This window comes from Pristiophorus japonicus, chromosome 15 (assembly GCF_044704955.1).
Source record: "Pristiophorus japonicus isolate sPriJap1 chromosome 15, sPriJap1.hap1, whole genome shotgun sequence".
NCBI lineage: Eukaryota > Metazoa > Chordata > Chondrichthyes > Pristiophoridae > Pristiophorus > Pristiophorus japonicus.
The window spans coordinates 21,316,821-21,377,768 of NC_091991.1; the positions used below are offsets into that span (position 1 = coordinate 21,316,821).

The following is a 60,948-nucleotide window of genomic DNA, read 5'->3' on the forward strand; positions in this document are numbered from 1 at the left end:
TTTGAGGATGTTTCCTGTAGAGTGGACAAGGGAGAACCAGTTGATGTGGTGTATTTGGACTTTCAGAAGGCTTTTGACAAGGTCCCACACAAGAGATTAATGTGCAAAGTTAAAGCACATGGGATTGGGGGTAGTGTGCTGACGTGGATTGAGAACTGGTTGTCAGACAGGAAGCAAAGAGTAGGAGTAAATGGGTACTTTTCAGAATGGCAGGCAGTGACTAGTGGGGTACCGCAAGGTTCTGTGCTGGGGCCCCAGCTGTTTACACTGTACATTAATGATTTAGACGAGGGGATTAAATGTAGTATCTCCAAATTTGCGGATGACACTAAATTGGGTGGCAGTGTGAGCTGCGAGGAGGATGCTGTGAGGCTGCAGAGTGACTTGGATAGGTTAGGTGAGTGGACAAATGCATGGCAGATGAAGTATAATGTGGATAAATGTGAGGTTATCCACTTTGGTGGTAAAAACAGAGAGACAGACTATTATCTGAATGGTGACAGATTAGGAAAAGGGGAGGTGCAACGAGACCTGGGTGTCATGGTACATCAGTCATTGAAGGTTGGCATGCAGGTACAGCAAGTGGTTAATAAAGCAAATGGCATGTTGGCCTTCATAGCGAGAGGATTTGAGTACAGGGGCAGGGAGGTGTTGCTACAGTTGTACAGGGCCTTGGTGAGGCCACACCTGGAGTATTGTGTACAGTTTTGGTCTCCTAACTTGAGGAAGGACATTCTTGCTATTGAGGGAGTGCAGCGAAGGTTCAGCAGACTGATTCCCGGGATGGCGGGACTGACCTATCAAGAAAGACTGGATCAATTGGGTTTGTATTCGCTGGAGTTCAGAAGAATGAGAGGGGACCTCATAGAAACGTTTAAAATTCTGATGGGTTCAGACAGGTTAGATGCAGGAAGAATGTTCCCAATGTTGGGGAAGTCCAGAACCAGCTGTCACAGTCTAAGGATAAGGGGTAAGCCATTTAGGAGCGAGATGAGGAGAACCGTCTTCACCCAGAGAGTGGTGAACCTGTGGCATTCTCTACCACAGAAAGTTGTTGAGGCCAATTCACTAAATATATTCAAAAAGGAGTTGGATGAAGTCCTTACGACGAGGGGGATCAAGGGGTATGGCGAGAAAGCAGGAATGGGGTACTGAAGTTGCATGTTCAGCCATGAACTCATTGAATGGCGGTGCATTCTAGACGGGCCGAATGCCCTTCTCCTGCACCTATTTTCTATCTTTCTATGACTGGGTAGAGATGTCAGATTTCCTTCCCTGAAAATTATTAGTGAATATTTTTATGACAATCCAGTAGTTACATGGTCACCATTACTGATAACTAGCTTTTTTATTCCAGATTTATTTAATTGAATATAAATTCCTCAACTACCATGGTGGAATTTGAACTCAGGTCTCCAGATCATTAGTCCAGGACTCTGGATTACTAGTGCAGTAACAGAACTACAATGCTACCGTACCAAAACCAATTTCTCCAACAATACTATCATACACTGATTGTGCTAAATAATCTGCACTACTATTATAGACCAAATTGGTTACATTACAGAAGAATTCAAATATACTAAGGTTTAGACCTACCCTAGATAAAATTGTTGGATTGGGACATTCGCCCCAATATTTACGGGGAGCAGGAGCAGGGGCGACTTTTAACGGCTGGGAATGCGGCGGGACTGCTGAATTTAACGGGAGGCGGGCAGGCGGGTGGAGAATGTAGATCCTGGGTTGGCAGCAGATCACGGGTGGGGACAAGGGGGAGCTGAAATACGGATGGAGAGGCTAAAGAATGGATTGCGAGGGCTAAAGACCGGATCACGGGGGCTGAATATCTGATCGCTGGTGGGTGGGTTCGATCACGGGTAGGTAGATTGTGGCATGTGAGTTTGGGAGGCCTGGGGAAACCCTTCTGCTCCTCCTGGCCCACAAGCAAGGCTGGAAAAGCATTTAGCTGCTGGATCTAGCAGTTCTCATCTTCCTTCAGTTTCTAGGCTTCCCCGAGCGCTGGGAAACCTGTCGCACAGCCGCTAAATCCACATGGCCGTTAAAATGAGGCACGCAGCCTCATTTAAATAACATTTCTGGTCTGCCTCAAGAGCTGGTTACTTACCTGAACCCCAACCGTCCCAGAAGCTCATTCGCAGCAGGTTGGGGTCAGGTTTCCCATTTTTTTTAAATCATCACCACACCCCTCCCATCCTGGGAGCTTAAAATTCCCCCATTGTCTTCCATTGTGAATGTGATTTAATGCTCGACTTCTTTTATGGTGGACCTGCAACATAACCTTACAGTAAGATGATAGAATGAGCAGAAACCTTGGGGTGTCAACAGCTGGAAGGGTCTCCCAGATTTCTGCTGCGTCAGTGAAAGTGTTGCTATCCGAAGTGAGGGCCAGGAGGGACTTTATAAACACTGAGGGTAGGAAGTCCCATGAAAGAATAGTGTAGGCTATCTGGAGGGAGGTGACATTGGCAGGTGTAACCTCCGCCACCCTAAGAACTGCTTCAGTGCTGAAAGAGGCTTAATGACCTCATAATGGTGGCCAAGATAGCAGGAGAGCCTGTAGGAAGCGCAAGGTTAGGGCAGACTGGCAGCAGGTTAGTAAAGGCTGGGTAAGGTCAGTTCATGTGATTTCTCAAATTATCACAAAGGTCCTTACATTCACCCACTATCTTTTCAAAGGCAAACATCACTATTTGCACAGCTAAACAAACTCTTCTGTGTTTCACATCATAGGTGGTGCCTTGGGGAAGAGGCCATCTACTCCGATGATTGCCTGGACACTTCCAGATCCACAGCTATTTCCACATCCTCACCAACTCCATCCTGGTATCTTACCTGTGCAAGCAACAGCAGAGAGAAACCCACTTGGAAGGAATTTCTCAGTGAAAAGGGTTGTCACTGAGTCACTCATTGAGCACAAATGAGAAATGAGAGTCTGGGACTGAAGGGGAGAGTCCTGTTCTTCCATGGAGGGAGAAGAAACTACTGTTCTTGGCTGAGCAGCCTAGGGAAACATATCTTAAGCATCAAAAGAACAATGATTTAAGAGCATCAATCGCCTGTCGAGCCACCGGAAATGGTTTCCATGTATATGGTTCGTCTGATGGATAAGTGGATGGACGGCACAACCCACATCTGCAATATACTGCACAAAATGTTTCATGACCTGCAGAACACCCTGGAGACAGTGACAGCCCGAGAAATTTCTACATCAAGTGACGGCTTCTGGAGTGGTAACTACCAAAGCTTCAGTACATGCCCTGAGGATCAGCCTGCACTCCACACTTACAAAAGACTTCCAGGGCCTCGTTGAGACTATTCATTCTCCGATAGCACCAATGAACTGCAAGGAGTGGGTGCAGATGTCACTATCTCTCGAGTGACAATAAACACACTTCCTTAACGACCCAACATGAGGAAGCATCAGATTATGGGCCGAGTCTCAGGTGTTAAATGAGTTTATTTGGGGAGTTAACCTTTAATAATTGAAAGATCCAGCAGTTATGATCGCAACGAGAAAGAGGCAAGAAGAGACTGGTTATAAAGTTATAAAAAATGGTATTGGAGGGATGTAACCGGATAAGAGAAAAGGCTGTGGGATAGAAACCAAACAGCAAGGGTTAATGGATGTTTTCTGGATTGAATGGAATAGACATAAACCCTGCCTCAGCCCAACTGCTGCTGAAACCCTCATCCATGCTTTTGTTTCTTCCAGTCTCAACTATTCCAATACTCTCTTGACCGGCCTCCTATCTTCCATTGTTCATAAACTCTGCTGTCCTTATTCCAACTTGTATCAAATCCCGTTCACCCATCAACCTGTGCTCGCTGACCTACATTGGCCCCCAGTCCCAGGCTCAATTTTACAATTCCCATCCTGGTGTTCAAATCCCTCCATTAAACCCTACAACTCGGAGAACTCCGCATCCCTCCATCTCTGGCCTGTTGTGCACCCCGCCACCCCCCACATCTTCATTCCACACCGTCTAGGCCCCAAGTTCTAGAATTCCCTCCCGAAACTTCTCTGCCTCTCTCCTCCTTTAAGAGCTTCTTAAAACCTACCGCTGACCAAGCTTTTAATCACCCATCCTAATAGCTCCTTCTTTAGCTCAATGTCAATTTTTATCTGATCATGCTCTTGTGAAGCATCTTAGGACATTTTACTCCATTAAAGGGACTATATAAATGGAAGGTGTTGTTGAATGAAGAAGTGTTTTTGTTGAGGATACCAAATTAGGGATATGGTCACCTGGAAGAATGCAGGAGATTGTAAAGACAGACCCATTAGTGGAATGGGCAGATTAGTGACAAATGCAATTCAATATGATGTATTGTATTTTGGGAAAAAGAACAGTAAAATAAGTATTTCCCTAAATGATAAGGTTCTTAACAACGTACAAAAAGAGATCTAGTAGTGCAGATACATAAAACGTCAAACGGCAGAAGTGAGGTAGAAAGGGCCAATAAAAAGACAATTGGGATTGTGTGTTTTACACATGGGGCATTGAATGTAAAAGCAAGAAAGTAATGTTGCATTTATGAAAGAAATTGGTTAGGTTACAGTTGGAATATTGTGTGTAGTTCTGGGTATTCCAGTATAGGAACTATATATTATCCGTAGAAAGGGTACACAACTAGGAATAAGATGTTAATATGTTAAGAAAAGTTTTTAAATGGACTTGAAATATTGGCACTTTTTCACTGAAGCAGAGAAGCTTAAGTGGGAAATCTAAAAGACGATTTCAAAGTTATGATAGGTTTTGAGAGGGTAATTGTGCAATGGTTGGCGAATTAGTATTCAGGGGACATAGGCTTACCACTGGAAAAGTAAAATGAATCAATTATTTTTTTTACACACAAGATTAAAACTTGAAATGTATTAACAGAAGTGGTTATTGAAGTATATTTTATAACATAAGAGTTGGATAACAATATAAAAAGATATGGATAAAGGACAGGGAATAAGCTCCAGTTGAAAATGAAAGCAATATCACAGACGCAATGGGCAGAATGGTGTCCGTCTGTGCTGGAATATTTATGAATCCATAATTCCAAGGGGTTAATGGTGTTTAAACTCAAGTGTAACATCTTTGTGTGTGTATATACAAATATGTTATTGATATGACACAATATATTAGTTTTATTTCAGATAACTTGAAACTATTTTGTAGTTGCACATTTAAACAAAAGTCTAATCTCAAAAAACTAGTAACATCATTTTATACAAAAAAAACCACACCGTAGAAATAATCCTGTCATGTTATCGAGAGAATATGGATTAAATACATCAAGAAATGAATATTTTACTGAGAACTTGTGTCACAATATCACACAAAATTAATTCATATTCTCAGCACTACCTTAATCAGACAAAACCTTACTCAGAATATCTATCCACACATTATAGAAAGCAGAAGTTCTATTAGCATCACTTCACATCAACTCTTTTACACACTATATGTAACAGTTCAATAAGAAAGGCAAATCAACTTTTGTAATTTTTACATTTCATAATTAGTTCTCCATATAGATCATACTGCATCCGCCTTACCTCAGTGGTAGAACACTTTCCTTTTAAGTCAGAAGGTTGTGGGTTCAACTCCCACTCCAAAGACTAGAGCACATAATCTAGATAGACAATTCAGTATAGTACTGAGGGAGTGCTGCACTCAGATGCTATCTTTCAGATGAGACGATAAACGGAGTTCCTGTCAGGTGGCCATAAAAGATCACATGCCATTATTTGACAAAAAACGGGATTTTTCCTGGTGTCCTGATCAATATTTATTCCTCACCCAACAACCCCACAAAAGAGATTTACCTGATCCATTTACCTCATTGCTGTTTGTGCAAGGTTGGCAGTGTCATATGTGCCTAAATTACAACTGTGACTACACTTCAAAAAATACTTCATTAACAATGAGGTACTGAAGACATGAAATATGCTATAAAGTATGTTTTTTCTTTATACCTTTTCATAATATACATCCAGATCATTCAAAATCAAATATCTTGCTTTACAAGTGTTCAATTTTTAATTTATTGTAGTCGATATGAATGATGTCTAAACAGCAGACCATGTGCCACACGTGATCCATGAAACTCCGGCAACTCAATTCAACTTGGGTTTCTATTTCTTCTTTGCTGGTTTGCTCCGTTAAAGTGGGGTCTGGTGGTTTAGAAAGGCGTGTTGCCTCATTGTCGAATAAATCCTAAATCTAAACAAGATTTAATAGTACCAGCAACTTGAGATATATTCAAATTAATAAAAATATGAATTTTAACTTTGTATGTAGTCACAGGGTTTATTAGGGCACTGTGTGACCTACGAAGAGCAAAAGTTTGGACACCCTTGGTTTATATCTTATGCATAATTTTATGTTCCAGTATATTTGCCATAGAGTTGAGTTTAATTTTGATATAAAAAAAACTAAGAATATTTCAATATTAACTTTGTTAAACAGCAAAAGTTATGCAAATTTACTCCCTGACAAAGAGAGCCTGATAAGATTCCCACAGGTGTGAAGAATTTCTATTCAAGAAAGTCCTGTCAAGCACAGGATTCAAGAATTAGAAGAAATAGTTTAAAGTTATGAAATTTAGGCAGCATTTGTTTTAGTGAAAGGGTGACAGAATTGTGAAACAGTTTAGCAGTAGGGATAGGTGAACAGAAAACCATGACAGGATTTAAAAAAAGGATTGGATGAATTGCTGTTGGAAATGGGGATATGGGGCTGCTAGTTTCAGTATCATAGTAAGGAAACACAAGAACCCAAGAGCCTGTTCCACCATTCAATATCATGGCTGACCTTCTACCTCAATTCCACTTTTCCTATCACCATATCCCTTGATTCCCTTAGTATCTGTTGACCACTGTCTTGAATATACTCAACGTCTGAGCATCCACAGCCCTCTGAGAAAGAGAATTCAAAAGATTCACACCCTTTGACTGAAGAAATTTCTCATCTCAGTCCTAAATGGTCGACCCCTTATTCTGAGACTGTGTCCCCTAGTTCGAGACTCCCAAGCCAGGGGAAACATTCTCCCTGCATCTTCCCTGTCAAGCCCTATAAGAATTTTATATATTTCAATGAGAAGTCTTATTCTTCTAAACTCTAGGGAATATAGATCTAGTCTATTCAATCTCTCCTCATGGGATGAGTGGATTGTCCTAGGAATCAATCTAGTGAATCTTCATTGTACACCTTCTAAGGCAAGTATGTCCTTCCTTCAGTAAGGGGACCAAAACTGGACACAGTGGGCTCAAGTTTCAGCTTGAGTTGCTTCTATTTTTTTGGAACAACTAATTTAGAATGGAGTATCTTAGAAATTGCAATTCTCGGCATTTAGTTTGCTCCAATTCTAGTGAGTTAGAACAGTTTCTTTTTCAAAAGGGGGCGTTACCAGCCACTTAAGCCTGTTTTGCAAGTTTAGGCAGTGAAAACTTACTCCAAACTAACTTAGAATGGAGTAAGTGTAGATTTTTTACGCTCAGAAAAACCTTGCCTACACTTATAAATCAGGCGTATGGAACGAGAAATGGGGGGGGAGGGGGGGGGAAGGGAAGTTTATAAACATTAAACACTTCACTTTTACAAATAAAGAGCCATCATCAATAATAAATGATAAATACATCAATAAATCAATCAAAAAAAGTTAAATAATAAAAAAAAATCAATAAATAAAAAAATTAAATTTCTACTCACCTACTGCAGCACTGGGAGCCCTCCAACAGCGTGCTGCGATGGCCCCCCCCCCCCCCCTCCAGTGTGTGTGTCTCTCTCTGTCTGACTGACAGCGAGGGATGGAGGGGAAGGGGAGGCAGGGATGGAGGGGAAGGAGCGGCAGGGATGGAGGGGAAGGAGCGGCAGGGATGGAGGGGAAGGAGAGAGGACTGAACGGGAGGGAGGAGGGGGCTGCCGCCAACAGCAGGCCGCCGCGGAGGACTTCGGGCAGGGCCCACCCCCAGCAAGATGCCGGGCGGGCGGGCCCCGCCGACGACGTGGAAGCCGGACCGCTGTGGAGGACTTCGGGCGAGGCCCGCCCCCGACGAGGTAAGAGTTGTCAGGCCACTCGGCCCGGGATAGAGATGTCCCTTCAGCCTGGGATAGGATTGTCGCCTGGAGACAGGACGCGCTGGGAGGGCCAGGAGCTACTGCGCACACGCGCAGCTGCCTCACTGTTTTTGGCACAGGACTGTAGCTCCGCCCCCAGCAGCTCCTGCTGTGCCGTGCCGAGCTGGAAATGGGCCTACAGATATCGGAAAATCGCAAGCTAAGTATTCGGCGTAATTTCTGTTCTACAAATTAGGCGGGCCTCTCCGATGTGCCCCGTTCTAGCGGGGGTCCGAAACTTGAGCCCATAATTCCAGGTCACACCAAAACCCTATATAATTGCTGTAAGACCTCTTTACTCTTATACTCCAATCTCTTTGTAATAAAGGCTAACATACAATTTGCTTTCTTAATTGCTTGCCGTAACTATCTGTGATTCGTGTACAAGAATACTCCAGTCCCCCTGAATACCAACATTCCCTAGTCTCTCACCTTTTTAAAAACTATTCTGCTTTTCTATTTTTCCTACCTAAGTAGATAATTTGACATTTCTCCACATTATATTCCATCTGCCACATCCTTGTCCACTCCCTTAACCTTCTTTTGCACCCTCTTTGCATCCTCCTCACAGCTTAGTTTCCCACCAAGCTTTGTATCATCAGCAACCTTGGATAGTTATTCCCCTCATCTGATGTAGATTGTGAATAGCTGGGGCTGAAGCACTGATCCTTGTGGCACCCCACTAGTTACAGCCTGCCAATCCAAAAATGACTTGTTTATTCCTACTCTATTAGGACCTCAAAAGGTAGTAAACTCAGGATTGCTACCTGTGCTACGTGCTAGTCAGAGTAGGATTTGCAGGATAGCTCAGCTAAATATGTGGCTTGAGGAATGATGCAAGGGGGAGGGGATTCAAATTCCTGGGACATTGGAACCGGTTCTGGAGGAGGTGGCACCAGTACAAACCAGACGGTCTGCACCTGGGCAGGAGCGGAACCGATATCTAGGTGGAGTGCTTGCTAGTGCTGTTGGGGAGGGTTTAAACTAACAAGGCAGGGGGATAGGAGTCTATGCAGGGAGGCAGAGGGAAGTAAAAAGGGGGCAGAAGCAAAAAAGGTAGGAAGAAGAAAAGCAAGAGTGGAGGGCAGAGAAATCAAGGGAAAAAATCAAAAAGGACCACATTATAACATAATTCTAAAAGGACAAAGAATGTTAAAAAAACAAGCCTGAAGGCTCAGAGTCTCAATGCAAGGAGCATTTTAATAAGGTGGATGAATTGACTGCTCAGATAGCTGTTAACAGATATGATGTAATTGGGATTACAGAGTCATGGCTCCAAGGTAACCAAGGCTGTGAACTCAATATTCAGGAAGGACAGACAGGAAGGAAAAGGAGGTGGGGTAGCGTTACTGGTTAAAGATGAGATTAACACAATAGTAAGGAAGGACATTAGCGTGGATGATGTGGAATCTATATGGGTAGAGCTGCAAAATACCAAAGGGCAGAAAACATTAGTGGGAGTTGTGTACAGACCACCAAACAGTAGTAGGGAGGTTGGGGATGGCATCAAACAGGAAATTAGGGACATGTGCAGCAGTTATCATAGATGACTTTAATCTGCATATTGATTGGGCTAACCAAACTGGTAGCAATACTGTGGAGGAGGATTTCCTGGAGTGTATAAAGGGATGGGTTTCTTGACCAATATGTCGAGGAACCAACTAGAGGGCTGGCCATCCTAGACTGGATCTTGTGTAACGAGAGAGGATTAATTAGCAATCTGGTCATGGGGAAGAGTGACCATAATATGGTAGAATTCTTCATCAAGATGGAGAGTGACACAGTTAATTCAGAGACTAGGGTCCTGAACTTAAGAAAAGGAAACTTCGACAGTATGAGACGTGAATTGGCTAGGATAGACTGGAGAATGATACTTAAAGGGTTGATGATGGATAGGCAATGGCAGACATTTAAATACCACATAAATGAACTACAACAATTGTAGATCCCTGTGTGGCGTAAGAATAAAAAAGGGAAGGTGGCTCAACTGTGGCCAACAAGGGAAACTGGCCAGAAAAAGCAGCAAACCTGAGGACTGGGAGAAATTTAGAATTCAGCAGAGGAGGACTAAGGGCTTAATTAAGAGGGGGAAAATAGAGTACGAGAGTAAGCTTGCAGGGAACATAAAAACTGACTGCAAAAGCTTCTATAGATATGTGAAGAGAAAAAGATTAGTGAAGACTAATGTAGGTCCCTTGCAGTCAGAATCAGGGGAATTCATAATGCGGAACAAGGAAATGGCAGACCAATTGAACAAATACTTTGGTTCCGTCTTCACAAAGGAAGATATACATAACCTCCCGAAAATACTAGGGGACCAAGAGTCCAGCGAGAAGAGGGAACTGAGGGAAATCCTTATTAGTCAGGAAATGGTGTTAGGGAAATTGAAGGGACTGAAGGCCGATAAATCCCCAGGGCCTGATCGGCTGCATCCCAGAGTACTTAAGGAAGTGGCCCTCGAAATAGTGGATGCATTGGTAGTCATTTTCCAACATTCTATAGACTCTGGTTCAGTTCCTATGGATTGGAAGGTAGCTAATGTAAGCCCGCTTTTTAAAAAAAGGAGGGAGAGAGAAAGCAGGGAATTATAGACCGGTTAGCCTGACATCAGTGGTGGGGAAAATGCTGGAATCAATTATTAAAGATGTAATAGCAGCGCATTTGGAAAGCAGTGACAGGATCGGTCCAAGTCAGCATGGATTTATGAAAGGGAAATCATGCTTGACAAATCTTCTGGAATTTTTTGAGGATGTAACTAGTAGAGTGGATAAGGGAAAACCAGTGGATGTGGTGTATTTAGACTTTCAAAAGGCTTTTGACAAGGTCCCACACAAGAGATTAGTGTGCAAAATTAAGGCACATGGTATTGGGAGTAATGTATTGACGTGGATAGAGAACCGATTGGCAGACAGGAAGCAAAGAGTGGGAATAAACGGGTCCTTTTCAGAATGGCAGGCAGTGACTAGTGGGGTACCGCAGGGTTCAGTGCTGGGACCCCAGCTATTTACAATATATATTAATGATTTAGACAAAGGAATTGAATGTAATATCTCCAAGTTTGCAGATGACATTAAGCTGGGTGGCAGTGCGATCTGTGAGGAGGATGCTAAGAGGCAGGGGGACTTGGACAGGTTAGGTGAATGGGAAAATACAGGGCAGATGCAGTATAATGTGGCTAAGTGTGAGGTTATCCATTTTGGTTGCAAACAGGAAGGCAGATTATCTGAATGGTGACAGATTAATAAAAGGGAAGGTGCAACGAGACCTGGGTGTCATGGTACATCGGTCATTGAAGGTAGGCATGCAGGTACAGCAGGCAGTAAAGGCGGCTAATGGCATGCTGGCTTTCATAGCAAGGGGATTTGAGTACAGCAGCAGGGAGGTCTTACTGCAGTTGTACAGGGCCTTGATGAGACCCCACCTTGAGTACTGTGTACAGTTTTGGTCTCCTAATTTGAGGAAGGACATTCTTGCTATAGAGGGAGTGCAGCGAAGGTTCACCAGACTGATTCCCGGGATGGCAGGACTGACATATGAAGAAAGACTGGATCGACTAGGCTTATATTCACTGGAATTTTTTTAGAAGAATGAGAGGGGATCTCATAGAAACATAACATTCTGACAGGATTGGACAGGTTAAATGCAGGAAAAATGTTCCCGATGTTGGGGAAGTCCAGAACCAGGGGTCACAGTCTAAGGATAAGGGATAAGCCATTTAGGACCGAGATGAGGAGAAACTTCTTCACTCAGAGAATTGTGAACCTGTGGAATTCTCTACCACATAAAGTTGTTGAGGCCAGTTCGTTAGATATATTCAAAAGGGATTTAGATGTAGCCCTTACGGCTAAAAGGATCAAGGGGTATGGAGAGAAAGCAGGACTGGGGTACTGAAGTTGCATGATCAGCCATGATCATATTGAATGGTGGTGCAGGCTTGAATGGCCTGCTCCTGCACCTACTTTCTATGTTTCTAACGGATGGTTCGGAAAAGTGGGCCAGATGGACCAATAGTCTTCTGCCTAAATAAAATATTGTATGAAAAAGTAAAAAGAGTTTGCTACAGAATGCAAATAAGTTTTCTGCTTTAATGGAGGCATTTCCTAAAGGAATGTTAATATGAATCTCAAACAATATCTATTGAAATAAAAAGCACAGTTTACTGAGAAGTAATGTATGATTAGGACTAAGCTTTTTGCATGAAGAAACCAAGTAACGTGTCCAAAGGAGCAATAATTAAATCTTTTAAAATACTATCCTGAGGAAGACACATTTTTCACTTCAAAGTTGAATTGTTTTTGAAGTATTTGAGTGCATTTTCATTTTAATTCTGTCATCTATTTCTGTTAGTGCAATAGTCATACACAGTATTTTATGCTGACAAATGATCAGGATACTCCGTCATTTGTTTTAAATTGTTAATTTCCTTGGCCAAAGGGGCCAAGTCATTCCTGGCAGCAGCAGAGCAGTAAGGATGGCAGAGAAGAGGTTCACTGCATTGTTATCCAGGATCGGTTTTCCTGATATATGCCTTCCATTAGGAGTAATGTGATTAACAACCATCCCATTGTCTTCATCAAAACCTTAAAGGACACAAGAATTGTAAACATTCATTAGAACCAAGATTATGTTACAATTATGTGCAAAACAACTACCTGAATTGCTGTTCTGAACTCCTGTTTTGTACAATTGACTTTCAATAAGCAAGTTGCGCACTTAGTATTTAAACCTGGAGCTCTGTTACAGTTTTAAATTACGAACAAAAGTATGTTTTGTATTTCAATAGCTCCAATTGTTAAGCACTGTGTTTTTGAGCAGACAATTGGAATATTTAGTTAGCGGAGTGCCTGTAAACTTGCCACCTTGGTTGGAACATTTCATCAATTTGTCAGCCTGTTGAATGAGGCAGAGCATTCCAAAGCACCCCATTGCTGCAATTTATTAACACACATGTAGTGGTAAGGTACAAGTTCATTGCTGCAATTGCCTCATTGCTAGGGAATGGTGCAGTCAAGGAAGAGGGAATTCAGCACCACCTCACTCAAGTTGCACCATTAATTGGTCAATTTTAAAACTTCTTTCAGTCAGTGGATGCAAGGGAACAAAAATACTGCTATATATACTGCTGTCAATCATTTTCTTCATCTTTCCAACTACAATCAGAAAGTAGTATAGAAATAAAACATTTAGCACAAACCTGAGTATTGCATTATGGCGCCGAGATAGGAATCCAAAATGGAACCAAAGAAACCCGCTGCACCACCATATAAAACTATTGGCCACTGAGGTGGTGAAGTATCCAGGTCCTCCACAAACATGAACTGAGTTAACAGGTAGGCTAATCCAACAACCGCTCCACCAAGTAAACTTGATACAAGGCCCACAAAGGTAACCCCTCCATTAGTACCTGAAAGAAAGTACATCCTTTTAGTAAGTTCAGGTTTTGTTCCCCCAAGTCATATTTTTCTTATTTCCCTTGGGCATTTACATCCATTTAGTGTTAGCGTTTCTACCTACCAACCTAAAAAAACTAGCAGAAATCAACTAATGGCTTCAAAATAGTTCACAACTATAAATTCACTATGAATATAGGCTCATTAATAAGCCATCTGAAAGCAAACAATTGCACTGAAATGTCAAGGGACACAGACTCATAACTTAAGCATCATCAATTGTAGGATAAAATACAATAGGATTTTGCAGCAGTGGTAGGTTTAGAAATTTCTGAAAGGGAATGTGATAATTGAAGATGTGGGATTTATTTACTAAGAAAATGTTGTTTTTTGACTTTTTGTGCATTTGCCAGCATTCGAGTCTAATGTAATTCTGTCTTTCAAACCAAGAATAATTTATCCTGGGATACAGATATTTTAAATGTGGAAAAGTAATTACACAGACTTCAAAACATCAGTTCCTTCTACTAAAAATGTAACCCCAAATAAACTATGCTGAAATATTTCACTACAGGCAACTACTAATAAATCCAACTGACTTAAGGTTCCCAACAGACCCGAATATGAACAATGCCAGGACCAAGCAATCCCGAGTCCCACTTGGGAAACTGAAAGACTCACATGTAATAAATAGTAAGGTACCCAGAGAGAGCGGAGGAGAGCCAGCAGTATGAATGAATTTATGAAGCTGCCATTTTAGACCAGAGTATTGTCATTGCCATGCTGCCCAATAGAATTTCAAAACATTACACAAAGAACAGTTAAAACTAATTAAAACAGTTAGAGCAATGTTAACCAATAGAAATTGCTGAGTAGCAATAGATATGGCTAAGGTGGCACCATATTAGCCACATGCACTACTTTTAGTAAAAAAAAAATGCCTTGCATTCACTCACACAATACAGGTAAATGCACTTTGCATGTGTATATTTATGTAACACATTTCTGAGCTGTAGATTCCATGTAATTCAATGTAATCAGGAAATATAGTAAAGGACACAAAAAAGAGGGCTTGACAATATTGATCAAAGATACTGTTAGAAAGGGATGTTGTACTTGAGGGTTCAAAGACAGAATCTATTTGGTTAGAATTAATGAACAGTAGAGGAGCTATTACACTGCTGGGTGTATGCTATAGGACACCAAATAGTGGAAAGGAGATAGAGGAGCAAATTTTAAGGCAAATTGCAGAAAGATGCAAGAACTATAGAGTAGTAATAATAATAGGGAATTTCAATGACCCTAATATCGACTGGGAAGATATAGGGCAAAAAGGGAGAGGATTCCTGAAATGTGCACAAGAGAACTTTCTTGATCAGTGTGTTTCCTGCCCAAGAAAAGCAGTGCTAGATCTAGTTCTGGGGAATGAAGTGGGTCAATTGGAGCATGTTTCAGTGGGGAGCATTTGGGAAACAATGATCACAATATCATGAGGGAGAAAGGACAAACATCCAAAGCAAGAGCTCCCTGGATGACTAAAAGTAGAGAGATTAAAATAAAACAGAAAAAGGAGGCATATGATCAATGTCAGGTTTATAATTCAGTAGAGCAGGGGTTCTCAACCAGGGGCTCGCAAGAAGGTTTCAAGGGGTCCACCAAAGAAAGGATTACACAAACTAAAGCTGGTGCTTAATATCAGTAATCATCAATGGCAGTCCTTTGGAATTGAGGAAGACTTGCTACCACTCCTAAGCATGAGTTATTTGGTTCTCGTATTGGACTGCACAGCCACCCAAGTCTCTGTCACGGGTGGGACAGACAGTGTTTGAGGGGAAGGGGTGGGCAGGGAGCCTGGTTTGCCGCACGCTCTTTCCGCTGCCTGCGCTTGATTTCTGAATGCTCTCGGCGACGATACTCGTGCAGCTCAGCACCCTCCCGGATGCACTTCCTCCACTTAGGGCGGTCTTTGGTCAGGGACTCCCAGGTGTCAGTGGGGATGTCGCACTTTATCAGGGAGGCTTTGAAGGTGTCCTTGTAACGTTTCCTCTTTTGCTCATTTGCTATGGACGAGTTCTGGGTAGAGCACTTGCTTTGGGAGTCTCGTGTCTGGCATGCGAACTATGTGGCCTGCCCAGTGGAGCTGATTAAGTGTGGTCAGTGCTTCAATGCTGGGGATGTTGGCCTGGATGAGGACGCTAATGTTGGTGCGTCCGTCCTCCCAGGGGATTTGTATGATCTTGGAGACATCGCTGGTGGTATTTCTCCAGCGACTTGGTGTCTGCTGTACATGGTCCACACCTCAGCCATACAGGAGGGCAGGTATTACTACAGCCCTGTAAACCATGAGCTTGGTGACAGTTTCGAGGGCCTGGTCTTCAAACAGTCTTTTCCTCAGGCGGCTGAAGACTGCATTGGCGCACTGGAGGCGGTGTTGGATCTCATCGTCAATGCCTGTTCTTGCTGATAGAAGGCTCCCGAGATATGGGAAATGGTCCATGTTGTCCAGGACTGCGCTGTGGATCATGATGTCTGGGGGGCAATGCTGTGCGGCAAGGACAGGCTGATGGAGGACCTTTGTCTTACTGATGTTTAGCGTAAGACCCATGCTTTCATACGCCTCAGTAAATACATCGACTATGTCCTGGAGTTCAGCCTCTGTATGTGCGCAGACGCAGGCGCCATCCGTGTACTGTAGCTCGACGACAGAGGTTCGGGTGGTCTTGGACCTGGCCTGGAGACGGCGAAGGTTGAACAGCTTCCCACTGGTTCTGTAGTTTAGTTCCATTCCAGCTTGTCAACTGTGAGGTGAAGCATGGCAGCGAGGAAGATTGAGACGAGGGTTGGGGCAATGACGCAGCCCTGCTTGACCCCGGTTTGGACGTGGATTGGGTCAGTGATGGATCCGTTGGCAAGGATCACAACCTGCATGTCGTCGTGGAGCAGGCGGAGGATAGTGACGTACTTTTGGGGGCATCCGAAACAGAGGAGGACGCTCCATAAACCCTCATAGTTAACAGTGTCAAAGAACTTTGTAAGGTCGAAGTCGGCCATGTAGAAGGGCTGGCACTATTCCCTGCAGCTGTCGCGCTGCAAAAATCATGTCCGTTGTACCCCGGAGGGGAAAAAATCCGCACTGCGACTCCGGGAGGAGCTCCTCGGCCACGGGGAGAAGACGGTTGAGGAGGACTCTAGCGACGACTTTCCCAGTGGCTGATAACAAGGAGATTCCTCTGTAGTTGCCGCAGTCGGACTTGGCCCCTTTTTTAAAGATGGTCATCTTTTAAAGATGATGTATCTTTGAGATCTTCCGGCATGCTCTCCTCCCTCGAGGGATGAGGTTGTGTATTCGCGCCAGCAGTGCCTTTCCGCCATACTTCAGTGCCTCAGCAGGGATTCCATCCGCTCCCGTAGCCTTGTTGTTTCTTTAGCTGTCTTATGGCTTTTTCTACCTTATGCAGTGTTAGGGTCTCACTGAGGTGGTGGCAGGTAGCATGCTGTGAAATAGAGTCGCGAACACTCGAGTCAAAGGCAGAGTCTCAATTGAGGAGATCTTCAAAGTGCTCCTTCCAGCGGGCCCTTACTGCCTCGGTGTCCTTGATGAGTGTTTCCCCACTCTTGGACAGCAGTGGGGTGGGGCCTTGGGAGTTTGGACCGTAGGTAGCCTTGACTGCGATGAAGACTCCTCGCACATAATGGCTGCCAGCCAGCTGCTGTATCTCCTGTGCTTTCTCCATCCACCACCTGTTCTTTAGGTCCCGGGTTCTTTTGATGGACCCTAGCCTTCAACCGTCTGTAATGCTGCTTTGCTGCTCCAGAGTTGGGTTGCTGTTTAAGGCTCAGAAATGCCCTGCGCTTGCAATCTATTAGCTCTTGAATCTCCTGATCATTCTCACCAAACCAGTCCTGGTGTTTCCTGGTTGAGTGACCGAGCATCTCTTTGCAGGCACTGGTTATGGAGGCCTGGAGGGCAGACCAAGCTCTGTGGGCATTCTGCATCTCAGGGTCATCAAGGCACGCCAGGTTAGCTGTGAGGCGCTGACTGTATAGGGCTCTCTTAGCTGGGTCATTAAGTGCCCCGGCATTGACTTTTTTGCGACACTGCTTCTGCTGTCCCCTCCGCTTTGGGGCTTTGTTGATGTCAATGATGGATCGGATTAGGCGGTGGTCTTTCCAGCAGTCGTCAGCTCCTGTCATGGCACGGGTGATGCGCACATCCTTGCGATCCCTGGCTTGGACAGTGACATAGTCGAACAGGTGCCAGTGTTTGGAGCAAGGGTGTTGCCATGATGTCTTGTATTTGTCCCTCTGGCGGAACAAGATGTTGATGACAAGTTCATGCTCTAGACATTTTGTCAGAAGAAGGGTACCCCTGGAATTGACTTTCCCTACCCCCTCTATGCCAATCATGCCTCCCCAGAGGTCTGTGCCCTTGCCGACCCTGGCATTGAAGTTGCTGAGGAGGATCAGTTTGTCGTCCGCGGGGACACAGGTCAGGGATTTTGAGATTGGAGTAAAAACCCTCTTTGGCCTCATCTGTTGCATCGAGTGTTGGGGCGTAAGCACTGATGACTGTCGCGCACTGGCTCCGGGATAGGGTGAGTCGAAGCATCATGAGGTATTCAATAGCTCCGCAGGGGGAGTCTTTGAGGCGGTCGACCAGCTTGTTTTTGAAGGCGAAGCAGACTCCATGGAGGCGGTGTTCTGCCTCTGGTTTCCCTTTCCAGAAGATGGTATAATCTCCACCTTAATATCAGTAACCAAACCAAGAATGGTGCTGCTGCCTAGTGGCTTCGCTTGGAACTGCAACTGTAAAGATTTCAAATGGAGTAGAGTTTCAGTCTCTGGTTTATTCACTTCAACAGAGTTCTCGAGTGTTCCTCACACTGAACTACACAGGGGTAGAGAATCGATGCACGGACAATTCCCCTTCAGTTGCCGGCCTATATAATTGGATCTGGTGAACATGAAGCAGATTAAACTGTTGCTCAGGTTCATCCATTTATTTTGTGTTTTTCAATGTCCCAGCTGATACTTTCTGCCTCTACTGCAAAATGTCTGCAACAGAACATCGGGATTTGCAGATGAAAATCCCTTTCACTTAACTGTTCAATCTCCAATAGCCTCCAACCCCAGTAGCCCCTTAGAATCAATAATAAACATAATGTGATACTTGGGGCAGCACCATACAAAAGAAAGGGAACATATTGAGGGAGAGTAAAGCAAGAATTTGAACTCCTCAGATCCTTTTAGGAACTGTGACAGTTAAACACAACAACAGACTCATTTAGAGCTGGGCACTGCAGTGAACAGAACGGGGGAGGGCCAACTGAGAGATCAATGTAGAATCCATTCCTCCCCCAACAGTAAAAACTGGACTATTAAATATAAAAATTCCAAACTACATTACAGCCCGCAAAAAGAGCTGGGCAGGAAAAGGTTAATTCAAACATTGCAGACAAACCATCAGACATCATGAGACACAATGATACAGGCTATCTGCCATCAATCTAAATCACCAGACAATGGCATCAAGAGAGAGACATTCATTATCAGAGCACCAGAAGAGAGACAACCACATTTCCAATGGTGTTCTGTCTGTACCAAGGAGTGGAATCCACACAGACAATGGCATCAAAAGAGGGACATTCACACATTCGATGGTCCCTGCCATTGCAGCGAAACTATGACTCATCGAGAGATTGGACATCATCAGAGCACCAGAAAAGACATTCACACCTTCAATGGTTTTCTGTCTGACATTCACACATTCCTCAACCATAGATACGAAGGAAGGCTTTGCATTGTGTTGCATCATCATCATAGGCAGTCCCTTGGAATCAATAAAGACTTGGTTCCACTCTTAAAAATGAGTCTTTAGGTGGCTGAACAGTCCAATACGAGAACCACAGTCCCTATCACAGGTGGGACAGATTGTCGTTGAGAGAAAGGGTGGGTGGGACTGGTTTGCCGCACGCTCTTTCCGCTGCCTGCGCTTGATTTCTGCATGCTCTCGGCGATGAGACTAGAGATACTCAGCGCCCTCCCGGATGCACTTCCTCCACTTAGGGCGGTCTTGGCCAAGGACTCCCAGGTGTCGGTGGGGATGTTGCACTTTAGGGAGACTTTGAGGGTGTCCTTGTAACTTTCCTCTGCCCACATTTAGCTCGATTGCCTTGAAGGAGTTCAGAATAGAGCGCTTGCTTTGGGAGTCTTGTGCCTGGCATGCGAACAATGTGGCCTGCCCAGCGGAGCTGATCAAGTGTGGTCAGTGCTTCAATGCTGGTGATGTTGGCCTGGTCAAGGATGCAAACGTTGGTGCGTCTGTCCTTCCAGGGTATTTGCAGGATCTTGCAGAGACATAGTTGGTGGTATTTTGCCAGTGACTTGAGGTGTCTACTGTACATGGTCCATGTCTGAGCCGTACAGGAGGGCAAGTATTACAACAGCCCTGTAGACCATGAGCTTTGTGGCAGATTTGAGGGCCTGGTCTTCAAACACTCTTGCACATCATCATAGGCAGTTCCTTGAAATCGAAGATTGCTTCCACTCTATAAGTGAGTTCTCAGGTGACTGTACAGTCCAATACGGGAATTACAGTCTGTCACAGGTGGGGCAGACAGTCGTTGAAGGTGGTCGGTACTTCGATACTGGGAATGTTGGCCAGGTTGACCCGTGTTGCACAGCAGGAGAGCTGATATCACAGGAGGGAACAGAAAATCAGTTTTGAGATCACAAGCTGGTTTTTGGTATAAAGACCCATTTTTCGAAGGCAAGGAAGCAGTACAGGAACAGAATCGAATCAGCAACAGAAGCCAGCACTGCAACCAAGAGCCCACAGTCAACCTCAGAAGACAGCCAAGGAATTGGTGATTGTATGTTTGTTCCAGCCAAATCATACAAGGATTTTGTGATTGGGTCTCGGTAACTTTATGTGTAGCAGTCAAATCGCGAACGGCTTTAACGGTGTCGAGTTGTGCCAATGCAAATGACCCTTTCGTAGGGATTTGTATTCTGGGGTTTGTAAGTCCCATTTAAATCCTGAAGTATTTATACAGGGGAGGTAATTGAGTGCATGTTCAGTAAACAAACAAATCTCGGTTTAGCCAAAACCCTGTGCTTTGTGTATTTTGTTCTTAGAAGTCCTGACGTCAAAGAACTGTGTAACGGGGAACTAGGTATTTAGAAACCCTTACACAGTAAACCAGTACAGGGTCCAGATATGGATTCCAAACTCGATCCCCGACAGGCAGACTCTATTGACCTGACTGCAGAGTGTTTATGTGCATGTTGATAGAACCAAGGGTTACGGACACCCATATGTGTCCAAGTGTCCCACTGAAGTTTACCCATTTACCAGGCTGTTTCCCAGTACAGAGCACTGGGATGGTTCTTGCTGGTCGTCTCCAGGTAATGCCTCCTGCGGTTGTCCTCCCAAGTTTCAGAGTTTCCACGATAGCCATAAGATGGGGTAACTGCCTTTAGCGCGGTGGGTGAGGTTACACAGGGCCAATGGCAGGACGTCAGTAGCCTTAATATTCTCGATGTTTAAATCTAGTTCCATTTACCAGGTTCACTCACCAACAACGATGACGACGTCCACGTCCAGGGGTCCATGTCAGAGAATTTAACAGAGGTATCCTCACCTTGAAATTGATGCTCCCTCACAGTTACTCAATCACAGTTTGGGTTTGCCCAGAGTCTTCCCTCCGTGAAACAAGTTCCCTTCTTTTGCCTGAAAGCTACCTCATAACTAGGGTTGTGGATCCGGTAAATGGAGCAGAAAGAGTCCTTCTACTACATATCTAGGAGTTCAGATCTTCACAACTTAACAAAATTGTTGCTCAGCACCAGCAACAAGTTTCACATTAAGTAAAACAAAGATAATATACATGTTTAATTGTTAAGCTAATTAAAAAAAAAAGTGTGTGTGTTACAGGGACCCATGGATTTTTCATAACATGGGAGGGGTCCTCAGAAACGAAAAGTTTAAGAACCCCTGCAGTAGAGAACCAAGCTTAATACAGAAAGTACAGAGGAGAACTGAAAAAGGAATTAAGAGGAACAAAGAATATATGAGTATAGGTTAACAGGTAACATAAAAGGGAACCCAAAAGTCTTTTATGAACATATAAATAACAAAAAGGGTCATCAAAGGATGGGGCCAATTAGGGCCCAAAATGGAGATCTTCTTTTGGAGATAGAGGGCATGGCTGAGGTACTAAATGAGTACTTTGTATCTGCCTTCACTAAAGAGGATGCTGCCAATGTCACAGTAAAGGAGGAGGTAGTAGAGAAAGTAGATAGATTAAAAAAATAGATAAAGAGGAGGTCCTTCAAAGGTTAGCAGCACTTACAAAGTAGAAAAATCTCTCGGTACCAATGGGATGCATCCTAGGCTGCTGAGGGAAGCACTGTCTTCCTTTGTCCCTCATGGGAATGTGTCTAGTTTGTACCTGAACTATTTCCTCTTTGAAGGCCTCCAATTGCTCATTTACTGTTTTACCTGACAATCTTTGATTCCAATCCACCTGGGTCAGATTTCTTTCCAAGTCATTGAAACGAGCTCTCCTCCAGTTGAGTATTTTTACATTAGATTTTTTTTACCTGTCCTTTTCCATAACTACTCTAAACCTCATGATATTGCGATCACTTTTTCCCCCAAATGTTCTTCCACTAAAGCATGTTCCACTTGACCCACTGAATTCCCCAGAACTAGATCCAGCACTGCTTCCTTCCTCGTTGGGCTAGAAACACACTGATCAAAAAAGTTCCCATGTACACATTTCAGGAATTCCTCCACAAAAGCAAAATACTGTGGATTCTGGAATCTGGAATAAAATCAGAAAATGCTGGAAATCTCAGCAGGTCAGGCAGCATCTGTGGAGAGAAACAGAGTTAACGTTTCGGGTCGATGACCCTTCATCAGAACTGGAGAGTGTTCGGAAAGAACAGGTTCTTAACAAGCACTGAAAGAGGGAGAGGAAGTAAGAACAAAAGGGAAGGTCTGTGATAGGTTGGAAGACAAGAGAGATTAGAGAGACAAAAGGGATGATGGCCCAAATTCAAATGCTAATGCCAGGAGTTAGAAACACATTAGTCAAGATAGGGTGTGAATGATGGGATAATGACCAACTGCCATTAGAGACAAGGAGAAGAAAAGAAAGAAACAGGCTCTGGGGGGGGGGGCAGTGGGGGGAAGGAGCCAAAGATTGGCAGCGGTTACATTCTGAAATTGTTGAACTCGATGTTGAGTCCAGAAGGCTGTAAAGTGCCTAAACGAAAGATGAGGTGCTGTTCTTCGAGCTTGCGTTGAGCTTCGTTGGAACAGTGTAGGCGACCAAGGACAGAGGTCGGAGTGGGAGTGGAGCGGGGAATTAAAAAGTGACAGGTGACCGGAAGCTCAGTGTCACACTTGCAGACTGAAAGAGGTGCTCTGCAAAGCGGTCACCCAATCTACGCTTGATCTCCCCAATGTAGAGGAGACCACATCGTGAGCAGCGAATACAGTATACTAAATTGAAAGAAGTACAAGTAAATCGCTGCGTCACCTGGAAGATGTATTTGGGGCTCTGAATAGTGGGAAGGGAGGAGGTAAAAGGGCAGGTGTGGCATCTCCTGCGCTTGCACACAAAGGTGCCGTGGGAAGGGAAGGGGTGCTGGGGGTGACTGTGGAATGGACCAGTGTGTCGCGGAGGGAGAGGTCCCTTCGGAATGCTGAGAGGGGAGGGGAAGATGTGATTGGTGGTGGGATCACGCTGGCAGAGGATGATCCATTGAACGTGGAGGCTGGTGGGTGAAACATAAGAACGTAAGAAATAAGAGCAGGAGTAGACCATTCGGCCCCTCGAGCCTGCTCGGCCATTTAATAAGATCATGGCTGATCCAATCATGGACTCAGCTCCACTTCCCCGCCCGCTCCCCATAACCCCTTACCGTTTAAGAAACTGTCTATTTCTGCTTAAATTTATTCAATGACCCAGCTTCCACAGCTCTCTGAGGCAGCGAATTCCACAGATTTACAACCCTCAGAAGAAATTTCTCCTCATCGCAGTTTTAAATGGGCGGCCCTTTATTCTAAGATCATGCCCTCTAGTTCTAGTCTCCCCCATCAGTGGAAACATCCTCTCTGCATCCACCTTGTCAAGCCCCCTCATAATCTTATATGTTTCGATAAGATCACCTCTCAATCTTCTGAATTCCAATGAGTAGAGGCCCAACTTACTCAACCTTTCCTTATAGGTCAACCCCCTCATCTCTGGATCAACCTAGTGAACCTTCTCTGAACTGTCTCCAAAGCAAGTATATCCTTTTGTAAATATGGAAACCAAAACTGCACGCAGTATTCCAGGTGTAACCTCACCAATATCTTGTATAGCTGTAGCAAGACTTCCCTGGTGAGGACAAAGGGAACCCTGTCGTGGTTCTGAGAGGGAGAGGGCGAGAGCAGAGGTGGGGAAATAGCACGGATACGGTCGAGAGTCATGTTAACCATGGCAGAGGGGAATCCACTGTTAAGGAAAAAGGAAGACATATCAGAGGCACTAGTGAGAAAGGTGGCGTCGTCAGAGCAGATGTGACAGAGACGAAGAAATTAGGAGAATGGAATGGAGTCCTTACAGGATGTGGGGTGGGAGGAAGTGTAGTCCAGGTAGCTGTGGGAGTCAGTGGGCTATAGTGGATACTGGTCAAAAGCCTATCCCCAGAGATGGAGACGGAGAAGTCGAGGAAGGGAAGGAAAGAGTCGAAGATGGACCAGGTGAAGGTGAGGGAAGGGAGGAAATTGGATGCAAAATGAATGAAATTTTCAAGTTCAGGGCGAGAGCAGGAAACGGCACTGATACAGTCGTCAATGTACTGGGAAAAAAGGTGAGGGAGGGGATCTGAGTAGGACTGGAACAAAGAATGTTCCACATATCCCATGAAAAGGCAGGCATAGCTAGGACCTATGTGGGTTCCCATAGCAACACCTTTAATTTGGAGAAAGTGAGTGGAGTTAAGGAGAAGTTGTTCAATGTGAGAACAAGTTCAGCCAGGCGGAGGAGGGTGATGGATGGGGACTGGTTGGGCCTCTGCTCGAGGAAGAAGCAGAGCACCCTCAGGCCATCCTGGTGGGGGATGGAAGTGTAGAGGGATTGCACGTCCATGGTGAAAAGGAGACAGTTGGGGCCGGGAAACTGGAAACTGTTAAGGTGACGGAGGGCGTCGGAGGCGTCGCAAGTAGTATGAGTAGGTGGCAAGAGAGTGGACAACGGGAGAAAAAAAAAAAAAAGAGTCGAGATAGGAAGAAATAGATTCTAGCTATGGGGCAAGAGCAGGGGCGTGGAACTGATTGGAGAGCTCTTTCAAAGAACCAACATTGGCACAGTGGGCCGAATGACCTCCTTCTGTGCTGTGTCATTCTGTGAGTCTACCTAACATCTACCACTATTCAGTAACCAACAACTTTTATTTATATAGATCCTTTAACGTAGTAAAATGTCCTAAGGTGCTTCACAGCAGTGTTACAGGGCAAAAAAAGTTATTAACACCGAGCCACATCAGAAAAAATTAAGGCTGATAACCAAAAGCTTGGTTAAAGAAGTAGGTTTTCAGGAACATCTTAAAAGGAGGAAGGAGAGGCGGGGAGGTTTAGGGTGGGAGTTCCAGAGCTTAGGACCCAAACAGCTGAAGGCATCATCATCATAGGCAGTCCCTTGAAACGAGGGTGATTTGCTTCCAAGCCAAAAAAGGATAAGTTCACAGGTGTTCCAATGAAGGACCTAGTATTCCAGATCCTGAACTACATCCGGAAGGGTAGAAGATGCCTGTGTGTGGATTTTTTCAATGTGTGGTGGCCGTTGTACACCAGCCATCACACGGGCTTGACAGAGCTAGGTCTTGGTCCAGTGGCAAGGGTTATCCAAGATGACTGAAGACCTGCTGTGCTGCACGGACCTAGTGCGCACACATATCGCAGTGTGGGCTGGCCCATGCTGCCCCTGGGCCCCTGGCCTGAACTCACACCCAGCTGAAGGCACGGTGGAGCAGTTATAACGAGACATATTCAAGAGGGCAGAATTTGAGGAGCGCAGACATCTTGTGGGGTTGAGAGGCTGAAAAAGATTACAGAGATAGGGAGGGGCAAGGCCATGGAGTGATTTTTAAACAAGGATGAGAATTTTGAAATCAAGGCGTTGTTTAACCGGGAGCCAATGTAGGTCAGAAAGCACAGGGGTGATGGGTGATCTGACTTGGTATGAGTTAGGACATAGGCTGCCGAGTGTTGGATGACCTCAAGTTTACGTAGTGTGGAATGCGGGAGGCCAACCAGGAGTTGGAGTCGTCAAGTCTATAGGTAACAAATGCACGGATGAGGGTTTCAGCAGCAGAAGAACTGAGACAGAGGCGAAGGCGGGCAATGTTAGAGGTGAAAAGAGGTAGTTTTAGTTATGCCAAGGATATGTGGTCGGAAATTCATTTCAGGGTCAAATATGATACCAAGGTTACGAACAGTCTGGTTCACCCTCAGGTTGATGCTAGGTAGGGAGATGGAGTCAGTTAGGGAATGCAGTTTGTGCCGGGGACCAAAGATAATGGCTTCGGTCTTCCCAATATTTAATTGGAGAAAATTTCTGCTCATCCAGTACTCAATGTCGGACAAGCAATCTGACAATTTAGATACCAAGCAGCGGTCGAGAGAAGTGGTGGAGAGGTAGAGCTGGGTATCGTCAGCGTACATGTGGAAACTGACTCCACATTTTCAGATGATATGATGGATGAGAAATAGGAGGGGGGCAAGGATAGATCCTTGGGGGACACCAGAGGTAACGATGTGGGAGTAGGAAGAGAAGCCATTGCAGGAGATTTTCTGGCTACGATTACATAGATAAGAATGGAACCAGGCGAGTGCATTCCCACCTAGCTGGACGATGGTTGAGAAGCGTCGGAGGAGGATGGAATGGTCAACTGTGTCAAAGGCTGCAGAGAGGTCCAGAAGGACGAGGAGAGATCGTTTACCTTTGTCACACTCACAAAGGATATCATTTGTGACTTTGATGAGTTGTTTCGGTAATGTGGTAGGGGCGAAAACCAGATTGAAGTGATTCAAACACTGAATTCGTGGAAAGATGGTCCCGGATTTGGGAGGCGAAAACACATTCAAATAACATAGAAACATAGAAAATAGGTGCAGGAGTAGGCCATTCGGCCCTTCGAGCCTGCACCACCATTACTTAGGGAGGGAAAGGGAGGTTGGAGATGGGGCGATAGCTAGCAAGCAAAGTGGGGTCAAGGGTTAGTTTTTTTTGAAGCAAGGGATGATGACAGCAGATTTGAAGGGGAGCGGAACAGTACCTGAGGATAGAGAGCAGTTAACAGTGTCGACTAACATGGGAGCCAAAAAAGGAAGTTGGGTGGTCAGCAGTCTAGTGGGAATAGGGTCAGGGGAGCAGGAAGAGGGTCTTATGGACAAGATGAGCTTGGAGAGATCAAGAGGGGTGATCAAAGAGAAACTAGAGAAAGATGTGAGTTTAGGGTTAGGGCAGGTGTGAGACACAGATGAAGTTTGGCCGGTGAGCTAGTTGAAGGAAGGGAACTCGCAGAGGCAGCTGATCGGATGGTCTTAATCTTTGAGACAAAGAAGTCCATGAGCTCCTCACACTTCTTGTTGGAGGTGAGTGTGGTGGAGACAGGGGAGAGGGGTTTAAGGAGACGGTTAGCAGTAGAAATAGTAGCCAGGGGTTATTTTTGCATTCCAGAATGATCCTTGAACAGTGAGCAATTTTTGTAGACAAGAGTAGGAACTGACAATATTTTGTGTTTTCAAGCCAGATCTGGCAGTGAATGGCTAAACCAGTTGTCCGCCACATCTGTTCAAGTCTGCGCCCTTTTGACTAGAAGGAGTGAAGATAAGGGCTGTCCCAGGGGAAATGGCCAGCGTGGGAGAGAGTCATCATTTTAATAGGGGCTAGGGCATCAAAAGTGGTGGTGAGGATGTGGTTGAGCAGATTGGTGGCTGCAGAAATGTCATTTTAAAAGAGGGCCAAAGATCGGATAGTTATGAGTTGATATGTGCAGTTGTAAGAGAGCTGGGAGAGTTTTTTTTCCAGGGGCGGATGCAGAAGGAAGTGGGTTTGGATTGGGGAAGAGGGAATGTGGGTCGAGAGCGATACAAGGAAATGGTCAGAGATGGCCTTATCTTTAAATGACACGGTTGGAATAACAAGGCCACGCGAGATTGCAAGGTCAAGGGGGTGGCCGTGAATATGGGTTGAGGAATTTACATGGAGGGAGAGATTAAGGGAGGACAGGAGGGTAGTGAACTCAGAGGAGGGAGAGCAGGATGAATTGAGATGGAGGTTGAAGCCACCGAGGATGAGAAGTCACTAGGTGCATAGGCTGAGGGAGGAAAGCAGTTAGGATATATCAGTGATAAAATTTTTATAATATTTGGGTGGGCAGTTGAGAACGAGAATTTTGAATGAGAGGTGAGAGGGGTGGAATAAGGCGAGATGTTCCAAAGGAGTAGGGGGACAGACCAAGGTATGATTTTCTGATGAGAGCTATACCGCCATGTACAAAAAGTTAAAGGATACATGCATTAGCTATGTGAGATTTGAGTATTGAGATCACATGCCAACAAAGCCTTACTCATATTTTTATATGCTACTCAGATTCCCAATTAGCCTCACATGGCTATTGGCCAACACAGGGAAGAAGAACAAGCACGCACAGAAAAAAAATCTCGAGATCCCAGGCTGAGTTTAATCAAAAGCTGTGCATAAAATATACAAAATATCTGTTTTTTTATGTTCAATGGATTTTTTTTTTTTTAAAAAGAAAGTTACATACCATTCTACTCTTCTGAAGAATGTTTGAATTACTATTTCAAAATAAACTTGGGACCTAAACAGAATCATTCTCAAGCACATGTTTAAATAATGTAAAAGTAAAAGAAATAGAAGGTAACCTGATGATTTTTTTCTGATTGGTGACTGTTGGAGAGTATGGGGGGAGGGAAAGGGTGGGGAGGCGAGAAATCAGGCTGATAGAATTACATTAAGCGGTTATTGGTAACTGCTCTACATTTAACTGTATGTAAAGAGTTCAGTACACCTGTCTCTGGAATCCACTTACAAGAATCATTAATTCAACAGCCTTTGATTGTTCAAATTTTGGAATATGCCATTATGTTAACAGTCACAAAAAATAACTCATTTGTAGACTTAACATTTTGAAAATTATTTCTGTGTAAAGCTCCTTGCATTTTTCTATAGCTATGACCCATGTTTTGCACAACCCTATAAAATAAGTCACAACTCAAATGCTATTTGGATTTACATATTGACATGTAATGTTGTTTTTATACCTATATCTACAACCAGCATATTTGTTGCAGCTTCTCTCCCTCAAGTCCCTCTCCACTACACCCACTTTTAGCCTGGCTGGAGTCATACCAAGCACAAAGATGGTTGTGGTTGTTGGAGGCCAATCATCACAGCCCCAGGACATCGCTGCAGGAGTTCCTCAGGGCAGTGTCCTCGGCCCAACCATCTTCAGCTGCTTCATCAATGACCTTCCCTCCATCATAAGGTCAGGAGTAAGGATGTTCGCTGATGACTGCACTGTGTTCAGTGCCATTTGCAACTCCTCAGATAATGATGCAGCAAGGCCTGGATGACATTCAGGCTTGGGCTGATAAGTGGCAAGTAACATTAACATAAGAACGTAAGAAATAGGAGCAGGAGTAGGCTATACAGCCCCTCGAGCCTGCTCCGCCATTTAATAAGATCATGGCTGATCCGATCATGGACTCAGGTCCACTTCCCTGCCCACTCCCCATAACTCCTTATTTCCTGATCGGTTAAGAAACTGTATCTCTGTCTTAAATTTATTCAATGATTCAGCTTCCACAGCTCTCAAAGACAGCAAATTCCACAGATTTACAACCCTCAGAGAAGAAATTCCTCCTCATCTCAGTTTTAAATGGGCGGCCCCTTATTCTAAGATTATGCCCCCTAGTTCTAGTCTCCCCCAACAGTGGAAACATCCTCTCTGCATCCACCTCGTCAAGCCCCCTCATAATCTTATACGTTTCGATAAGATCACCTCTCATTCTTCTGAATTCCAATGAGTAGAGGCCCAACCTACTCAACCTTTCCTCATAAGACAACCCCCTCATCTCCAGAATCAACCTGGTGAACCTTCTCTGAACTGCCTCCAAAGCAAATATATCCTTTCTTAAATATGGAAACCAAAACTGCACGCAGTATTCCAGGTGTGGCCTCATCAATACCTTGTATAACTGTAGCAAGACTTCCCTGCTTTTATACTCCAGCCCCTTTGCAATAAAGGCCAAGATTTCATCGGCCTTCCTGATCACTTGCTGTACCTGAATACTAACCTGTTGTGTTTCATGCACAAGTACCCCCAGGTCCCGCTGTACTGCAGCACTTTGTAATTTTTCTCCATTTAAATAATAACTTGCACTTCGATTTTTTCTGCCAAAGTGCATAACTTCACACTTTCTAACATTAAATTTCATCTGCCAAATTTTTGCCCACTCACTTAGCCTGTCTATGTCCTTTTGCAGGTTTTTTGTGTCCTCCTCACACATTGCTTTTCCCCCCCATCTTTTATCATCAGCAAACTTGGCTACGTTACACTCGGTCCCTTCATCCAAGTCGTTGATATAGATTGTAAATAGTTGAGGTCCCAGCACTGATCCCTGCGGCACCCCACTAGTTACTGATTGCCAACCCGAGAATGAACCATTTATCCCATTCTGTTGACTGTTAGCTAGCCAATTCTCTATCCATGCTAATATATTACCCCCAACCCCAAGAACTTTTATCTTGTGCAGTAACCTTATGTGGCACCTTGTCAAATGCCTTCTGGAAGTCCAAATACACATCCATTGGTTCCCTTTTATCCACCCTGTTCTTTACATCTTCAAAGAATTCCAGCAAATTTGTCAAACATGACTTCCCTTCATAAATCCATGCTGACTCTGACTGACTGAATTATGCTTTTCCAAATGTCCAGCTACTATTTCTTTAATAATGGACTCCAGCATTTTCCCAACCACAGAAGTTAGGCTAACTGGTCCATAGTTTGCTGCTTTTGATCTGCCTCCTTTTTAAAAAAAAATAGGGTCGTTACATTTGCAGTTTTTCAATCTGCTGGGACCACCCCAGAATCCAGGGAATCTTGGCAAATTACAACCAATGCATCTACTATCGCCGCGCCACACAAGTACCAGGCAATGACTATCTCCAACAAGTTGAGTATAACCATCTCCCATTGACAATCAACGGCATTACCATTGCCAAATATCCCATCAACATCCTGGGAGTCACCATTGACCAGAAACTTAACTGGACCAGCCACATAAATACTGTGGCAACAAGAGCAGGTCAGATGTTGGGTATTCTGTGGAGAGTGTCTCATCTCCCGACTCCCCAAAGTGTTTCCACTAACTACAAGGCACAAGTCAGGAGTGTGATGGAATACTCTACATTTGCCTGGATGAATGCAGCTCCAACAACACTCAAGAAGCTCAACATCATCCAGGACAAAGTAGACCGCTGGATTGGCACCCCAGTTACCACCTTAAACACTCCCTTCATCCCTGGCACACCGTGGCTGCAGTATGTACCATCTATGAGATGCACTGCAGCAACTCGCCAAGGCTTCTTCGGCAGTACCTCCCAAACCCACGACCTATACCACCTAGAAAGACGAGGGCAGCAGGCGCATGGGAACACCACCATCTCCACGTTCCCCTCCAAGTCACATACTATCCTGACTTGGAAGTATATCGCCATTCCTTCATCGTCGCTGGGTCAAAATTCTGGAACTCCCTCCCCAACAGCACAGTGGGAGCATCTTCACCACACGGACTGCAGTGGTTCAAGAAGGCGGCTCACCACCACCTTCTCAAGGGCAATTAGGGATGGGCAATAAATGCTGGCCTTGCCAGCGATGCCCACATCCCCATGAACAAATACAAAAAATCCAACTGGCCACAAGAATCACGTGAAAACTGAATGAGACTGATTCATGGGTAGTTCTGTTGAGTATGGAAACCGAAATTTGAATGGAGCTGACTTCATGCAGACTTTGACCTAAAAACACACAGGCTCCAAATGCTGACTGTCCAGATAAAACACATATGGTTAGCATGTACATTATGCATGAGAGGCTAACGGAGCAACATAGTACAGCAAATAGCAGATAGGATACAGTATCTTATCCATTCTGTTCCGAAAATACTTTGAAATGATATTTTGTAAGCAAAATAATCATAGCTGGTCACTCAGCTCTATTGGTTCAATCGTCTGTGAATATTGTGTTAGTTAAGTGTGAACTTTGTACTGTGGTCTCTTTATCTCCAGGTTAATCATAGATTAAATATTAAATCAACAATATGTCTTCTCTAAGTAAAATCAAAACTGAAAATATTGAAAATCTAAAAATAAAGATGTAAAATACCAGATACGTAGCAGATTCGTTAGCATGTTGGTATTTTGAATCAAGACATTAGGCCAATTTCCTGATATGCCTGGCTGACACTGGAGGCTCCCTGCCAAAAATCTGAACCGAGAAAGCTGATCCTTTTTTCTGTGAACCAGTTTCGACAAATTGTATCTTTGTTGTTAGCTGTCTTAAGAAAACATTGATAATGAACTCAGGGTTTTTTTATAAAAAGCAACCGGTTTCACTTTGTGCCAGCACCTAAACTTTCCTGCTAATTGCAGATAATTTTGATACAGATTAACTGAGTTATTTTTACAGGTTTATTGCAAGAAATGTGAAGGATTGCAATTTGGTTTCACTGAAATGAAAACTTTATTTTCAGAATAAACCATCATGTTTCATCCTACCAGCTGCTTTTGGATGTTACAAGATTTCTGCTGTTGACCAGCCCTTTAACAGTAGCAACAGTTTCTTAAATGACATAATTGCAACATAGATAGGGAATAGATAGGCGTTTCTACGGCCGCAACCGAGACTCCAGGATGGTATGTTGCCTCCCTGGTGCAAGGGTCAAGGATGTCTTTCGGAGCGGGTGCAGGACATTCTAAAAAGGGAGGGAGAACAGCCAGTTGTCGTGGTGCACATTGGTACCAATGACATAGGTAAAAAAAGGGATGAGGTCCTACGAAATGAATTTAAGGAGCTAGGAGCTAAATTAAAAAGTAGGACCTCAAAAGTAGTAATCTCGGGATTGCTACCAGTGCCACGTGCTAGTCAGAATAGGAAGCGCAGGATAGCTCAGATGAATACGTGGCTTGAGCAATGGTGCAGCAGGGAGGGATTCAAATTCCTGGGGCAGTGAAACCGGTTCTGGGGGAGGTGGGACCAGTACAATCCGGACGGTCTGCACCTGGGCAGAATCGGAACCAATGTCCTCGGGGGAGTGTTTGCTAGTGCTGTTGGGGAGGAGTTAAACTAATATGGCAGGGGGATGGGAACCAATGCAGGGAGATAGAGGGAAACAAAAAGGAGGCAAAAGCAAAAGACAGAAAGGAGATGAGGGCAGAGAAACCCAAGGCAAAGAACAAAAAGGACCATTGTACAGCAAAATTCTAAAAGGACAGAGGGTGTTAAAAAAACAAGCCTAAAGGCTTTGTGTCTTAATGCAAGGAGTATCCGCAATAAGGTGGATGAATTAACTGTGCAAATAGATGTTAACAAATATGATGTGATTGGGATTACGGAGACATGGCTCCAGGATGATCAGGGCTGGGAACTCAACATCCAGGGGTATTCAACATTCAGGAAGGATAGAATAAAAGGAAAAGGAGGTGGGGTAGCATTGCTGGTTAAGGAGGAGATTAAGGCAATAGTTAGGAAGGACATTAGCTTGGATGATGTGGAATCTATATGGGTAGAGCTACAGAACACCAAAGGGCAAAAAACGTTAGTGGGAGTTGTGTACAGACCTCCAAACAGTAGTAGTGATGTTCGGGAGGGCATCAAACAGGAAATTAGGGGTGCATGCAATAAAGGTGCAGCAGTTATAATGGGTGACTTTAATATGCACATAGATTGGGCTAACCAAACTGGAAGCAATACGGTGGAGGAGGATTTCCTGGAGTGCATAAGGGATGGTTTTTTAGACCAATATGTCGAGGAACCAACTAGGGGGGAGGCCATCTTAGACTGGGTGTTATGTAAAGAGAAAGGATTAATTAGCAATCTCGTTGTGCGAGGCCCCTTGGGGAAGAGTGACCATAATATGGTGGAATTCTGCATTAGGATGGAGAATGAAACAGTTAATTCAGAGACCATGGTCCAGAACTTAAAGAAGGCTAACTTTGAAGGTATGAGGCGTGAATTGGCTGGGATGGATTGGCGAATGATACTTAAGGGGTTGACTGTGGATGGGCAATGGCAGACATTTAGAGACTGCATGGATGAACTACAACAATTGTACATTCCTGTCTGGCATAAAAATAAAAAAGGGAAGGTGGCTCAACCGTGGCTATCAAGGGAAATCAGTGATAGTATTAAAGCCAAGGAAGTGGCATACAAATTGGCCAGAAATAGCAGCGAACCTGGGGACTGGGATAAATTTAGAACTCAGCAGAGGAGGACAAAGGGTTTGATTAGGGCAGGGAAAATGGAGTATGAGAAGAAGCTTGCAGGGAACATTAAGACGGATTGCAAAACTTTCTATAAATATGTAAAGAGAAAAAGGTTAGTAAAGACAAACGTAAGTCCCCTGCAGTCAGAATCAGGGGAAGTCATAACGGGGAACAAAGAAATGGCGGACCAATTGAACAAGTACTTTGGTTCGGTATTCACGAAGGAGGACACAAACAACCTTCCGGTTATAAAAGGGATCGGGGGGTCTAGTAAGGAGGAGGAACTGAGGAAAATCCATTAGCCGGGAAATTGTGTTGGGGAAATTGATGGGATTGAAGGCCGATAAATCCCCAGGGCCTGATGGACTGCATCCCAGAGTACTTAAGGAGGTGGCCTTGGAAATAGCTGATGCATTGACAGTCATTTTCCAACATTCCATTGACTCTGGATCAGTTCCTATAGAGTGGAGGGTAGCCAATGTAACCCCACTTTTTAAAAAAGGAGGGAGAGAGAAAACAGGGAATTATAGACCGGTCAGCCTGACATCGGTAGTGGGTAAAATGATGGAATCAATTATTAAGGATGTCATAGCAGTGCATTTGGAAAGAGGTGACATGATAGGTCCAAGTCAGCATGGATTTGTGAAAGGGAAATCATGCTTGACAAATCTTCTGGAATTTTTTGAGGATGTTTCCAGTAGAGTGGACAAGGGAGAACCAGTTGATGTGGTATATTTGGACTTTCAGAAGGCGTTCGACAAGGTCCCACACAAGAGATTGATGTGCAAAGTTAGAGCACATGGGATTGGGGGTAGTGTGCTGACATGGATTGAGAACTGGTTGTCAGACAGGAAGCAAAGAGTAGGAGTAAATGGGTACTTTTCAGAATGGCAGGCAGTGACTAGTGGGGTACCGCAAGGTTCTGTGCTGGGGCCCCAGCTGTTTACACTGTACATTAATGATTTAGATGAGGGGATTAAATGTAGTATCTCCAAATTTGCGGATGACACTAAGTTGGGTGGCAGTGTGAGCTGCGAGGAGGATGCTGTGAGGCTGCAGAGCGACTTGGATAGGTTAGGTGAGTGGGCAAATGCATGGCAGATGAAGTATAATGTGGATAAATGTGAGGTTATCCACTTTGGTGGTAAAAACAGAGAGACAGACTATTATCTGAATGGTGACAGATTAGGAAAAGGGGAGGTGCAAAGAGACCTGGGTGCCGTGGTACATCAGTCATTGAAGGTTGGCATGCAGGTGCAGCAGGCGGTTAAGAAAGCAAATGGCATGTTGGCCTTCATAGTAAGGGGATTTGAGTACAGGGGCAGGGATGTGTTGCTACAGTTGTACAGGGCATTGGTGAGGCCACACCTGGAGTATTGTGTACAGTTTTGGTCTCCTAACTTGAGGAAGGACATTCTTGCTATTGAGGGAGTGCAGCGAAGGTTCACCAAACTGATTCCCGGGATGGCGGGACTGACCTATCAAGAAATACTGGATCAACTGGGCTTGTATTCACTGGAGTTCAGAAGAATGAGAGGGGACCTCATAGAAACATTTAAAATTCTGACGGGGTTAGACAGGTTAGATGCAGGAAGAATGTTCCCAATGTTGGGGAAGTCCAGAACCAGAGGTCACAGTCTAAGGATAAGGGGTAAGCCATTTAGGACCGAGATGCGGAGGAACTTCTTCACCCAGAGAGTGGTGAACCTGTGGAATTCTCTACCACAGAAAGTTGTTGAGGCCAATTCACTAAATATATTCAAAAAGGAGTTAGATGAGGTCCTTACTACTCGGGGGATCAAGGGGTATGGCGAGAAAGCAGGAATGGGGTACTGAAGTTGAATGTTCAGCCATGAACTCATTGAATGGCGGTGCAGGCTAGAAGGGCCGAATGGCCTACTCCTGCACCTATTTTCTATGTTTCTATGACCATAGATCCACAATTCCTGATGCCTGCATGATCCCAAGATTTTGCAATTCATCTCACAAATTCCAAAGAGATTGGCATTATGGTTTACCAAATAAAGATATGGTGACTGGCTAAACCAACGGTCAAAAGATGAATACAATTTGTGAGCACATTCCTCAAAGCAGTTAAAACTATAACATGTCAAAAGGCTGTTGATTGTAGGTTAGTAGTTTGCTACCCTTATACATCAGCAGATAAGCAGTCTCTCATCGCTCCTTACAAAAGCGAGAGGCCTAAATTGACTCGACACAAGGAGGAAATTCCTTCACTCTAAAGGCGGCAAGATCAGCTAGAAATCCCATTTTGTTCCCATTGTAGAAGCATTCGGCTATTATACCATATAGATTTATGGTAAACCCAGTCCTTGACAGTCAAGGTCTGTCCAAAAATGTTGAACTCTCAGCATTTCTAGGCTGCGATTCCTGGGATTTTGGAGTCATTAAAATTTCCAGACCCCCTTACACAAAAGTAGATAGTAACACAAAGTAAAGTATTCACCTCAACAGCACTATTGTCCAACTAAGACAATGGGCAAGCAACTTGCTCTCAGCCTCGACCTTATGTCAATCACTGTGCATTGCACGAGAATCAGGATGGCCTGCTCTCTGATTTTCTCACCATCAAGAAAGCATCTCACATCCGGTCAATACCTCCAGCAGTGGCAGTTGAAATCAGGAACTTGCTGTGGGAAACGGCAGAGGAAAATCCTTATCATATAACTCGGGTTCCCAGATCAACAGGGATTCATGTTTTGGACAGGTGCTCTATGCCAGCTAACAACAGCAGTAATTAAGGAAAAATATTCTCTTAAGACCAACCCAAATCAGAGAGGCAGACATGCCTGTGAAACTAGTAGGGCCAGAACTTTGGCTGAGAACATAAATATTTCTGTTATAGAAATGTCATAATACAAGCTAACTGCAAATAAAAAATTAATTAGGAAGCACCTCATCATTAGCAAAATGCAACAAGATGCCACACACGTTTTGTCTACATCTTTCTTTTGTACAGCAAGATTACATAGAAAAATATCTAAACCTAAATGCACCCAAGAAATTTTAGATAAGGGATACATCAGGATCGAAGAGACTTGTACCACTCTAGGACAGGGTGTGCTCCACCACTGCTCCTTTGGCTGATGAGTAACTATGAAAGGACGTGTAAAAGGATCTCAAAACAAATACCTTTGGACTTAAGGCAGAGATATCCAAGTTTTTGTATATTTATGGGCCATATAGGCATGCACCACAAAACCTTAAGGGTTACATATAAAGATAGAATCCATGTTCCCCATTAATTTGCTATATCTCAGGTTGCCGACACAGATCTTAGTGTTTTTGATTTAGGACCAATGAGGCAGCAACACTAAGAACAGCCCTTTCCAACCTTCAAAGCCACAAAATTCTAAAGTACTGAAAAATAACTATTATTTCAAATAGGACTAAATTGCGTGGGTTTGCAGGCTGGATTTGGCACATGTAACACAGTTTAGACACCCCTGATTTTGGTTCTAGAAATATATGATTATGATGCACTGGTGAAAGAGTTTGGTACAAATTGTAGGAAGCCATCAAGTTTTAAAATTGCAGTCTTTTAAAAGTTGTACCAAATTACAAGTTAATATCACATTAAGTATTTAAATAATAATGTGTTATTTTAGAATCAATGACTCAAATGAGATTAGGTTACACAAATTTCTACAGAATTCCTAATTTATCATTCCATGATATTTGGTGATGACATAATTTTTCTATTTTTGCAAAAAATAACATTTGCATAAAAGAATGTGTAATAGTTCCAAAAAATTATGCATTTGATAAGATTACACAAACTGGAAATATCATACATTTTTCTGTGTCAAATAAACATTACAAGATATCTGTATGGGAGCCAACTGGACTCTCGCATCTTTTAGGAAGCAATGTGGATTCTTACCAATGGGAACCTTTTCCCAGGAGGTTATCAGCCTTGGTTGGCTCTTGCTGGCGACACTTCCTATCTCTGATGCCCAGGTATCCCCTGAATTGCAAGCCAGAGCTCCCAGGAGAGACAGACACATCCAAGAGGCAGTGTACTGTTTTGAAAAATCAATTGCAATTTCTCCTGGCCCATTTTCAATCATATAAAGTAAGGCAATCTCTGTAGGAACACCTCCATTGCAGAATACCTGTATCCAGTTCCTCTGGCCACCTGTAAAAGAAATATTGCCATAAACGTAGATAAATCATAGATGAATTAGGTAGAAAGTAATTGGATGAAAATGCTCATCCAAATAGCTACTAACATGTGAAGGCATTGAATCTTGTTCAGAAATAACATTCAGATTTATTTGCAGCCAAAATTATTATTAAGTGCAGTGTGACACTCTTAAACTTCCAAGACTGGATTTAATTAGGTAGATTTAGACTGCTGTAACGACAGCCACACTTCACATTCATAATTTTTCTCTTCAAAATTAGATGAAATTCTACAAAGACTTAAATCTAAAGTGTGAGTTTTCTTCCATTTCATTGGTCCACTCACTTCCCCTCCCCCAACTTAGTATTCATTCAACTCAATTGTGCTGCTCAAAAAATGGTAAGTAATAACAGTAATTAAAATAAACGGTTAATCACTAGAAACTCAAAACACCTTTTTTTCCCCCCTCAGAGTCTCCCAGGCCACATACATAGGCAATTCCTCAGCTGAGCTGATGGGCTTTTCCAAAGCTTCCACCAACTGACAGCCAAATAATACCTCAATATATTGAATGTTGTAGTTCCAGGTCAGCTACAGTCACAATGGGGTCAGTTTAACCTCACCTAGCTGGTGGGAAACTGATTGGATCAGGTTGGCTGCCCAATTTACACCCAGTCAAACTTTGCTTACCATTGAAGACCAGTTGTGGCGTATTCCTGCTCACCTAGCTCTTCAGCCAGCCTCCAACTCTGCTGCAAATACTATTAACTGCATTCCCAAACCAGAATCTACTGCAAATGCTATGGTAGACCATTGCATTCCTCTCCATTGCCAATCTACCATTCTCCAACTCTCAGTCAGCATTCAATGGCCAACTAGAGACTCGAGGTCAAAATCAGTCAGTGCTACCCTATCCATACCATTCACCGTCTCACACTTTGAGCAGCTCGCGTTGGAGGCTGCAGTGGCATGCGACAGCTCTTTTTATAGCCCCGACCTAAGGTGGTGTTCTCTAGCAGGTCGGGGTGGCCCACGAGATGATGTCATCAGGACCCAGGTCATCGTTTGGAGCATGGGTAGGAGCATCGGTTGGGCCCTGGAAAAGCAGAGGAGCGGGAAGGTCGTGGCGGACTTGCGATGAGTGATCGGGGCGGAGGAGTGATGAGGGATCATGGCTGAGGTTTGGTGGGTGATCGTAATGGAGGTTTGGCGAATATTTGGTGCGGAAGTGCAGTGGGAAATCGTGGCGGAGGTGCGGCGAGTGTTTTTGTGGCGGAGGAGCTGCGAGAGATCATGGCGGAGGGCGGCGAATGAGGGTACGGGGTCCAAAAGAGCCGAGGGCCCAGGGGCAGCACGGGCCAGTCCACACTGCGCACTAGGTCCGTGCAGCAGAGTAGGTCTCCAGTCGTCCTGGTTAACCCTTGCCATCGAGCCCGTGTGATGGCTGATGTGCAACGATCACCACAGGTTAAAAAAATCCACGCACAGGCAATTGGAGTTCAGGACTGGAACATCGGGTCCTTCATTTAAACAGCTCTGAACTCATGTGGAAGCAAGTCATCCTCGTTCGAGGGACCGCCTTTGACTGACTGATACCATTCAATTCATCTGTTTGAAATTAGCATACTCTGACATGGGAAACATTTGATCTGTGCTGCTCTTTAGTGGAGTTTTCAATTTTTGGTTCTCTCTCTCTGTAATTTGTGAGGGTTGAAAGAGCTCAAAGAATTGGCTGTTGACAGAAATGGAAATTGGCGTGGTGAATGAAAAGAAACTGCTTCTTTACTCATTCCTCCAAACATAAGCATCAAAATCAGTCCTCCTGCTTGAAATAACAGGACTGAGTCATTGTGTGTGATTTAATGACACAAACCAAATGTGTGCCATTCTGATGAGGCACTTGTGTAATCAATACTGATGTCAATCAATTAGGAAGAACCAATAACACTGGCAGAAACATTAAAATCATTAGTTCTCTGACTCCTGTGACCAGTTCGAAGCATCGTCAGCCTCAAGTGTGATGTAATCAGTATGCAGTACGGTTATATAAATGTCCTGAGAATCAAGATTTCTTCATCTTCACGGACTAAGTTTTTTTAATATATAAAAACTAAATTAAATTTTAAGCCAGTAAAGGTATGAAAGTTGAAGACGTATCTGAGAATGTAGTTGTCTGCAACAACTTATAGTAATACAATGCTTTTAAAAGTAGTAAAATGTTCCAGGGTAAAGCAGAGGTGAAGAACAGACACAGGAAGAGTTTGGGGAGGTGACCAAAAACCGAGTTCAAGAGATCGGTCTTGAGGCTTCTGAAGGCGACACCAGAGGTAGCAAGCTGGACTGGTTTAGGGAAAGAGTTAGAACGTGGGGCCAAGACAGCTGAAGGCCGAACCGCTGAAGGTGAAGCAGAGGGAGGGGTGGGATAGAAGGGAGGCCAGATAAAAACTGTCACACATTTCACTTTTACTATGCTGCATTTCAGTGAATTGACTTCAGAAGTCAAGCAAATGGTACAGCAAGTGACCATTTGGGTTATAATTATGGTAAAATGTTTAATCAATGAAAATATTTAAAGAGTTTACAGATAAAGTAATTGTAATATATACAGATAGAAAGTGCTTTCAGGTTTTCTATTTATTTGCATTAGAGTAATCAACATAAGTGATTTCGGTTTTGTGCAGAAAAGGATCTGGATAGGCAGCATTACCTTCCTTATATTCTGCATCCAAGCGCTTTTTCACTTCTGCCTTCCATTTTGTAAGTTTAGATGAGCTAACAAAAAAAGTTAGCAATGCAGAGAAGAAACTGAAGTTGGCAATTGTAAGGATGAATCCAACAATTAACGCTACAACAAAATTTGTAAAAAAAAATAGTATTATTGTCATGCAAAAAAACAGATTTCCCTGAAGAATTCTGCACTAAAAATAGAGAAGTCAGATATTGATATACACATAAATACCAAGGATTATGGCTAAAAGAGATAAACTTGGCAAATAAGAGCCCTGTTGGAGAACTACTAACACATTATACTGCTGGAAACAAAAATTGCTCTTCTGAAAATGTCAGTTTCAATTTTCTAAATCACAAGCGATAGCAACAATTTGGACATTCCACAAATCATCTGAATTGCTTATGACTGTTCAACAACTTTCCTCCACATTCCTTCAGAGTTGTCTTTCATGTACATTATGAAGTTGGAGTTTATGAAAAAGATGCAATACAGGTTCACTAGGGCTGAGGGGACATAGTTATGATGAGTAACTTGAAAACCTTCACTGAAACAGAGAAGGTTAAGTGGAGATTCGCTAGAAGTGTTAAAAATTCTGACGGGGTTTGAGAGGGTAAATAATGAAAATGTATTTCCACTGGTTGCTGAACTGCAAGTCATAAATTTAGGATTAATATTGAAGAACAGAAAGGGTATTGGAAGACTTTTTTTCTCCACGCAAAAGTCCGATAGGTTATTAAAAAAGATGGAATCCCTTGCCACAAGAGTCTATTGAAACTGAGCGAAGCACACACAAGAACATAAGAAATAAGAACACGAGTAGCCCATTCGGCCCCTCAAGCCTGCTCCGTCATTCAATAAGATCATGGCTGATCTGATCTTGGCCTCAATTCCACTCTGCCTATTCCCCATAACCTTTGGCTCCCCTGTAGTTCAAAAATCTGTCTATCTCTGCCTTGAATATATTCAATGACCCAGCATTCACAGATGTCTGGGGTTGAGATTTCCAAAGATTCACGACCCTCAGAGAAGAAATTCCTCATCTCCATCTTAAATGGGCGACCCCTTATTCTGAAACTATGCCCCCCCCAGATTCCCCAAGAGGGGAACATCCTCTCAACATCTATCCTGTCAAGCCCCCTCAGAATATTATATGTTTCAATAAGATCACCTCTCATTCTTCGAAACTCCAATGAGTATATAGGCCCAACCAGCTCAACCTCTCCTCACAAGACAACCCCTTCAACTCAGGAATCAATCCAGTGAACCTTCTCTGAACTGCTTCCAATGCAAGTATATCCCTCCTTAAATAAGGAGACCAAAACTGTACACAGTACTCTTGGTGTGGTCTCACCAACACCCTGTGTAGTTGTAGTAAGACGTCCTTACTTTTACACTCCATCCCCTTGCAATAAAGGCCAACATTCAATTTGCCTTCCTAATTACTCTTGCTGTACCTGCATGCTAACTTTGTGTTTCATGTACAAGGACACCCAGATACATCTGTACCGCAGCATTCTGTAGTCTCTCTCCATTTAAATAATATTTTGCTTTTCTATTCTTCCTAGCAAAGTGGATAACCTCACATTTTCCCCCATTATACACCATCTGCCAAACTTTTGCCCGCTCACTTAACCTATCTATATCCCTTTGCAGACTCTTTAGGCTGAAATTGCCTTCCGCCCGAAATGGGGCGCATGCACCCCGTCACAAGCTTTAACTGATTAAACCAAGCTTAAGAAGTTAAAACATAAATGGAATGTAACTTGCGGCATCAAAATAAATTTATGAAAAAGACTTTTGTTTTATACTAATCGAGAAGAACATGTACTGTATCCGTTTCTAGAAATCAAGGGTTGGATTATACGGCATTCATTGGAATGCAGTCAATGTGGTATAGTGTGAGCTTTAGTATATTGCATTGTCTTCATTTACAGTTACATTTATATTCATGTGCACCCAAAACCATTTTAAAATGGGTGTAAAGTGATGGTATAAAATGAAGGTTAAGACGTAGGTACAATTTCACTCCTAAATGCATTTGTCACTGTAATGTATTTGCTTCATGGGTTCTTTGTTTAAGAATTCATAGCAACACATGGCTATTAAGAACTATTTGGTTTATTAACAAAGGTTTAACAATCACACACATTAACAGTTCATCCACTAGGCTTACAACCGCATACCTCATTGTGGAGTCTGTGAACCGACTTAAAAACCAATTGCACGGGACTGCCAAGTCCACAATAGATAAAGGGAGGACTCCCACATTAAAGGCCCTCCATTGGGGACCCTGCCTCCTCCAGCCAGTAAGATGGTGCAGCATTGAGGGTCCGGACGGCAGACGAGGATGGCAAAATGGAGGATGTGCAAGAGCAGCCCATACAGGAAACCCCTCCACGCAGAACTGAAAGGGAAGGGGATTTCCCGGAGGCGGCTAAAGTTGTTAAAGGTATATTAAAATAGCTCTACAACTATTTTTATACCTTTAAGCCAAGTGCCTCCTTCTTTAAGAGCACAAAAATCCACAAATTAACTAATAAACATTAAAGGGAAGCTTGACAAATCAAATTAAATTAAAATCAAACTCTGCAAACCTGTGGAGCGTACTCACAGGTGCATACATTACAGTCACCAAGAACTGTATTTATGGGATTGGTTAATAAGCCACATTATAGCCTTTAGTTGAAAAGAGAAATTGTTATTTGCAAAGCCCTAAAGCAAAGTTATATTTAAAAATGAAACTAAATACTTGCACTTACAAATATCGAATTAACACTTTAGAAATATTCTGGATATCTTTCAAAGATTCTGCAGTGGTTCTGAACAAAAATTCATAAATATTACAATCTATCCATTTTCTACAAACTTAATTACACCCTCACCCATGCTATCCTCCTTACTCAAACAGAAGACAGATATTTCAGAGGATGATACAAGTGGTAATGTAGTAGCAAAGGTACAAAGTTGATTGATTTGACAGGAAATAAAGGGTCAAGGTTAATGGACATTGCTCAGATTGAAAGAGGGTTGTAAATGGTGCAGTGGGTACATTTCAATTCTCAATACAAATGGATGATTTGTACTCAGTCAAAGAGAGTATAATATTGAAATTTTATGATGACATGAAAGTAGAGAGTTTAACAAACAGGAGAACTGTTGGATATAGACAAGTTAGTCGAATAAACAGACAAGTGTCACAGAATCATACAGCCCAGTGTCTGTGCCAGCTCTTCGAAACAGCTATCCAATTAGTCCCACTCCCCTGCTCTTTCCCCGTAGCCCTGCAAATGTCTCCTTTTAAATATAATTTAATATGGAGAATGTGAGGCAATACATTGGAATAAGGAATAGAAATATAAATTCAATGGAAATATGTTGAAGCTTCCCCTAACAAAGCTATGATAGACACAATGGGCTGAAAGGCCTCCTTCTATTGTGTGAACTTCTATGATTCTGTGGATAGGGTCAGTGTCACTCTGCCAAACACAGTGGAAGAGTAAGAATATCCAAATGTGAGTTTGAGAGAGAGAGAAACTTGCATTTATATAGCACCTTTCATGATCACCGGACATCCCAAAGCACTTTAAAGCCAATGAAGTACTTTTTTAAGTGTAGTCACTGTACTTTTTTTGAAGTGTAGTCACTGTTGTAGTGTAGGAAATGTGGCAGCCAATTTACACACAGCAAGGTCCCACAAACAACATAATCTGTTTTAGTGATGTTGATTACCACTGATCCTTTATTTCCTGTCAATCAACCAACTTTCTACCTTTGCTGCTACATTACCACTTGTATCATTCACTGAAATATCTACCATCTGTTTCTGAGTAAGGAGGACAGCACAGGAGACGGACTAATTAAGTTTGTAGTTTAATACCACTCCGTATATTAGATGGCATAACACAGAAACACCTAGTGGTAATGTAATAGAAACAGTAAACATAAAGTATTAAAATTTGATAATTTAGTAAAGTTTGGAACTTTACCTCCAATAGCTCCAGTACGATCAAGACTTTTCTTCTTTAGTGCATGGGAAGTAATAATTAGTGGAACTAACACAGAAAACAGCCATCGCCAGGGCGACACAGGTCGCAAAGTACCTATGGAAAGAAAAAGCCAACTCCAATAGAAGAAATATTGAATGTCTTAAGTGTCACTGACTGCCTTATGAGATCCGAGATGTACAATGATCATGAATCAGGATTAGTTTCACTCATTTTACTCAAGTGTAGGTTTTCACCAAGTGTTGTGGTCTGTTATAAAGATATATTATTCAATCACCAAATTATTATTATATTTATCAGAATGGCAAGACACCAGCTTTCAATCGTTGTAAAACCTATTATTGCCAGAAGTTATTCTTCTTACCATCCAATGCCCCATTTTCATTACATCACAACAACCACAATACATCACGAGTGTGGTGCATGCCAAGATAGAATGGTCAGGAAAGAGAGGGGTTCCAATGCTACACATTGATTTTTTTTTTTAAATTCGTAGCCAATCGTTCCAATTCTTTGTCAAATCACAAACGCCAGAGGTCACCTTGCACACATCAAGGATCACTCTGCGCCAATGCTCTTAGCCAAAAGGCCTAGAGCCACTGCACGGTTCCTGGAAGTACTGCAATACCAGGTTCGTGCCATGGAGGTGGATGGGTCAGGTCCCCCACACACCTCCGTGGAGGTGGATGGGTCAAGCCACCCCACCCACCTCCTGTTTCCAAAAAAGCAAGCATATACCTTCCTGATCCAGGGAGAACCACCTTGGGGTTATGGTGGTTACTCCCCTGTCAGGTCAGTTACGCATGATCTTAGCCAAAAGGCCGAGGAATGACACAAGGTGGACATAGATGTACATTGCCAAGAGCAATATCTTCAGAACTCTAATCACAGCATAGCCACATTAAATTAAGAGAGTGCATTGTCCTATATTAGAAAATGAGAAAAATAATTGAAAACAAATGACAAAGGTAAAGCAAAAATGCAGAAGGGGGGCAGTGGGGTGGAGGGTTAAATGTTTCCTGGTGTATGCTGACATCAACAGTGAGCTACACAGCATCACAGCCCCATTATTCATAACAAATCAATTCCTAGCTGACATGACCCTCTGTTGATTTTTGTTTTGGTGCTAAATTATTAAAAAGAATGTGACAATAGCAGTGTTCCTTGAACAGGAAATGAATTCTGCTGATAAAGAACACAAGTGTCATTTATGGGGAAAAGTTGATTTGCAGAATATTAATAAGATAAAGGAGCAACAGAATAGAAGAAAAAGCAGTCTGTATTTCCAATATTAAACATCTTCTGTATTTAATGTTTTAACTTCAAAACAAGCAGGAATGCTTGTTTTGAAGGTTGGCATGCAGGTACAGCAGGCGGTTAAGAAAGCAAATGGCATGTTGGCCTTCATAGCGAGGGGATTTGAGTACGGGGCAGGGAGGTGTTGCTACAGTTGTACAGGTCCTTGGTGAGGCCACACCTGGAGAATTGTGTACAGTGTTTGTCTCCTAACTTAAGGAAGAACATTCTTGCTTTTGAGGGAGTGCAGCGAAGGTTCACCAGACTGATTCCCGGGATGGCGGGACTGACATATCAAGAAAGACTGGATCAACTGGGCTTGTATTCACTGGAGTTCAGAAGAATGAGGGGGGATCTCATAGAAACGTTTAAAATTCTGACAGGTTTCGACAGGTTAGATGCAGGAAGAATGTTCCCAATGTTGGGGAAATCCAGAACCAGGGGTTACAGTCTGAGGATAAGGGGTAAGCCATTTAGGACCGAGATGAGGAGAAACTTCTTCACCCAGAGAGTGGTGAACCTGTGGAATTCTTTACCACAGAAAGTTGTTGAGGCCAATTCACTAAATATATTCAAAAAGGAGTTAAATGTAGTCCTTACTACTAGGGGGATCAGGGGGTATGGCGAGAAAGCAGGAATGGGGTACTGAGGTTGCATGTTCAGCCAGGAACTCATTGAATGGCGGTGCAGGCTCGAAGGGCCGAATGGCCTACTCCTGCACCTATTTTCTATGTTTTTATGAATGACAAACTAGCTTAATTATGTAAATCTTTATTTTGTTACTCAATTAAACACAAGCATTAAATAGATATGGTTGCAATGTTGTCAGCAGGCTTAATGTATGAGTATTGATACCATGCCGGGGAAACATTCGCTTAAAAAGGAGATAATGTGTGTGCAACATTCCTAATTCATCTCTTCAAACTGCTCTGACCACTACGATCACTTCATCTTGTGGTTACATTGCTCAAAATGCTCCCTCCATTCACATCCAAAGTTTAAAAGAACAGTTATAATGGTGCTGCAGTGCCTACTATTTTCAGTTTATTGAAATGTGAAAATCGAACATTCCAACAGTTACTCTTTACCAAAGCCATTAACACTCTTTATATTATTAATTGTACTAGATTCTAAAAGGTTGTTCCTTATAAAGGCAACTTAAAATATATATATATATATATAAATCTCTTTCAATCAAGTACACATTGTACAGGTACAAGGTACTGGTAATGAAATGAGAGTACAGTTACAAGCAGAGTATAATCCGCAGCAAACTTGTGGTGTCAAATGCCTGCAAAGGTGAGCTGACCTTCGAGGTTAGTAAGTAAGCAGTTTTAAAGCAATTCACATGCTTAACATCCAACACTTTGTTTGGGTCGTCCATGTAATAAAAGGGAACCATCCACTTACTTACCAGAATAAGTACTTACAGTCATGGACACAATCCAGAATGACAACGATATGGCCACGATCAAACTCAGGGTGACAATATTTCCCATCATGTTTACTAATTCTTTGTCTAACGAGTCCCGCCGAATGATGCGCGCATTCACAATCGTACCTAAAGCCAGAGAATACAAACAGTATTTGTAGTAAGCAGCGGGAATGGATAAAAGTAGGAGTATCTGCCCTTTGGGTAAAGGTTTGGGGTTTAAATGATGGTTTTAAACTGCTTGGGTGGCGCTGGCTCGGCGCTAGCTCTCGGCCTGTGCTCACAATACCTCTGCTACTACCAGTTTGGAGAAACATTATTACCGTTTTCCTCTCACTGTTTGTGGACAAACAGCCTGCGATGTGGAGAATATATACACACACGGGACGTCCAGGCGTACATCACCCGCAGTTCAGGTCACACCCACAGCGCGCCTCTCACCACCATCACTTCGCTGCTCTCCACCGCCCACAACTGTCAGCACTGCCCCGGAACAAGCGCACTCACTTCCGCCAATTTCTGACCAATGAGGAGAGTGTAACTGACCGAGCGCCCTCCTCAGGCCCAGCACTGCATAGCATGAATCTCCCTTTTTTTTCATTTTAAATGACTATTTACATACAAACATGCAAATTAGATGCAGGAGCAGGCCATTCGGCCCTTCGAACCTGCACCACCATTCAATATGATCATGGCTGATCATTCAACCTCAGTACCCCTTTCCTGCTTTCTCTCCATACCCCTTGATCCCTTTAGCCGTAAGGGTCACACTCCCTTTTGAATATATCTAACGAACTGGCCTCAACAACTTTTTGCGGTAGAGAATTCCACAGGTTAACAACTCTCTGAATGAAGAAGTTTCTCCTCATCTCGGTCCTAAATGGCTTACCCCTTATCCTTAGACTGTGACCCCTGGTTCTGGACTTCCCCAGCATCGGGAACATTCTTCCTGCCTCTAACCTGTCCAATCCCATCAGAATTTTATATGTTTCCATGAGATCCCCTCTCATTCTTCTAAACTCCAGTGAATATTTATTTATATTGATACACAATTTAGAATCGGAGCTTCTGGAAGAACCATTTATTCTTTCCTGTCTTGCACCTTTCCTCAAACTTTACTTTGACTTCCTGTCTGGCTTTGCGCTTCAAAGCAGGATCCCTAAAAACATCCTTGTTCACAATAGTCTTATCCAGGGGAATGTCAACTGAGTACCTAGTTGGCATCAGGTGGTTGTAGTTGTACACTTTCACAAAGGACTAGATCTTGGACCTCTTGGCCATCTTCTTGCCCATTTTGGCAGTCACTTTACGAGCAACAAGGGCATGACTGTAAGGCCTGTCAGAGGTCCCATCATCGATGTTCTTTACGATGACACCTTTGCATCCAGCATAGCGGCCAACACCAGAACCACCTTCACTGGTTTCATAAACTTTCCCAGTTCGGAAATTAAAGGGTAGGACCTCAAAGGTAGTAATCTCCGGGTTACTACCGGTGCCACGTGCTAATGAGTATAAGAATAGAAGGATAGAGAGGATGAACACCTGGCTGGAAAGTTGGTGTAGAAGGGAGGGCTTTAAATTCTTGAGGCATAGGGACTGCTTCTGGGGAGATGGGACCTGTGCAAACAAGACGGGTTGCACCTCAACAGCACCGGGACCAATACCCTCGCAGGGAGTTTTGCTAGTGCTGTTGGGGAGAGTTTAAACTAGCTTGGCAGGGGGATGGGAACCCGAGAACGAATTCAAAAGGGAAGGAAATAAAGCAGAAATTGGATAGCAAGAATCTAGAAAGCAAATCTGTAAGACAGAGGAAACAGGGCTTAGTATGTAGTAAGCAAGGAGGTCTTCCTGTGCTGAAAGGTATATACTTTAATGCAAGGAGTATAGCGAATAAGTCGGATAAGCTAAGAGCACAGGTAGACACTTGGGAGTATGACATTATAGCCATTACAAATTCATGGCTGAAAGAGGGACAGGTTTGGCAGTTAAATATTCCTGGTTACAGGATTTTTGGACAAGATAGAGAGGGGGTAAAAAGGGGGGGGGGTGTGATTTGCGGTACTGATTAAAGAAACTATTACAGCAGTGAGGAGGGATAATATGTTACAGGGATCATCAAATGAGGTCATATGGGTTGAATTGAAAAATAAAAAAGGGGTGATCACACTGCTGGGTGGGTATTATACACCCCCAAACAGTGGGAGGGAGATAGAGGAGCAAATATTTTGGCAAATTGCTGTGAAGTCTAAAAACCATAGGGTAGTAATAGTAGGGGATTTAAACGATTCAAATATTGATTGGGACAAATTTAGAGTGAAGGGTATAGAGGGTGCGGAATTCTTGAAATGCATTCAAGAGAACTTTTTTAGTCGGTATGTAGCAATCCCAACATGAAAGGGGGGCGGTCTTGGATTTAGTTTTGGGGGATGAAGCTGGGCAGGTAAGGGATATTAGTGGAAGAGCACTTGGGTGCCAGTGACCATAATTCAGTCAAATTCAAGTTGGTTATAGATAAGGACTAGAATAGGCCTGGAATAAAAGTTCCAAATTGGGGAAAAGCTAATTTTGCTCAGTTAAGGAGTGATTTGGCCATAGTGGACTGGAAACAGCTACTTGTGGGTAAATCAGTGTTGGAACAGTGGGAGGCATTCAAGGAGGTGATCCGGAAGTCTCAGGCCAAACATGTGCCCTTAAAGAAAAAGGCCAGGAAAAATAATTCTAGAGCCCCCTAGATGTCTATGGACATACAGGGGAGGATTAAGAAAAAAAGGGAAGCTTATGTCATATACCAACGGCTAAATACTTAAGAATCTTTAGAGGAATATAGAAAGTTAAGGGGTAAAATTTAGATAGGTTAAGCGAATAGGCTAAGGTTTGGCAGATGGAATACAATGTCGGAAAGTGTGAGGTCATCCACCTTTGAAAAAAATACAGTAAAAGGGAATATTATTTGAATGGGGAGAAATTACAACATGCTGCGGTGCAGAGGGACCTGAGGGTCCTTGTGCATGAAACTCTTTTTGGATCCTTGTGCATGAAACTCTTTTTGGAGTTCACCTGCAAAAACATAAAACATTAAACGGTGCCACCCGACCTGGGTGACACTCCAGACATTTACAAGGCCCTTTTTTTTCCCCCCTTTTTTTTTTTGTGTTTTTCTTTTTTTCGTTTTTTTTTTGGGCACTAAAATCACAATTTTCCCCAGTGCCCCCTATAAAAGGGAAGGGGGACACTAAAAGCACCGGCAATTAAAACAAATTAAACTTAAAAACGAAAAAATCAAATTAAAATTTGGTTGCCGGGCGTGATGATGCACTCCAGTCCCTCCGGTGCCCACCTCTCGCGGAAGGCCGCGAGCGTACCGGTGGACACCGCGTGCTCCATCTCCAAGGATACCCTGGACCGGATGTAAGAGCGGAAGAGAGGCAGGCAGTCAGGTTGAACGACCCCCTCGACCGCCCGCTGCCTGGACCGGCTGATGGCACCCTTGGCCGTGCCCAGGAGCAGTCCTACGAGGAGGCCTTCGGACCTACCCGCTCCCCTCCGCACAGGGTGCCCAAAGATCAGGAGAGTGGGACTGAAGTGCAGCCAGAATTTCAGGGGCAGCCCCTTCAAATAGTGGAACAGGGGCTGCAACCTTGTGCATTCAATAAAAACATGGAACACGGACTCCTCCAGACCGCAGAAATTGCAGGCGGCCTGGGAGTCCGTGAACCGGCTTAAAAATTTGTTGCACGGCACTGCTCCGTGCACCACCCTCCAGGCCAAGTCCCCGATGAATAGTGGGAGGACCCCTGCGTAGAGTGCCCTCCATCGGGGACCCCCGCCTCCTCCGGACGGCAAGATGGTACGCCATGGCGTGTCCGGACGGCCGGCGAGGATGGCAAAGTTGAGGGTGTGCAGGAGCAGCCCGTACAGGAAACCCCTCCGCACGGAACTGAAAGGCACGGAGGGGATTTCCCCGAGGCGGCTCAAGTTGTGAGGCGCCGGCCCCCGAGGGAGGTTCCGGGGTTTGGCGCCAATGAGGAATTCCGTCCGGAATCAGTTCGGACGGGATCTCCCCACGTGCTTGAGCCTCCTCGATGCACCTAACGGAGTCAGGGCCCAGAGCTGTTTTTAGCGACTCGATGGCATCGGCCGCGTGGCGGACGTTGGCAGAATTTAGGCGCCGCGCCAGCGTGTCTGGCGCCATCCAGCCCGCTCCTCCGCCATCGAGCAGGTCCCTGACCCTGGTCACCTCACCAGCCACAGCCCTCTCTTCCGACCGCCACATAAAACCTCAGCCGTGGAGGTACGGATTCCCGAGCTGCGGTTCCTGCAGGACGGCCGCCACTCCAGCCGGCGGAGAGCTGCGCTTGGTGGAGACTTTGTTCCAGACCCTGATGAGTTCCCTGTAAAAGACAGGCAGCTCCCGGAGGGCGGTCCTGGCACCCCCCAAGTTCACAAACAGGAGCTGCGTGTCATAATTGAGGTCGCGCTGCTGGCGGAAGAAATACCTCGCCAGAGCGCACCACCTAGGAGGGGGCTCGACGTAAAGGTATCTCTGCAGGGTCTGAAGACGGAAAGTCGCGAGCTGGGCGCTGACGCACACCAACGACTGACCGCCCTCCTCAAGCGGGAGACTCAAGACCGCGGCAGAGACCCAGTGCTTTCTGTTGTTCCAGAAGAAGTCCACCAGCTTCTTCTGTATCTTGGCGACAAACGCAGGGGGAGGGGTCAAAGTGACCAGCCGGTACCACAGCATTGCGGCCACCAGCTGGTTTATGACTAGCGCTCGACCCCTGTAGGACAGCACTCGGAGCAGTCCTGTCCAGCGCCCTAGGCGAGCGGCGACCTTGGCCTCCAGCTCCTGCCAGTTCGCCGGCCAGGCTCCCTCGTCGGGGCTAAGGTAGACTCCCAGATAGAGGAGATGGGTCGTGCTCCAGGCAAAAGGCCTGAGCTCCTCCGGCAGGGAGTCCACCCGCCACTGACCCACCAGGAGTCCGGAACATTTCTCCCAGTTGATTCTGGCGGAGGACGCGGCCGAGTAAATCTCCTGGCACTCACGCATCCTCCGCAGGTCAGCGGGATCCTCTACCGCGAGGAGCACGTCATCGGCGTAAGCCGAGAGGACGACCTCCACGCCCGGCCCTTGCAGAGCCAGTCCCGTCAACCTCGTCCGCAAGAGGCGCAGGAAAGGCTCCACGCAAACGGCGTATAACTGGCCGGACATGGGGCATCCCTGGCGCACCCCTCTCCTAAAGCGAAGGGGCGCCGTCAAGGACCCGTTAACCTTAATCAGACACTCCGCGGCGGCGTACAAAAGTCGGATCCGGGCGACGAAATGCGTCCCGAACCCGAAAGCGCGTAGAGTTCCGAGCAGATAGTCGTGATCCACCCTGTCGAACGCCTTCTCTTGGTCGAGGGATAGGAAGGCGACCGACAGACCAGCCTCCTGGGAACAATGGATGAGGTCCCGGACCAGATGGATGTTATCGTGGATTGTCCGGCCCTAAAGGAGTGTGATTATCAGCTGTGATAACCGAATTGTTAAACTGTTGTGTTTCAAGCTACATTGACGTTGCCTGTGTCCGTGTACATCCATATCGCAGCGCTCCTTGTGCATGAATCCCAAAAAAAGTTAGTTTGCAGGTGCAGCAGATAATCAGAAAGGCGAATGGAATGTTGGCCTTCATTGCGAGAGGGATGGAGTACAAAAGCAGGGAGGTCCTGCTGCAACTGTATAGGGTATTGGTAAGGCCGCACCTGGAGTACTGCGTGCAGTTTTGCTCACCTTACTTAAGGAAGGATATACTGGCTTTGAAGGGGGTACAGAGACGATTCACTAGGCTGATTCCGGAGATGAGGGGGTTACCTTATGATGATAGATTGAGTAGACTGGGTCTTTACTCGTTGGAGTTCAGAAGGATGAGGGGTGATCTTATAGAAACATTTAAAATCATGAAAGGGATAGACAAGATAGAGGCGGAGAGGTTGTTTCCACTGGTCGGGGAGACTAAAACTAGGGGGCACAGCCTCAAAATACGGGGGAGCCAATTTAAAACCGAGTTGAGAAGGAATTTCTTCTCCCAGAGGGTTGTGAATCTGTGGAATTCTCTGCCCAAGGAAGCAGTTGAGGCTAGCTCATTGAATGTATTCAAATCACAGATAGATAGATTTTTAACCAATAAGGGAATTAAGGGTTACGGGGAGCGGGCGGGTAAGTGGAGCTGAGTCCACGGCCAGATCAGCCATGATCTTGTTGAATGGCGGAGCAGGCTCGAGAGGCTAGATGGCCTACTCCTGTTCCTAATTCTTATGTTCTTATGTTCTTATGTTCTTATGTAAAATTAAAAAGGATATTAGGAATGCTAAGAGAGAGCACAAGAAATTCTTGGCCAGTAAAATTAAGGAAAACCCTAAGATGTTCTATAAATATATTAAGAGTAAGAGGGTTACTAAAGAAAGGGTCGGGCCTATTAGGGACCATGAGGGTAATCTTTGTATGGAGGCGGTAGATGTGGGTATGGTTCTTAATTAATACTTTGCGTCTTTTTTCACAAAGGAAAGGGGCAAAGATACTGCTATCGAGGAGGAATGTGAAATTCTGGATGAAATAAACATAGTGAGAGAGAAGTATTAAGGAGTTTAGCAGCTTTGAATGTGGATAAGTCCCCAGGCCCAGATGGAATGCATCCCAGGCTGTTGACGAAGCAAAAGAGGAAATAGCAGAGGCCTTGACCATTATTTTCCAGTCCTCTTTGGATCTGGGCATGGTGCCGGAGGATTGGAGGACTGCTAATGTCGTACCCTTGTTTAAGAAGGGAGAAAAGAATAGGCTGAGTAATTACAGATCTGTCAGCCTAACCTCAGTGGTAGGAAAATTATTGGAAAAAATCCTGAAGAATAGGATAAATCTACATTTAAGAAGGCAAGGATCAATCAGGGACAGTCAGCACGGATCGTGTTTGACTAACCCGATTGAATTTTTTGAGGAGGTAACCAAGAGGGTCGATGAGGGTAGTGCGTACAATGTAGTATATATGGACTTTAGAAAGGCTTTTGATAAGGTCCCACATGATAGATTGGTCATGAAGGCTGGGGCCCATGGGATACAGGGCAAAGTGGCAAGTTGGATCCAAAATTGGCTTGGAGGTAGGAAGCAAAGGGTAATGATTGCTGGATGTTTTTGTGACTAGAAGAATATTTCCAGTGGGGTTCCGCAGGGCTCAGTACTGGATCCCTTGCTTTTTGTGGAATATATCAATGATTTAGATTTGAATATAAGGAGTATGATTAAGAAGTTTGCAGACGACACTAAAATTGTCTGTGTGATTGATAATGAAGAAGAAAGTCATGGGCTGCAGGAGGATATCAATCTACTGGTCAGGTGGGCAGAGCAGTGGCAAATGGAATTTAATTCAGAGAAGTGTGAGGTGATGCACTTTTGGAGGGCTAATAAAGAATGGGTATACACATTAAGCGGTAGGCCACTTAATAGTGTAGATGAACAAAGGGATCTTGGAGTGCTTGTCCACAGATCCCTGAAAGTAGCAGGCCAGGTGGATAAGGTGGTTAAGAAGGCATACAGATTGCTTGCCTTTATTGGCCGAGGCATAGAATATAAGAGCAGGGAGGTTGTGCTTAAATTGTATAATACTTTGGTTAGGCCACAGCTGGAATACTGCGTGCAGTTCTGGTCATGATAGGAAGGACGTGATTGCACTAGAGAGGGTGCCGAGGAGATTTACTGGGATACTGCCTGAAATGGAGAATCTTCGTTATGAGGACAGATTGGATAGGCTCCATTCCTCATTGGAACAGAGGAGGTTGAGAGGAAACCTCATTGATATGTATAAAATATTGAGGGGCCTGGTCATAGTGGATAGTAAGAGTCTATTTCCATTGTTGGAAGGGTCTTTTACGAGGGGGCATAGTTTTAAGATGGTTTAGAGGGGACTTGAGGGGGGGGGGGGCTTCTTTATGCAGAGGGTTGTGGGAATCTGGAACTCGCTGCCTGGAAGAGTGGTGGATGCAGAAACCCTCATCACTTTTAAGAGATGGTTGGATGGGCACTTAAAGTGCAGTAACCTGTAGGGTTATGGACCTAGAGCTGGTAATTGGGATTAGACTGGATGACCTTTTGTTGGACTGCGCAGATATAATGGTAAGTACTGGAGGGAATAGAATACGGCCAGGGTGATCTCCTGGACTAGTTTCGATCGCTTGGATGGGTTGGAGAGGAATTTTCCCAGAATTTTTCTCCCTAAATTGGCCTGGATTTTTATCTGTTTTTTTGCCTCTCCCAGGAGATCATATGGCTCCGTTTGGGGTGGATCTGGCCTGGAGACATCGAAGGTTGAACAGGTTCCCACTGCTTCTGTAGTTTAGTTCCACTCCAGCGGGGAGCGTGTTGAGTGTGAGGTGGAGCATTGCAGCGAGGAAGATCGAAAAGAGGGTTGGCGCGATGACGCAGCCCTGCTTGACCCCGGTCTGGATGTGGATTGGGTCTGTGATGATCCATTGGTCAGGATCACGGCTTGCATGTCATCGTGGAGCAGGCGGAGGAAGGTGACAAACTTTTGAGGGCAACTGAAATGGAGGAGGACGCTCCATAGTCCTTCGTGGTTGACAGTGTCAAAGGCCTTTGTAAGGTCAAAGAAGGCCATGTACAAGGGTTGGTGCTGTTCCCTGCATTTGTCTTGCAGCTGTCGCGCCGTAAAAATCCTGTCCGTTGTACCCCGTAGTGGATGAAATCTGCACTGTGACTCCGGGAGGAGCTCCTCAGCCACAGAGAGAAGACAGTTGAGGAGGATTCTAGCGACGATTTTCCCAGTGGCTGATAACAGAGAGATTTCTCTGTAGTTGCTGCAGTCGGACCTGTCCCCTTTTTTAAAGCTGGTCACGATCACTGCGGTCGATCGGTAAGGGATATAGGTACTTCCTATCTACTCTATTTAGGCCCTATTGTGTATGCAAGCACTCTCTTAATAACTCCACAAGGCAGGGGTATGGAACTGTATTGACTGTAGTCCTTTATTGCAGCTCCGAGAGTGAGTACACCAAGAGGTGAGCTCCCTTTTATACTGGGTTACCTGCAGTGTACAGGTGACCCTTAGGTCTCCAGCAGCAGTACCCTCTGGTGTACAGGTATGGCATATATAGGGCGAAGGTGCATTCAGGTCTAGTGTTAAAGTACAACATTAACATGCATACATAACAACAATCCCCCCAAGCCTTTCCTAAGTCCTTATTGCCATGACATTAACATTATACCTGTAGAACCCGGTATCATTTATCATTCTATCTTTAGCATACATGACACATTGGCTCCAATCGCAATTAGTCGACTCGACATTGTTATCTCTCTTTACATTTTAACAGTTTGCATTTACAACGCTTTCTTGTGTATCGGTATCTCTGTACAGGGTTACATTTATCACATCAGCATTTCTGGCATCACTGTTCAATGGTACAAACTTGTTATTTACATCACTTTTTGAAGCATTTGTTACATTTCTCCCCTTAGCCTTGCCGGCATCACCATTTAACATTACATTTGTATACCTGCATTCATTTACTGTAATTTCATCTTTAATATCACGGGCATCGCTGTGCCTAGAGTGGAACTGTCCCTTTAATTGTTTTGGGTTGCCGGTCTCCTTTAAGAGGGCCTTGCAATATTTACCCCAGTCCGGTTCGCCACTCGGTAACACGTGTTGCTCCCTCAACGCTGCCCCTCGTGGTCTGGTCGCGGCCATCTTGATTCCAGGTGCTTCACCTTGTGGTGCGGGCACCATCTTCTCTCTCCCCGCGCGAGGTAGGCTGTGGTGATCCTTTTCTCCCCAGGTTCTGCCATGGACGCCGGAAATCTACCTTCTGCGCTGACCTTCTTCCCACAGAATCCTGCCATGGCCCGGAAGGTGAGGGCTGGTCGTTCAGGTAGATCATTGCGCCGCAGAGTTGTGCAGTCTGTGTTGTCGCCACGCAGCCGAGCTGGACGGTGGGATTTCCAGGTGCTGCGATGGATCCAAGTAGGGTGTCGATCGCCGGGGCCCGGAGGCCTTCATCGCTCCGACCGATTTGGACTTGCTTCATCCATCTTCTGCCCAGCACCGTTGGACCATCACCAGCAACGATCCACAGGGGAAGCTTGTGCATCGCGCCGCCATGGGACACCTGGACGTCCACGCTGCCAATGACTGGGATGGTGCCTTTTGTGTAGGTGAGCAGCTTTGCCTGGATTGGGGACATTTTTGGTCATTCGGCGGGATTGTCCCAGAGTTTCTCAATGACTGGCTCGCCCCTGTGTAGATCTCCATCGAGACTGGAACCCTGTTGATTTCCACTTCCATTTTCCACGGGGTACTCTCGGTGGAGCAGGTATATATTCCGTACTCTTCTTCCAGGGTCTGAGCAGCTCCATCTTCATCAGTGTCGGAGCCCAGGTGATCGGCCAACTCTTCAGCGACTCGGTGAGTAAAACTTTTTCTACACATTTGCTGAAAGTGAACTCTGGTGTTGCAGCCTTTGCAGGTATAGTCTTTGTATCGGCACTGGTGGGCCCTGTGGTTTCCTCCACAGTGCCAGCACGGGGCTAGCCGGTTGGCCCCATGTGGCGGACTCAGGGTTGCGGGTCTCGAGGCAGCATTCTTGCCTCTGAAAGTCGCCATTCTGTTCACTGTGCTTGTCGGCTTAGAGTCCTGGGTGTGGGTCATCATCCGAAATCATGAAAGCCTGGCTCACTTTGATTGCCTTCTGCAGGGTGACCGTAGTGCCTGCAGAGAGCAGTTTATGGAGGAGGCACTCATGGCCGATTCCAATAACGAAGATGTCCCTTAGTGCTTCGGTGAGATGGTCGCCAAAATCACATGGTGCAGCCAATCTTCTCAGGTCTGCAGCATATTTAGCAATTTCTTGGCCTTCGGGCCGCCAGTGAGTGTAAAACCGGTGCCTGGCTGTGAGGATGCTCTTTTTGGGTTTAAGTTGTTTGTATTAACGTTATGAGCTCCGCATAGCTCTTGGTTGTCGTCTTCACTGGGGCTAGCAGGTCCCTGACGAGGCCGTGGATAGTGGGCCCACAACTGCTGAGCAGGATGGCCCTGCGCTTGTTCGCCAGTGAGATCGGTGAGTCCCCAGCCAGGTTGTTCGCAATGAAAAAGTGTTTTAACCTTTCCACAAAGGCATCCCAATCTTCTCCATCAGCGAATTGTTGGAAGTTGCTTAGATTAGACATGTTGTGCGTGGAAATTCGTAACCTCGTCGCCAGTTATTGTGTATGCAAGCACTCTCTTAATGACTCCACAAGGCAGGGGTATGGCACTTGAACTGTACAGACTGTAGTCCTTTATTGCAGCTCCTAGGGTGAGTACACCAAGAGGTGAGCTCCCTTTTATACTGGGTTACCTGCAGTGTACAAGTGATCCTTAGGTCTCCAGCAGCAGCACCCTCTGGTGTACAGGTATGGCATATACAGGGTGAAGGTACATTCAGGTCTAGTGTTACAGTACAACATTAACATGCATACATAACAGGCCCCTCATAATTTTATACATCTCAATTAGATCTCCCGTCAGCCTCCTCGGTTCCAAAGAAAACAACCCCAATCATTCCTCAGAGTTCAAATTTGCCAGTCCAGGAAACATCCTTATAAATCTCCTCTATACCCTCTCTAGTGCAATCACATCTTTCCTGTAATGTGGTGACCAGAACTGCACGTAGTACTCGAGTTGTGGCCTAACTAGTGTTTTATACATTTTAAGCATAACCTCCCTGCTCTTATATTCTATGCTTCGGCTAAAAAAGGCAAATATCCTGTATGCCTTCTTAACCACCTTATCTACCTGTCCTGCTACCTTCAGGGATCTCTGGACATATACTCCAAGGTTCCTTTGTTCCTTTACACTTCTCAGTGTCCTACCATTTATTGTGTATTCCCTTGTCTTACTAGCCCTCCCCAAATGCATTACATCACATTTCTCCAGATTGAATTCCATTTGCCACTGTTCTTCCCACCTGATCAGTCCATTCATACCTTCCTGCAGTCTACAGCTTTCTTCTTCATTATCAGCCACACGGCCAATTTTTGTATCATCTGCAAACTTCTTAATCATACCCCTTACATTCAAGTCTAAATCTCTGATATATACCACAAAAAGCAAGGGATCTTGTACTGAGCCCTGAGGAATCCCACTGGAAACATCCTTCCAGTCACAAAAACATCCATCAACCAATACCCTTTGCTTTCTGCCACTGAGCCAGTTTTGGATCCAACTTTCCACTTTGCTCTGGATCCCATGGGATTTTACTTTCGTGACCAGTCTGCAATGTGGGACCTTATCAAAAGCTTTGCTAAAATCCATACACATGACATCAAATGTACTACCTTCATCGACCCTCCTTAGTTATCTCCTCAAAAAATTCAATCAACTTAGTCAGACATGACCTCTCCTGAACAACTCCATGCTGACTGTCCTTGATTAATCTGTGTCTTTCTAAATTAAGATTTATCCTGACCCTCGGAATTTTTTCCAATAATTTTCCCACCACCGAGGCTGACTAGCCTGTAATTACTCGGTCTATCCCTTTCTCCCTTTTTAAATAAAGGTACAATATTAGTAGTCTTCCAGTCCTCCGGTACCACACCGGTAGCCAGAGAGGATTGGAAAATGATGGTCAGAGCCTCTGCTGTTTCCTCTCTTGCTTCTCTTAACAACCTGGGATACATTTCATCTGGACCTGGAGATTTATCCATTTTCAAAGATGCTAAACCCTTTAATACTTCCTCTTTCACTATGTTTATTTCATTGAATATTTCACACTCCTCCTCCCTGATTGCAGTGTCTGCATCGTCCCTCTCTTTTGTGAAAACAGATGCAAAGTATTCATTAAGAACCATACCCATGGTCTTCCACCTCCACACACAGGCTACCTTTATGGTAGCCGGCAGCCGATTTGCACACAGCAAGATCCCACAAACAGCAATGAGATAAATGAATAGACCATCTGTTTTTAGACGCTGTTTGAAGGATATATGTTGACAAGGACATCGGGTGAAGTTTCAATGAGCCATGTGCCGCAGAATAACCCACCAGAAAACCACTGTACAGGGCAAATGTGCGAATCAACTCTGAACTCATTTTTCTGCTCCCATTTGGACCCCTGGTGAAGGGAAGCAGTATTTTTTCTGGAGAGAGGAATCGTTAAAACTGAAACAATATAGATGGCCCTCCATAGTCCCAATGCGAATGGATTAATTTTGAAGCGT

The 60,948-nt window shown here is 44.4% G+C and overlaps 1 protein-coding gene and 2 pseudogenes across 1 annotated transcript; all 3 read right to left on the minus strand.

The window, feature by feature from the left end:
- Nucleotides 1-5,018: 5,018 nt before the first annotated feature.
- Nucleotides 5,019-48,167, minus strand: tmem19 (transmembrane protein 19). The gene is made up of 7 exons (XM_070900202.1): nucleotides 48,026-48,167; nucleotides 47,685-47,831; nucleotides 44,957-45,070; nucleotides 40,947-41,084; nucleotides 37,997-38,251; nucleotides 13,327-13,536; nucleotides 5,019-12,712 (listed from the first exon to the last, which is right to left on the minus strand). Exons 2-7 carry the CDS (start codon nucleotides 47,770-47,772, stop codon nucleotides 12,540-12,542), a joined length of 978 nt encoding a protein of 325 aa, XP_070756303.1. The 5' UTR covers nucleotides 47,773-47,831; nucleotides 48,026-48,167; the 3' UTR covers nucleotides 5,019-12,539.
- Nucleotides 45,569-45,807, minus strand: LOC139226059 (U2 spliceosomal RNA; annotated as a pseudogene).
- A 588-nt stretch (nucleotides 48,168-48,755) lies between the features above and the next one.
- On the minus strand, nucleotides 48,756-49,135 carry LOC139281423 (large ribosomal subunit protein eL27-like; annotated as a pseudogene).
- Between the last annotated feature and the right edge of the window lie 11,813 nt (nucleotides 49,136-60,948).

Excerpts from the sequence above, each read along its gene's own strand:
- tmem19 (XM_070900202.1), bottom strand. The coding sequence starts at position 47,772 with ATGATGGGAAATATTGTCACCCTGAGTTTGATCGTGGCCATATCGTTG. Across the intron at positions 41,085-44,956 it reads TCGTACTGGAGCTATTGGAG|CGTTAATTGTTGGATTCATC; the intron begins GTAAAGTTCCAA and ends ATTTTGTTGTAG. Across the intron at positions 13,537-37,996 it reads CTGGGAAAAGGTTCCCATTG|GTACTAATGGAGGGGTTACC; the intron begins GTAAGAATCCAC and ends ACTTTCTTTCAG.